Here is a 60,948-nt window from a genome sequence, read left to right as displayed (position 1 = left end):
TGATGTTAAGAACTACTAAGTATTGTTATTGTATCATGGCTGGGATGTTATTGCAGTTAGAGCTAAATCCTGCCCTTGGAAAAAGATGCGTCTTTCTCCATGTCTTGTAAAATCAGCTGCTAGGCTTGCGCAAGTAGCGTTTATATAACGTTGGTACCAAACATCAATATGCACCTTGTACCTTTGACGTTGCCAAATCCCCAGAACAAAGCCTGCTGGGAGTCATGTGATGCACCATCCTGGAGCAAACAGCTTTGGGCAGGAGCCCAACTGCAAACTCTTTTCTCTCTTCCCCCACAAATTGAAATTAGTAAATGTTTCCATCAGGCATTTCAGCGGTGACCTCAGGTTTAGAGCTCAGTGTGCCATACAAAGCCCACGGGCACACCAGCCCAGGCAACACATGCTACATGCTGCCGAGAGGACAGCCCGCGTGGGACAGGGCACCTGGGATAGCTGAGCACACTCCTGTACGCCGCAGAGCCACGACGGCTGCAGTGAGATGGGATGGCTGCAGGAAGAAATGGATACATGCATGAGCACGGACGGAAAAGGTAAGCTCCCCTGGACTAAACTCTAATCTTAGGTGGGTGCTTTCTCTCCCATATGCTCCCCTGAGAGCAAAGCCCGTTTGCCTCCTTGGCATTTGGGCCTAGATAATACAAAATAGCTCACAAATAAAACATTCGACCAACTGCAATGGGCTACAGCTCAGAATCATTAATAGGCTCAAACCACAGTATCCAGCCTATTCAAGGAACACATAGGAGTTATGCATCCAAATTTCAATGACATTTAGTGGAAGTCGGCCAAATGGCTCCCTTTGATTCCTTTGAAATTTGAGCCATAACTGTCATTGTATCTTAGACGTGTGAACTGCTCTGAGAAGTCTCCCATATAGATTAGACTGCGATCAAAGAGTTCCACTAAACTGAATTTTATGAAGACAGAGGGCTGAGGTGAGGCTGATCGGCAGCAACATTATTTGGAAAAAAACCCCAAATCTAGCAAGTTTGAAAGGGTTAAAGAAGAAAGTTGTTTGGGTAGACAGTGCACATTAACTATCATTTTCAGTCAGCATGCAATGACTAGTTAGCAGGGCTTATCATCCCCAGCTATGTGAGGAATTACAATAAATGCCTGAAATGCAAGCAGGTTTCCGGCTTAGGCAGGTAAATAATGGAAGTCACTATTTTTGTCTGAGTTGCAAGAATTCCCAGCACACACAGGCTCCCCACCCCCTCCCTACTGTAACACAGCAAACTCTACTCCCTGCTGCTTGGCAAAATGAAGTCCTTTCATGCATCCTCGGGACTTTTGCTTTGTCTGCAGAAGTAGCCGACTCATGATTTCCTTTTTGGTGGAAAGTGAGAGGTTACATTTTCTGCATTCATGTGTTTTAAGTACTTCCAGAATGTAATGACCTATGGATCAGTGGAAGGAGATAGGAGCTGCTCTGAGACAAGGACTGCATGATTTGTAGGCAGAAAATAATAAAACAAGCAACCAGAACATAACTCTGGTGCTCTCAAAGCCTGGTAGTAATCTTCCCATTGCCTTCAGTGACATGAGGCTTCACTTCTGCAGCACCATTCCATGCAGAAAATACTCTCAAACTATTCAGTGATTCAGCTGCTTTTTGAACAGCCTCTGGAGAGAAACTCTGACTGCCTCTGCAGGATAGAAACAGGGTAAACTTTGGCTAGAATGTAGTAGTAAACAGGGAATAAAGTCATTAAAGTCGGTGGCTTATTCTCATTTAGCCCAAGGCCCTTTTCCCTACCCTGGCATCCCCAGGCACCCGCCTGACCTGTCCTCTTTCCGAGGCCCCTTGGAAGTTTGTGTGATGCAGCTCTCACATGCAAGCTGAAAAAAACACTGGGCTCCCGCCACAGGAGGAGAATCAGGGAGGGACCCTGAGCCTCATGAAGTCCCATGTTGATTTGGCCAGGGTCCAGGTAAGTCCATGAGCACCTCAGACCCTTCTGCTGGTGAATGCACAGATTGTTTGTGAACCACTGCTGGGGGAAACCCAGCAGAGGTGTGGAGATGATGGTGCCAGGGAAGGGTTAACCACTGCCACAGCTCGAAGAGTGTCCTCCCTCGCTGCTTCACACATGCCGGATTTCTTAGCAAAGTGAACATATTAGCACTGGCATGCTCCCACACACCGCCTTGGCTCTGCTCCAGGAAATCATAACCCAGCTATTTGGCACACAAGGCTGCAATTTTATTTACACAATCAACTTCTTGATAAACATAAAACTTACAAAATATACCACACCCTTAAAATAAAAAAAGGAAAAAGTGTGAGGGGAGAGCTGCAGTAACCTGACCTTCCCAGCCAGAAGGGCCAACCTGCTTTGACTTGATAGCCCCATCCCCAAAGAAATCACCTGTGGATACAGGAGTTTGCCCTGGCATTAAGGCAGGGTCCTGCTGGGAGAGACACAGTGTGGCACAGACGAACTCTGTGGGGCTGGGAGCTGTCAGAGGGATTTGGGCTGACTCAGGCAGGTTTCCTCCTGGGCACCAGGGAGTGCAGGCAGGGCTGCCAGCACCCGCTGCACCTATGGCCCTCAGGCCTCCCGTCCTTACCTCCTTGCCTGGTGCCATCCCTACTCCTGGCTAGTGCAGCCATTCCCTCATGAGGGAAAGAGGGCCCTGCTCTGTCAGTAACCCCAAAACAGTGGGAGCCGGCCTCCTTTACTGCCCTTATCCTCTTCTTGTTGTGAATCTTGGCAGAGGAGTCTGTGTCTCTATGATTGTTATAATTTCCAACTCTATGCCCCTTAGTTAATCTATCCAAGTGCAAGTGACAGTTGTAGGTTTTATTTTGGGAGGAAAACATTACTGATTTCATATGGCAACCAGGTTTTCTAGAGGCATACTCTATTTTGCCAGAGCACCAGTCAATTCAGCTGGGAAGCAGGGAAGCCTAAATCTTCAGCAGCCCCCTAGGGCACACGCTGCCTTAGATGAAGTTCTGCCTAAACATCAGATAAAACTGCATCAGCCTTGCAATGAACTGAGAGGCACACATAATATCTGGTGTCACCGGAACTCAGCTCCACCACCTTCTCCTTCACCTTTTGAGCTCATATTTCTCCACTGACCCTTCACAGAAATTGCCTTGCTTGACTACTTGACAAAAGGCTCACAACCCCACTCCATTGACTCTGTAGGCACTGGAGACCGTGGTGGCATCTGGTGCAAGCTCTCTGATAGCTGGGGCTAATGGTTGTTCCGCTAAGCTTCAAACTGGACACAGGAAGAAAAGGCGATGCTTAAACAGTCTAAATCCCACTTGAGAGAAACTGCATGAGAAAAAGTAATGGGCCAAGGGCATTAAACTGATAGATACTGGCTGAGGATCTGGACATATCTGCTTTATTGCTTGCAGATAAAAAGATCTGCCTGAGGCTAACAAGCTTTTGATAGTTTGGGAAACAAAGATTGATTCTTTAATTTTTTTTCTTTTTCCCATAAATAGGAAGAACCACCTTCAAATACCTGAGACACACTGCAATCGTTTAGGCAGATAAACATCTTGATTCCTAGAGATAACAGGAGCGGAATGGTTGGCCTCAAAACCCAAGCATTCATGACAGTTCTTGAAACAAGAACATTATTACTCTCCATTTCCACAACAATTTACATAAAACTGCTAAGAAAACCCTTCTCCCTTTGCAGCTGGAAAATGTACTGTAAACACACTACCTGAACTCTTGCCATAGCTCCTGAACACCTGGAGTTGGGTGGGTGAGTGGGTCCCCTGGGCCTTTCTCCTGGACACAGCTCAGGGTCTGCATCGGAGCCTGAGACACTGGTTCCTTTGAATGAATAGTGAGATGTGAAAGAAAGCCCCCTCCCATGGAAGGACAGGAACACTGGAGATTAGAGCCAAGGCCAAGGGAAAAAAATATGCAGGACTGGGTAGTCTAGTATCATGGCAAAAAGCACCTCCTTGGAAGGAGAGCAGGCAGTTTCTGAAATAATCTAGTTGCCTGCCAGAAATTTTGTTTCTCTTCACAGGCTGGGAGAGGAGAACACGGGTCCACATAAGCAGACTGCAACTGTGATGGATATTTCTCAGGCTATCCATTACAGAACAATTACCATGCATTTAGTCTTCTCTCTTCCTCTCCAAAAATCAGCAGCTGAAATAAAAGCCACCAAGAGCTATCAAAATGGTTCTATCAAAAGCTGGGATAAAGGATAAAATACCCTTTGGGGACTGCACCTTGGCTCTTGTGGGCAGGTCACAGAGCAACTCTGGGGATGCTGCAGGAGGCTACTCCAGCCAAAGAGCCTGCAGGTGCCCTCCTGTTTTGGCAGCATCCTTCCTGTAAAGGTCTTGCACCCACCACTGTAACAAAACATTTGCAAAGTATAATTTAGATCTGCCTGCTACATATCCGGCTGCACATGAACAAAAGGCTCTCCTTGTATTGTGAATAATTTCTTCAAATACCAGGTATTGCCTCATTTCTCCAGAATGACCAAGTCCTACAATTTTATAGTGAGTAGCACTACATATAGTGACTTTCCACTAAAACAAATTTCACATCTCTGATTTAAAGCCAGTTTTTATCCTTGGTGAATGCAAGGACCTGAGTGCCTCTCAAGCAAAAACCAGAAGGCAAATTTTGCCCAGAGAGACATACTAAAATCTCAGGATTTCTAAAGACAATCTCAAGATTATGCTTTTTTGGATGCTAACATTACTACTGCCATATAAAAAAGAAACAGCTCTCAGTATGCAGGCGGTTCATATAAGTGCTATAAACTGACAAACCAACTGAACTGGTTTGCTGAAAGTATGTTCTACAAAGAGCTTCCTCAGTCCATCTGTTCATCTTACATACTATACATTACCTCCAAAAACTAAATGTCTTGTGAGAAATGACAATTAGATACCAAGTATTTCCAGTTGCGTGTAATTACTTAGCACATTGCTGTCACTGCCGTTTTGGCACAGGCATGTAGAAGTGTGCTCCATCCATACAGACAACAGTCAAGGTCTGTGCTGGTGGCTGTGGGCAGACTCCTTTGTAGCTGCAGCATCATTATCAGCTTTTCTACAGGGCACAGGTGGGACGAGGAGAGCCTACAGCTATCAGTCAAACCACCTCAGCTAATGCAACCCATTCCAGAGGGATTATACTACTAGCCAACAGCCTAGGGTGGCTACTGCATCACAGCTCTTTCGGTGGCTAAACACAGGGACACAGCAGTGGCAGGATCAAAAGCAGTGAGTACTCAGAGCTCACTTGAGAATCCCATGTTCTTGCCACCATTTGCAAAGTTAACGGGCTATGCAAAACTGAGCAGCCATCAGGAGAACATACTTTGGACTGGCAACCACTGCTCCTGCAGAGTAATGCTGGGATAAGGATAAAATACAAGTGATCTTGCTACCTGACCTTCACACCTCACAACTCATGTGTCTGCCCTCCCCCTCCTCCTGCACTTCTGCCCTCTAAGAATGAGAAAGAAAGACCAGGGAGAGACAGGGCCCAAATCAGAAGTATCACAGTTCTGCAAGAAGGGACAGGGACCTTCAAGCTGAGGGACATTTCCAGCAGAAGCACTGATGATTTCTCAGAAACGGGCTCCCAATTAGCCTCATCAAGCCTATTTCAGAGCCACAGGAGGGCAAGATGTGGAGGAGGACTTCAAGGGTGCTTTCAAATGAACTGAATCAGAGGTTTACCCAACCCCGCTCTTTCAGAAGTTTCTGAATAACGCACCAGCTTGAACCACTGGAAAGAAACAAATAAATGAGCTGGCAGCTTTCACAGGGAGGAGCCTTGAAGCCCAGTTCCCAAGACCACGCCAACCAGCTCCGTGTGACAGCATACAGGAATGAAAATAGGTAGGTAACATTAACAGAAATACACTGAAACTTAATAACAGCAGCTTGTCAGGACATGCACCAAAGAGAAATGGCTCATAATAGCTACAGCCTGTATTATGAATGTTTCATAGCCATCTGGCTAACAGAGTTGCCTAAACTCAACTGATGTTTTCTGTGTGCTGTGGAAGGAGGCTGTCAAGCTGAAGTCCTAACATCTGTATTAAGAAAAGATACCATTTCTCTTGTCAGATGAAAATGCCTTAGAATAACAATGCAGCAATGAGCAGAGCCTCTAAGGAGCTAAGGCTGTGTCCTCCTTTGATGTAAATGAGCAAGGTTCACTACGGACAAATGGAGTTATCCCAATTTACACCAACTATAAGATCCACCCCCATTGTATTAACCTCTTCTTGGTTCAGTCATAACTTTCATGTGTCTATCAGTAGTTTAAAGCAAAGGCACAGTCTTAAAGGAAAAGTACCCCCCCTGCTTTTCCTCTCCTGATCTGATTCGCATACAAAATGGGCTTATGAACTCAAAAATTATGGGAGGGGTTCAGGGAGGAGGAAAGGGAGACACAAGAGCCCTTTTATTTTGCGTCTTATTCACAATGAAAATTGGCACAGAAGCCAACCACATACATTAACATAGTTTGGGCAAGTTTAAATCTCATGAATACATTTCTGTGGAAAAACTATGTGACTATGGAAAAATCCCCTCTTTTTTGCCATTTGAAAAGATAACAGGCTTCTATGTGGAACATACCCAGAACCTGCCTGATTCAGAGACATGGAAATACAAAGATGAATAAGGCTGAGTTTCCCATGCTAGGGGCCCATGGAAACTGAGAGGGGAGGAAGAAGTAAGGAGGCCCATTGACTCAGGAGAAGGACTTTCATCCTACAGGTGAAGGAAGTATTTGAAGGCACTAGTAACATCGCAGGCCTGTTCCAGAGCCCATTTAAGTCACTGGCAACATCTCATTGACTTCACTGGGATGTGGGTCAGGGCTAAACAGTTTTAAAATATAATCCAAGGTTATTTCTACATCAGTGTGTAATAAGTGGGATTCAAAACAGTTCAAGTGTGCCCAGCCCTGTGACTTACCTGCTTTCTGTCCACATGTCTGGCTGCTAGCTAGCCTGGCTGCTGCTTGGGCTCAAAGTCTCAGTATCGCACTGAGGAAGAGCTGAGCTCAGGACCTTTTTGGAAGGCTCTCTTGGACTGAAGTGCACACTAGACTGCACCCATGTCTAAGTCAGGCAAGCCAGAAGAAGGAAGGCTTTGCCCAAATGCATCGGGGCATCAGCTGCACTTCTCTTTCCTTCCTGTATCTCCATTGCACTTCTCCAGCCTCAGGCTGAAGAGGGCTCTCAGTGTGAGCTGGAAGGTTTGCAAAGAGTAGTGGGCATATCTGCCAGCCAGTGTGGGTGTTCCTTTGTGTGATGGTATAAGTGCACCTGGCACCCAAAATCTGGAATCTAAAGCTAGCCCAGCCACAGCAACTTGCACTGAGGTATTCTGGCCCAACTGCAGTTCAGATACAGCCTTAAGAGTTCTGCAGAATTTGACAGTTACACGAAAATAGTGACCCTGCCTCATATATCCCTAATTGCAACCTATAAGCTATTGCCATTCCCATAAAAACCCCCTTTGCCTTTGCTTACTGCCACTGCACAGTGCTGTATTTATGGCAAAGGATAGTAACCTCAGAATGACTGTTTTCCTTTGAATGAACCAGTTTGCTTTATTATTAGCCTATCTGATACAATAGTTTGCATTACAAGTCCTTCATCAGATCACTTCAAAAGCACGTCATTGCACTAGACCTTTAATATCTTGCTAATTTGTTTCATAAATTACTAATTGAACTCTAAATGACTCATATTGGTATGGTGAGTCTCACCATACAGAAAACTCAATGATCTCAGAAGAAGATACATCATGGAATCATCCTCTCCTGCTAGGTAACACAAAATTAAACAGTGGGGTAGGAGCAGGACAGGGAATTTTCCTCCACAATTAGCAGTTCAGAGCCCTTATCACTGCGATGCATCTAAGTACCACATATTTTGCACCTGTCTAAACATGGAGTTTCCACTGATGTCAGTGTGTGGAAGAAGCAAGGTGTATGGATCCACACATCGAGGGCAAAGGAGCTGTGGAGTAGATCAAAAGGGAACATTCTCCCTTCTGGACAAGTCCGTCCATAGTGCTAGCTCTGTTGCTTCAATGACACATAATGCACATCGCCACTGATGTCATTGCTAAATTTGGCTCCACTGGAGACATGGGGTTTGGCAGGGATCAGCAAACACGATTTTTCACAGATTGTCCAATGCTGACCACTTCCAGGCATACCAAGAGACTGTCTTTGCTTTTTCCAACACAACCACCTCCAAATGCAGCCTAGAAACAGCATCACACCTGGCACTAGCTTGGCAGCTGGTGAAAGGTAATTGAGTATGTCAGGACCAGTTCTCCAAATGCACAATTCTGTTACTTACTGGACTAGGCTGGAGAGAGGTCAGCAGGGCTTCAAGCAGCTTTGTCTGACTGACCCTTCTTCGCTCATTGACCTGCTGTTTTTCCCTAGAAGCCAGCCTGATCACCACTCGCCTTGCAGCAAAAGATGGGTTTCTTCTCACCTGACTCCTAACAATGTTGGTATCTACATCTGCTCAGCCACAGTCACCTCCCACCACAGTTCATGGAGTGACTAGGCATTTCTGGGGAGTAAACCACCCGGCCTACAGCAGATACCTCCCTTAGGATTAGATCAGTATCACTCCCTGACGGCTGTGAAGACCATTTAGCTCTAGATCTGCTGTAGATATTCACATAGAGCCAGAGGAATCCCATCCCAAGTGAGTGGTCAGATGCTGAGCTGCTACGACAAATTAAAAGCACACTTGTTTTACACACACAGTTGGCCTTGTGTGCATCCTTTGCTCCTTGCCCACCTATCTGGCCTTGTTCTAAGCTGCCTTTTATGACTGGCCCTAGGACAGGGAATTTGCTGCTGTTCTTACACATCCAATAAGCAACATGAACATGAAGACCGCCACATGTGCACAGGCGGTGCTGCTCTAGCACAAAGACTTGAAGCAGAACTGGTTAGCCAAGTTCTTACCTGTAGACATAAAGCCCCAACAGGGACCTTTGCAAACATCTCTGCTGGTCTCCTGCATTACCAGGCAGCGTTTCACCCAGCAGATTTCTGAACTTAGAAAGCTACATGGTTCCCTGGTATAATTACAAGTATACTCCCACTGGATTTAGCACCACTGGTTAACCAAACACCATGCATTAGTTCCTAAGAGAAAGACATTATTTATTTTACCCACAAAAGGTTTATCTTGTAGTAGCCATCAACTTCCCATAGAAAGATCACACTCTACTACTATACATCAGTCATTAAAGGCAGCGTCTAAACTTTAATATCTCCAAAGGAACAATAATTGCGACCCTCTCAATATTTTATATCTGCAGACAGGCAAAATGAACTCACTGGAATCAGCAGGTGGTGTATGTTCAGCTGCTCAGAGTAATATTCGGCTTGCCTATTCCCAGCGAGGGCAGCTGACATCAGAGAAGCAATGCCCTGTGAATGTACCATTCAGTGGATAGGAGAGCCCAGAGTTTGTATGGTAGACATCAAAGTGTTTTGTAACATGCAGATGTTTTCCATGCAGAGGCTCAGAAAAGCGATAGCCAAGATTTTGTAAATCCTGCACTATGGTTTTTTCTTCCTTTTCTCCCTCATATACCCCCATTTCCTTGCCTTTTCTTACATGGAAGAGTGATACCATTAAAAATGATGGGTTATATCCTTAGCTGATACAATTTGGTGTGACTCCGCTGACTTCACAGAGCTATGCCTGTTCACACAAGTTGCAAATTTCTCCCATCAATTTAAATCTATACAGATTTACATCATGGGGAATAGTGCAACATTTTTTTCCATAGCTAATAAGCCTCAAAAAAAAAGATGACCTTTGACATCTATTAAACTTGTATTTGGAGAAAAAGATTTCTCCCACCCTATCTCATGTCCTTCATCCTGCTCCTCTGTTTATTAGAGGGTCCTCCCAGTGCCATGTGAGCCAGAGCTGAGCTGAGTTGCTGAGAATAGTGCCCATGGATGAACCCACGGCTGGATCCACTTGCTGACATATAGCTCTGTTCCCTTTCCATCTCCCCAAGTAACACTGTGAATACAACCTGTCCCAAATGTCCCTGAGTCTTGCTGAGGACAGAGCCCTCATCACTACCACCCAAGCTCACACACAGAATGTAGGTAAAAATTCCAGCTCTGTTTGATAGAGGGCAGCAAGTTCAATGCACAGGTCCCTCGGCCCAGGTGAGTTCCTTAACCAGCTAGCTAATAGCTATTTTTAAAAAGTTCTCCCTCCCTTTCATTTTCATTTCATGAAACATTTCAAGAGGGCTTGCTTTCATCTTCCTATGGAATAAAAACACATTTCGAAACCTCACCATTTTCTATTAAATTAAATTATTGTGTTCCCACTTGCCCTAACCAGAAGCACTGTACCACCACATCTGCAAAATATATTGTATTGTGCTATGATCTTGTGCCGTTCTGCAGAGAAACACAATGAGGTTTCCCATGACATTACCAGCTGCCCTCACACACAAACTCCCTCCCATAAATAGGTGCCAGTCTATATACAGCACACATGAGGACAGACACTTCCCATCAGGAGCAGGCCAGAGAGCTTAAACACTTCTAAAAACTCCACAGCAACAACTCTTCTGCTGGACAATATGCTGACTGAGCCTGATTTTGGGATACATTGAATTATCCTGAAGAGGCAGGTGACTTAAGTGCCAAATTCCTTACCACATTTACTGATTTAATTTGACCACTGAAGTTCTCCAGGCTTTTTTGGAAGCCCAGTTACAATTTCAGGAACCAGTATGTCCAAGACAATCCCACAGGTTGAACACTGTCATTAAAAGCATAACCTGTTCCTGCTTGAGGCAAATGATGGGAGTCCCTGCAGAAGTGGTAGTGAATTAAGTATCATCTGCCTCAGCGGTGGCTCTGTATTATGAAGCAAGACCTAAGACCACTGGAGATCTCTGAGGCCATGGTAAAAGTCTTACATTTCTTCCAATAAAAGATGAGCTTGATACTGCCTAGAGACATGCAAAATATGTTTGGGACACATTTTCTGGAAGAATTGAGGAGAGACCAACCAAGATGATCAGGAGCTGGAGCTCATGATGACCAAGGAGATGTTGAAAGAATTAGATTCGTTCAGCCTCTAGAAGAGAAGATGAAGAGGAGACTTTATTCCTGTCTCAGCTACCTTAGAGACAGTACCAAGAAGTACCAAGCCAGGCTCTTCTTGAAGGTGCACAGCTCTTGTGGTCATTGCACTGACAACTCACATCTCCTAGAAAGCATCCCAGTAAGGCTCTCTTGTAACCCACCTTCTCCAGTGTTATGCGTACGGGTACTCTGTATGCTGCTTTCCATATGATCTCCTGCTCTGAGATCAATGTTTCCACCCTGTTCCTCTTTCCCTGAGACTAACTTGCTGGAGGTTAAGCTGCCTCTCAAACAGCCCCCATCCCACTTAGCCTGTATCCCAGGATTTTCTTTCATGAAAAAGGTACTGTAAAGGCTTTGGACCCTTAGCTGTGATTTACACTTTTTCATCTCCTGTAGAAAGCCTGCCGTGTATGTGATGATACCATTCAGCTCCGTTTACCTGAGAACTTAAAAAAATACCATCGGAGGTTGTTTTTTCCATATGGGTAAATAGTAGGGGTGGGAGTATTCCTTATGGGAAACCTGGAACAGTCGCACTCTGTCGGCCTGACATTTCCTGCTGTAATTGAAACTTTTGATGTTAAAAATTCCATTTGCACAGTGTCTCTCTAAGCCAGGCGGGGAGAAAGGCAGAGGTGGGTGCAGCATTAGCACAGTTTCCCCAACTCCCCCACTGCAGCCAGTTAAACTATAGCAGGTGAGATGCATAGATGTAAGGGAAGGAATATGAGGAAGGAAATACCAGCTGAGTTAGGTAATTTGGGTCAGAGGAAGCCAGGCATAGTTACAGAGGCAGGTACAGATTAAATCAACTTGAGGCTCTAGGTATCCGTGTCTGCCCATGCCCCTGTCCAGGAGGGCTGGGAGAGGTGCACCCACGTGGTCCTATGCTCACAGGGGATGTGTATCTTGGACATCTGGGGTCTGCCCTGAGAGGACAGGAAAATAGCTCCTGCCTGGGGACCCATGGGGAGAAATAATTTTTCCCTGTTCAAAGTTAAAGGACATTTAGTTGAGTGTCTTTAAAAATCCCACCCAATGCTATACAAACTAATCCTCAATGAAATCAGCGAAACAGCCAAAATTTCTGACCCAAGTCCCAACTGGCCTCAGATGGAAATCCAGGCAGAGGAGCCCACTGCTGCCAAACATAAGCTTATCCCGGTACCAGTCCCAGACCCCACCACAACCTTACACCTGAGGACCAGCACAAGCCTGCTAGCCACTCAAGCCAGCCCAGCTGCCCCGGGCAGTGGCAATTCAGTTTATCCACAGGGGTCCTTTCCACTGGGGACACAGCTCATGGGTCCATAGGAGTTTCACCCAGCATGACTCGCCCAGCCTCTGCCTCAGCTCTGCAGCAGCCACCAGTTCAAATCTTACCTCTACCTCCAGATCCACCCCACCCCGGGAGCTCCTGTCATTCCCAGCCCTCAAGCAAGCCAGATGCCTATCCTCCTCCTCCACGAAACCTCCAGCAGGCTCTTCAGGGGTGAACAGCAGCAGCAAGAAACATCTGAATGCGGGTATCAACACTGGCCCCAGCTCCCGCTAGCACTAAATACATTAATAAGACAAAGTACAGGACAAAATGGAACCTCTGTGAGTAATGGACATAATTACATTAGCTAGTCAAAGTAACTTTATGTTAAGAAATATTTTTGGCATGCCATGAAAAGTTTAAATCCTGTCACACCCCAACAGTTACAAAAGTCAAAGACAACACAACATGAGCTTTATTTTAACTGTTACATGCATTTGCATAAAAATGCTTCTTCAGAATGATAATGCAACTGTGCTTCCCTGTTTTGTTTTTTGCTGTTTTCCCTTTTGATGCAACTTTCTTGCACCCTCAAAGACATGAAGTAGAACAGGAAACAGTTCTGCCTGCAACTCTTTTCTCAAGCACCTTAAAAAATTAAGGCTCAATGCTTTCAGCTTCTTTCACATATCCAAAAACAAGACAGTGAAAAGACCAAGTACCTAGACACACCAATGATTTCTGAAAATCTGGATTTTCATTGTCAAATATGCATCTGACCCTCCAGCCATGACAGTGACAGCCACAATAACAAGCAAATTACATTAATCATTATTCCTCCTAGCAATCCTTACAAGTAATGGGCAGAACGGGGTGAGAAAAATGAAGCTGGATCTACAGAAACAAACACTTCAGAAAGGAAACAATTGAGTTATTTGAACAGCTGTTCAGATTAATTCTCATTTCTAATCCTGTTACTTAAATGACAACTGACTATAAACCAAATCTGCTCCTTGGAGTTCCACAAAAAGTACATTCAGGAGCAGAAGTAGGGAAAACTTTCAGGTCTCAAAAATACTAAAATGCATTTTGTGGTGCTGACTTTCTAAAACGCTGTCAACAGAGTAGGCAAAACTAAACCCTAAAGTTTACCAGCTGTTACATTTTAATACTAGATCTAATATACATATGCTTATTTTTATTTAACTATTTTATTTGAGACAAAATGATTTTTTTAAATTTATATATATATGTATGTTTTTGTTCTGTTTTGGTTTTAGTTTAGTTTTTCACAGAACTAATATCTTGGGTAAAAATGCATTTAGGAAGACCTAAAAAACCAGAATTGCCAATGATCCCAGTACCTACCAGTTCTTAGATCTCCCACCAAGGTATCTTTCATAAGAAAACTCATAATAGGTGATCCAGTTCTCCAGGCAAAGCTGGGATGATGAATTGCACAAAGATAATTTTTTCTACTACAGTGGCATCAAGAAGCCTCCTAAGATGGTGACTTGTGGGTGCCCCATTATGCAAAAGACTGTCCCTTACTGAGGGGCTCACAACTGAAAGAGAAACAAAGATGGGAAACCAAAAATAAAGTGACTCGTCCAGTGCCGCAGAGCAGGCCGGTGGCAGTGCAAAGTATCTGGTTCACCTCAACTCTTCCTTCAGTAATCTGTCTGATACGAGTGTATGATCAGACTCACTGGATAAAGCTTTATTTTTGGTTTCTCCTGCCTTATTTCTGCTTCACAGGCTGGCAGAGTGTTGCAGAACTTCAGCAAGTACAAATGTAATGGTCTTCAGCAGATATCTGGGGGAACCAAGGCAGATCTTTATCTTGGTCTTATATTGATCTTGATTTTTGTCCACCTGGAAGAAAGGAACTCCCAGCGTGCCACTAGCAGAAGCCACATACCTCAAATTATCAACTGTGAGATAAAAGAAAGAAACTGAGGAGGATAAAGAGATATGAGGTAAATACGAAAAGGCAAGTGCTGTCGGGAACCAATGGCAATATTTAGCGTAAGAGTTGTGGGAGTCTCTGGTCTTCTGCTATGGGTAAACATTTGTCCGAATGACAGCACATGGTAGAAAATTATGTGAGATGGGCCAGAACTAAGTAATGATTGATGAGCCTTGGAAGAGCAGGGCCTGGCTCTCCAATGTTGGTTTTGCAACCTTTGATCTTTATAGCCACGCATTATAAAGCGGTTTCAACTTGTAGCTAAATTCCTAACATACTCAGCTGTAAAATCCAGACATATCCTGAGTAATAAAACAAATACATGAACTGGAACTTAGGCGAGAGTCATCTTTTACTGTCACTTATTGCTGGGAACACCTAGAGCTTGTTACAGTAGATTCAATAGGAAGACACAATTTTAAAAGCAGCATGAAGAGATTCTGGCTGGAAACAAATTAATTGAGCTGTACAGCCTACATCATTAATCCTATCTGGATCACCAATTCACAGTGCCTCTAAAGTGCATCGCAAAACCTTTCAAATTGTTACACGTACAGTAACTATACTGCATGATGTTCATGAAATACAACTTCTATCGCTCTGCGTATCAGAGCCACGGGCCTTCTGCAAAAACGTCATTCTGCAAACTGTGGATATAACCAATAAATCAAGGCAGTTGCACAAGCCACAACTTAGGTGGCATTAATTAGATCAGTGGAAGTTATGATCCAACATAATTATCGTTGTTACCCCACCTACGTTTAATTTCAGTGTTTCTTCCTATCTTTCCCCCAGAGGGTCAATAGGAGAGTTAACTACATGCTTCAACAGTGTCAGTCTCCAGAGGCAGCACGAAAGAGCAATGTTTGGTAATTACATGAGTGCAAGTAAGGGGAAGGGGACTATCATGAGATGTGATCAGATACCATACAGCAGGGGGAGAAAGAAAGAAATTCACCCTTTGCCCCTTACACACCTCATAGCTTTGCAACTGTACAAGAGGTCTGGGTTTTGTGCTGCTTGATCTGAGCCACCAGTCCCTACTCAGCAAGGTATCTACATACAGAAACATATGTAAAGATGCATGTAAGCATATGGAGAGTCTTATCGAAGTAAATCTGATTTCCCAGTGTCTTACATACATATTGGAAATGGCCTGAATGGCACAGCTGAGGGGAGGGGAAGAAGGGTCAATCTACTGAGGTGGGACTTGAGGTACCTCTGACCACATCTGTAATAGCATGTAGTGCAGAACAAAAGGAATGGACACAGAGAGACAAACAATTGGTGCCAGGGACCCGATATCCACACTGTGTATTTCCATTCTGTACATGCTTTACCTCAGCCTAGCTGCAGTCTAGTGGCAGCAGCAGCCAGCTGGAGGACTCATTTCAGAAGCACACTATGTCAAAATGCTAATGCCAGTCCCCACCTCAGAGGCATCTCCCTGCTGGGCATGGACAAGTGTCCACGGATACACATGCACTGCCGACAAGCCAACGCTTCAGAGATTTCTGAGCAAACGCCTCCTGAGATTGCTACAGAGAGAAAGCCACAGCAGCGTAACCAAGTCAGCATGACACTATGCTCGGGCTATTTTGCCCTTCTGAAATAGCCCAGTCTAACACTACCCTGACAAAGGTCTGCACTGGACAACACAGGTTCCCCCAGACAGCACTGCACTGCGTGGCTGCAATGACACGTGGGCAGCCAGCTCCCCTGTGCAGTCTGTGTGTGCTCTTCGTCTCCATCACTCCCTCTGTCAATAGGGACAATTTTACAAGTCTTCTCTCTGAGAACTGTGCTTCAGGAAGTGAGTCTCGTACAAATACAAATACAAATACAAATGGGAAACCAAGTGTTTGCAGGACTGAGCCCTGAATCACAGTCCAGGAAACAGTTGTAATGACAGTACATGGCTGAAGAACTACCACCTTTGAATCAGCTGGAAGGACTTTATACAAAAAGGTATCATATCTTTCAGGTCACAACAGTTTTCTTCTGATTTAAGATTGCACCATCACAGTGGTTGGAAGACATAGAGGTTTTCTGCTAAAAGTCCCTAAAGATTCTCTGTTTTAGCAGGTCAATTGGTTCTCTTCTTCTTTGACCTTTCTTCTATGCATCTGCTCTTCCCTACACTTACAATAAAACATTTTCCTTTGACACTGTGCAGGGCTCTGCTTAAAAAGAGCTTGGTGTAATCAGGTGTGTTCCTAGTGAACTGCAGCCTGCATACAAAGACACCACTGTTTTTCAGAAGGCAGTTCAGTAATGTTCACTCAACAGAAGAGACCAACAGTATGGCAATATCCATCAACCCCCTGCATTTGCTTGTAATTAAAGAAAGGTCAATAGCTGTGCCTTTCTGAGAATCACGCTTACCTTTGCACAGTCAAAAGCCAAACATATACAAATTTCACAACGGAAACTTTCGTTGACATCCAGAAACATGAAACCTGAGACATGAAAAAATACTAAACAGCCAACTGTGCTAATCTAATAATGTTTGTGAAACTGATTTGCCCCCATGGTTGGTTACAGAACTGTTGAGATCATATTTGGTACCTAACAGCAAAAGCTGTTGTATTCCAGTTTTTTCATGCCTCGCTGCTACAGAAAGGCCCTGATTCACACCACTTCATTATCTTTCCTCATTTTTATAGGCAGCCAGAGGGCATGCTGGATCCTCATTTTGTTTGTCTGGATCCACTCATTAGTAAATTATGTGTAGTGAGCAATGATATGCACCTGGACACTTAGTCTGAGCAGATTCTTTGACATTCAAATTGGTTAGGCTACTTCAGCAAAAAAGGCAACAGCTCTTTCTGAAATGTGACATTTTTAAATGATTTTGTATTTCTAGGAGCCATATCATCAGTGAAGCAGAAGTACCAAAAAACAAGAAAGAAAGAGAAGGAAAGGCACAAGACTTCTCCCTATGAAGCGCTGTTAACAATCACTTTGCTATGAACACAAGGATCCTGCAGCCAAGACCACAGGCACATTTTATGGGGGCAATCTGAGTGGCAGCATTTAAGTTTTTGCTGTATAGCTAGACAAGAAATACTAAAGAGGAACACAGATATGCAGCTGAGAGATTTGCAGCAACGTTGAGTGCAAGCCTGACAAGTTGCTCTGGAAATCTGGAAATGGAAATGACCTAGCTAGAAATCTGCTTTTACGGACCAAGCCTTTAACCCCTCCCTGGTTCTCTTGGTGGTATTGCTACATATAATTTGTTCTTGTAATGATGGGAACTGGGCCAGAGAGGGACAGATACAAGGCATGAGGTATTCCAGCAAAACCCTTCTGACATACAAAGCTTGGAGACCATGGACAACTGGTGCAAGAATCACAGATACACAATCCAACACAATCCCCTGTTCTAGTTTTCCCATCATTAGCTGGGTACCACACAGAATGTAGTTTAAAATGTCTTCTAAAATAGCTTTAAGGATTGGAAATCTGATAAGGCAAATACAAGTGGCAAAGCTCCACTGACGTCAGTGAGACTTATATAAGGGAAGATTTTGTAATGGTAAAAGTAATACTGGAACTGAAAAGTCCTGCACACTGAACAAGGAAGTTTTTCAGGTTAACCTCAACACAAGCCACAGATTTGTCCTCAAAACAATATCCCCCCGACCCTGCAGATGAAAACTGAGTTTGGACTATTTCTGCAAAAATTGTCACTTTGTGTGTACAATCACACAAGCATAATTTACGGCAAAGCTACTCATTAATAAGCAACTGAGATATTAATATTGAATTATATTTTAAAAGGTAAATTCTGAAAGTATATACATGAGAATTTTAATGAAAAGATGTGACTGTAAAATGCGGTACGTTTAGCTAGTCCTGGGACAATATGGTGTGGGAGTCATTCTTCCTTCATACAATTCTTCTTTTCAGGACTATCTAGTAAGTTGGTGTGAATTAACACTGTTCTTTTGAAATCAATTAAAAAAAATGGAGCTATGCCAAATTACATCAGTGAAGTATCCAGCCTTTTGACTTCAAGTTATCCTCAGTTAACACTGGCGTAATCAGAAAAAGGCGACATTTACTTCTGTGCCCAATGAAAAATAGCCTGGGTATTGGCTACTTACAGAGAACTGCCTGAAAACATTCCACAAACCATGAATTATTCACAGTATTAAACAAATAATTGTGACTAGTAAATAAATATTTGAAAGTAATGGCTGGTTCATACACGATTCAAACATAGTGTAAGGGGGAGATATTCATCATATGAATTACCCATTAAGAATTATTGGCTCAGCTCTAGTTATAACTGATAAACAGTCATGTGGATAACAAGGCAAGTGTTTGGCATGCCTCCTGCTTTCATTCTCAGCAATATGGCTTCCTTTTCAACAGGCACATAAGCTCAACTATTTATCCCCTTTTTACCAGAGAAACTAACTGCCTTCAGTGCACCTGAAAGGCGAGAGCTGGCGCGCAGTTTCCCCAATCCCTACTTGTCTGGTTAAATTCCAGGTCAGACAACAGCTCTCTGACAGAACCACATTCCTGCTGTAGTTTCAATTACCTAAATTATTCTTCACCTCCTGTCCTAACCATGGGCATATTTTTGATGGCCCAAGCTGGGAAACGTGAATGCAAACTGCTACCAGATGTAGGGAGGAAGAATGATTTCATATTGGAGGCGCTAGCCTCCGAGTCAAAATATCTGAGTCTCGGCTGTGCCACAGGCTTTCTGTAAGCCACTTAGGCCCAAATCCCCAAAGGTATTTAGGCTTTTAACTCCTGTTCATTTCAGTGAGAGTTAAAAGCCTAAATACCTCGATGAATCTGGGTTTTAGCCTCTGTGGTTATGTCTACACAGCACAAGGGTATCCATAGTACCTAGTGGGCACATCAGAGCTAACTTTTAACAACCTGGCTCCAGCAGAAGAGCAATATTCTGGTGTTGGTCTACTGTTGAGCCAAGAGCGGAATATAATCTGATTGTGGATAGCTCTCACACAGCATTCCCAGCTGCAGCATGCTCAGAGCTAGCCTGGGTATCTCCACACAGCACTGCATTCTGCTTGGTGGGTACCACCCGCATGCCTCAAAATTACACCGCAATTTGGGTAACAGCCTGCCTTGTCGGGCTACAGGGAGAATGAGTGCATCCTGCAAGATTCACACAGTGCCCCGGCATTCTGCTGGTGGGCAGCACATAAAGCACAGGGAGCCAGCAAGCTTGGTTCAGCTGAACAATCCTGCAAATTCCATTTTAATTCAGCTTTTCAGAAAGCAGTTTCCACTGGCCACAGAAAGGCAGCAGGGAGCTGTGCAACATGCTCACATTTAAATATCTGACATCTTTCACTTACAACACCAGTACAACATCTGACTGTGTCTCCAAAAAGAATCAGAGCAAATGGTTAATGTGCAGTTATGGTAGTTAAAAAAAGAAATGCTTTGCTGCTATTCTGTTGTCAGTTTTGGCAAGCAGCACTGGGGAAGCGAAACACTGATAACATTGCTTTACTGTTCATGTAGGTCCCAACCTTAACATGCTACATCTGTATCTTCTGTCTCAAGAAGTTGCTTTCTTTTCATCAAACACATTCCAGAAGTCAACAGTAAAAGCACTGACAAGAGACAGCAGATTGATCCATTAACTCTCACTCACTGCTAACAGTTCCTTGGCTGAAACCGGACCCTGCATTCCACTTGGGAAGGTTTGGTAAGTTCAAAATGTAAACATGCTTGCAGGATTTTGTTACTGCTCTCATGCACTGTAGCTCCTGCCTCAGCTTAAGAGGAGGTGCTGGGAATCTCTACAGGTGCTGTGCCTCTTACTTTATACATGTGTAATTAAGTAACAAACAGGACAGGCCAAACGAGTCCTATGTGCCTCGTGTTATTATTATACTACATTCTCAGTTAGTGCTAATCAATGTGGTTGCAATGAAGGATATTACAGCATATAGATCTTTCTAATATGTCTAACAATAATAATAATAGTAATAAATAATAATAACACACTCTCCCTTTGCCAGAAAAGATGTAATTAAATGAGCACATATTTTACTTTTGGAGACAGGCCTTTAAGCATCTTCCTTTTAGCAGCAGATAAAATGAAAAGACTTGCCTGTTGTGGCTTTGAATTTGCTTTGTAAAACTAGCCTTTATTTTAAGTTAGATCTATCTAACGATGCTCTGTTGTTGAACTGTTATTATTCTCTACCTGTATTACCAAAGCATACCGGGTCTTTGCTCACCACCAACACTCCAGTGCATAAGTCACAGCAAAACCACGGAACAAAATGCCATTTCTTACACATTTGCTAAGGAAGCTGTAAAGGCTTGTCTCCTAGTGCGGCTCTCTGTCCCCCTCTGCTGACTCCAGCAGTCGGTCCCGGGTCCAATTCCTACATCCAGGGACTCAGCCTGGGGTGCTGTTACTCTTGGAGAGGTGACAATACACCTTCTGAGAGGCGGCAAGATGCTGGCTTATCCCGGGAAGAAGCTAATTTTCCCTGTACAGCAGCTGGACAAACAGGGTTTTGTCCAGGCAGGCCTCCGAGTTCGTCTTCTGCACTGCTCACAAAACAGAACGGGTTTTTGTGCCGAAAAATTTGCCATGGAGGTAAAACACCACTGTACTATTCCAGCCAATCCCTTAATATTGTGATTCAAGATGGTGTCTTTGTTGTCCCTTCAGAAATGAAATCAGGCTTCCCTTTGACTCTGTGGGTCAGGTTCTTGAGACAAATGACTTTTTCCAGGATGGTCATCTACTTCAGCTGATAACTTACTGCTTTTCAAAGAGTTTAATTTTTTGATGTGACACTGGCAATTCCCAAAGAAAGAGAACACTTTTCAAAAGAAACACACCTAATCAAAAAGCCATATTTCTGGAAAAAACTGCTTTCAGTGCACACATTCATTTAGCTATTACTAGCCTTTGCTTTTCAAGCAGACTACAGTACAATGTACAGTCCCACAGCTCGCGAGCAGAACCAGTAGAGGTTGCTATGGGTAAGTGCCAGGAGCTGCACCACTGACATCACTGGGATTTTTGCCACTGATTTCAGTAGAGTCATGATTTCATGCAGGACTCTGCTGCCATTGGACTCAAGGTTTAATTACACAACTCCTTACTAACTGGCTCTCTAAGCTTCTACAATGCTGATTTCTCTCCAATCTCACTCCAAGGGTTAGTTCTGACTTGTTAGAGGGGCCTGTCTGAAAGCCTCATGTTCCTCATGCTTCTCTTCTTCCTTTGGTACTGTACAATCACAGACACAGTTCACTATTCCAGGAGTATCTGTGTACACAGCATCCATATTTACATCTTAACACTTCCATTTTCTCTCCTTTGTTGTCTTGAGTTTCAAATGGGTTTTGTCCTTTCCCTGCTTTTCTACATGATCAGGTCTTCTGTTTTTAATATCCTTTTGTAATGTAGGTCTATAAACAGATCCTAGCTATCAGTGAATGGTCTAAGGAAAACTGTTTGTTCTTACTGTTATAGGTCTGGATTGGCAATTTGGTCTGAGTTTCCAGATCATTTTGACCTTCTGGCATGACCATTAAGAAATCATTCCACTGCCAGATCCATCTCTGCCTCTATGGAGAGATGTCCTGCACATTCAGACTGCAAGTCCTTCAGGAACTAGTGCTAGTTTTGCTGCCTGTCTGCACAGCCATGAGAGCAATGGGACCTGAGGTTTGTACAGAATTGGGAGCATCTCCATAGTAATTCTGGATGGAGATTACCTATTGCTCAAGTTAATTTACAACACCTTAATTTGCAGCTATGACTTTTGTCCACCTTGCAGTCAAAGGCACGACAGCAACACATTGACCAGCTTCAACCTAGCTACTTTGGATACCATAAGCAGTGGAGACACAGTGTTCAGCTCTTGAATATGCACGCTGCATCCTGGGCAGGCTGGACAAGCCTGCCCTAAACCTTGTGAAGATTAAAGCTAGTTGTTATTTGATTATCTGCACTGCAATCACACCTCCCAGTTGCAACATGGTTGCACAACTGGTGACCAGGGGACCGTTCCTCTCTCTGTGTATGCTGTATTGTCAGAAGTATGCTCTAGCTGCAGGAGAAGCAAGGGGGCTGGAAGGCTGTACCGAGGTGGTCCTCCCTGCCTGCAGCCTGCCTGTTTTGTTCCAAAGCAGCTGTAGTTTTGTTAGCAGCTCACAAATACAGTGGTATTTCAGTCTCCCGCTTTCCTCCACATGCTCTGGAAGAGAAAATAGACTCGGGACTGGGGTAGCTTGAATTCATTTTAGCTGCTTTCTCAACAAGTGATCTGTTAAAGGGAGAGAAATGCACTTTTGTATGAAACGGCTGTTTGCACTATGTATTTTAAATCCTGGAATGAGCATGAAATGAGCTATCATGGAGATTTACAGAAACTGAATTACCACCTTTCTTTTACCAGTTCAGAGTTTACAATTTGTTTTCACTTGCAGAAGAGATATGAACATCTTTAGAGTGACTTTATGTCTTCTAATAGGTTTGCTTTACTGAGTGTTTTACTTGTCTCAGATCCTGCAGATGATGCTAGGGGTCCTGGAACCAGACACTGAAAAATCACTGCACTTCTATCTGACGTGAAGAAAAATGCCACCAGCTGCAGCTGAGTTATGTGTGAGCATAACTAATGTGAAATAATAATAAAGGCTGTAAGTACCTAAGTCTGCAACCATGCTCTAGCACAGCTACAGCATCTGCAAATTCAGATCTACAGATGCAGGTATGTACCTTATCTGTACACAGAAGTGCAATAATAAGTAACAGAAAGGTACGAGCAATTTGGACTTTCCTGTTTTTAGGGACTACACTGGAAGGGTCTCTGAAAGCTAGACCCTTTGAGGAAGTCTCAAGTCCCAGACAGAGTGCTTCAAATTGCAACCCACTTCTCACAGTCTTTGCCTAAATTTGCAAAAGTCAAGACAAGGCTACAGCTGAGAGAAAAAAGCTTCCCTATCATCTGACCTGATTATTCAGACACATTTTCAAAATTAAAATTCTGAAAAAATTAAGTCCAAGCACTTGTGAATTCCTGCTGACCTGCTACATAACTGCTTCGTGTTCACATTCAAAATGGTCCAACAATGTACATGTTAGCAGGGCTGCATAAAAAGCTTCAGTGTCTGAGTTTGGCTAAGCAAGCATAAGTTTGGATACTTATTAAAACGTGTTTGTATCCCTTAGTCCATGAAGCCAGGGTGAAAATTTTGTTGGAATAATCCTTCTCATGAGGTCTCCAATAATACCTGCATCCAGCTGGGCTAGAAAAACACCCGGAGCAACCTTTCAGAGTCTTTCCACATTTTGCCTTCCAGTTCCAGCTGAGACCTGGAAAAGCAGTTTTGTAAGCAGGACCAGCAGTGGGAAAAAGAAAAGTTTGCTAAGCCTTCGTAAACTTATCCATATGAGCCAGTGTCAAGTGCCTGCATCTACACATACCCAAAGTCCAGCATCTGGAAGAATCACAAACAAGTGTAACTGGCTATACGAATCATATATTCTGATAGAAAAATACAACTGTGTATGTGCTTGAGCCTCTGCACTTAAGTAATTGAAGAAAATAAGTCACTTTTAATTTCAAAAAGCTCTCAGCTGTGTCCTTAGTAATTAAGATAGCATGGATGCAATAAATCAGTTCATGTGCCAACCCACAGAGGTCAAATATAACCAGGCAGCACATGACCCCACCCACTCTTTCTGGCACTGAAGTTTGCTGTTGACTGCACTGGTCCTTCTGGCATTTCATGTCCTCATGCAAGTCATACCAAGTAGCCTCCCTGAAATAATGTACTTGAACATGACCAGACTCATTTTAATCATTGTGTGTATTTTAAATTATGACTAACACTCTGAGAGGATGAGAGAAACCAAAATGGTCAGGGAGCTTTTTTTAAAAGAGGAATAAGGAAAATGTAAATTGCTTTCTATTTAAGCAACAAGAAACTTGATGCATCCTGCAGAGGAAGGATGGTCTTGTGGCTGAAGCACAGGGCTAGAGTGTAAGACCCTGCTAACTTTGAGACCCACAGCATTGTCTCCAGGACAGTGCAGAAAACCCACAGCAGAGTCCCTGTGTGATCAGAGTTCCTCAGCTCCCCACCTGTGAAACGGGGATGATTATGCTTCCCTACTCCCATCCTTTATCTGTCTTGCCCATCTATACTAAAAAACACTTCATTGAAATGGACTGTCTTTAATTAGGTCTCTATGTGCGCTTAGCACAATAAGGTGCCAATTTTGGCTGAGGTCTCTGAGCACTCCTACCTGGCAAATGAAACAGGCATTTACTGCAGGGTTAATGACCAACTGAGATTACTTGATATTATTTCATTTGTACTGCTGTCACACCTAAGAGCACCAGCCACAGACCTGAACCTGTTCTGTGTTTGCATTTAATGCATACAGAACATAATGACAGTGCCTCTCCCAAACAGCTTAAAATTAAGTTTTACTCTCCCTTCCCCCCCCCACCAACTTGCACCGAGTTTGTTCCAGGGAATGCTTTGCAAATACATCTGCCAATGGGACGGCTTCAAGTATCTCCTTGTGTCTGTTCAGATTAGATACAGATAACACCTGAGAAGTGCAGATGAGATTCTGATCACAACTAGAAGTGAGAAATATTTTCTACCAAAAGGTTTAATGAAATGAAAACATTTCCTGTGTTTTTAAACGCAGTAATGTCCTACCAATATTTTTTTTTGACTAAAGGAAAACAAAAACCCAAATAAGAAAGACCTAGGAAACAACCTGATGTTTTGTCTTCGGGAAAGAAACACATGTCGATGGAATTTCATTTTCAGAGGACTGCCTTGAGAAAAAGCAGTCTTTATTTCCCTGCAGAAAGCTTTGACCCCAGCATGTCCATCTGCCACTGTTCTCATTTCTGCTAGCAAAACAGAGACTTCTACACACAAGCGCACTGGGTTTGGGGTATGAAATCCACCACCTCACCACTATCTTGACTTCAGTCTAAAGCCCTTGAAAGCTCCTCTTGCATGTTACAGTATCTAGGGAAGCCTAATACAAGATAGTACTTGCTGCATTCAAGGATACTTTGGGTGCTGAAGTACAGTGGAGCATCTGGTAGGGGATGAAAGAGATGGAGATGTGAGATGTGTTATAAGCCATTTCCTTTCTCTGTGGTGGCACTGATCCTTGAGAGAGATTTTCTTTCTTCTAGTAAAAAAACTTTTCAAAGGAGGTTCCCTACCAACTTCAGATGAAAGGACAGCTGGTGTGAATATCTCTTCAGCATCAGTGCCTGTTTTATGCTTTGCACACACCTGGAGAGTCCTGGAATACAAGAGAAACCACCTGTATATCTTTGGTTACCAGAGAAGTTCCCAGAGCAAGTCTGGGACTTCAAAAACTGGCATTTTACCAATAAGTCACAGGCAGCAGGAATTAAGTACTTTCTCCCTCGCCTTCTTCAAAATGGAAGGAGCATTCACAGCTTTGTTTGCTTTATGTAGGCTCCTCATCTTGTGCAGAGGTGCACAACAGAGAGAGCAGGGACTGAAGAGTCGTCTCATCCCAACACTATTCAGCTTTTCAAAACTATCCAATAATGATACTTTCTGAAAAGAAAATCCCTTTTATTGAAACAGCCAGCAACAAAAAGAGAAAATTATGATGTGGCTTTCCATTCTGCCCTGCGTTAGTACCTCCCTACTATAAAGACTGCCTTTCAGGTAGAACACCTTCCTGAATACCAACACGGGTAAAAGATGGGAAAAAGGAAGACCTGTGAGGAAAGCAAAGAATCCATTTTAGGAGGGATATCGCAGTGCCTATTATATCACAGGACATTCTCCTACAAGCATCACCACTTGCTATTCAACAGAAACAGGCTCCAAGACAGAATATTGTAAAACGTCCAATATCTTAACACGGATTGCTCAAAGTTGCTCATCTAAAATATATATTTGTACATATGCAGCAAATTATCTAACAAAGATGCTAAATGTGCCCCATGAGGATTCCCATTCTCCCTCATTGCCTTCACTGGGAGCACAATGTGCCAGTATCTTAGAATCACAGAATCGTTTAGGCGGGAAAAGACCTTTAAGGTCATAAATCCAACCGTTAACCCAGCACTGCCAAGTCCACCACTAAACCATGTCCCTAAGTGCCACATCTACATGTCTTTTAAATACCTCTGACACACGTTTTAAGAATGCATGGCAGGCTTTATTGTCACACTTAACACGAATTATACTCACACTGGACCATATAATCTTCACAAGATTATACAATTCTCTAGATTGTAATCTCTATCTCATGCCATGTGAACCAAGGTAGAATGACAAGGAATTGCTGGCCTCATAACCTGGAAATGTCTAAACCAAGCATCTTCCAACTAACCCTGATGCTTGTCTGTAAAGTTTTCAGGGCAAGTTAGACTCAAGTTTGGGAGTAAAATTTTAGAGACCAGAAGGCAGAAGCCTCTCTGCCATGTTATTTTTAAGACCTTTATGAAGATCGTATGAATGCAGAGATGGGTGTGACAATCTAGGGGATGATGATCGGAACTGTTATTAGAAAAAACAAAATAGTAAAACTCTTTAATTCCCACAGCTGCAGAAAATTAAATCTAGAAACATGAACCCAAATAATCACCAGCCAAATAAAACCCCAGAAGGCATTCTTTACAAAATCTCATCATTTTTAACCAGTGGTATATGATTTGAGAGGCTTGACTCATGACTCCTTAATGCTTTGGGTTAGCAATGCTAGTTGACAGTTCCAGTGACTGAAGTGAGCTTACTTATTATAAGTCAATCATGTGTCTACCTGGCAATTAGCCAGGAATCCTAAAATTAACAGCTCATTAGAAACCTGTCTGTGACATACTATTCACATGAACAAGCCCTTGCTCAGGAGCAAACCCTCTGAACCCAGCGCAGAGAACAAGGGAGAGGACCAGCATCCAGCACATGCTTCCACAGTGGGGTTTGCTGCTTCCAGCAGGGTGGAGAGCAGCATTTCCGTGAGCAAACAGGTCCTACATTTCCTATAGCTCTCTCCTCGAAAGGAGAGCTAGATTCAGAATCTGTGAAATGTTTCTCAGTTGTTCTGAGATGTTTTTCTGGAAATCAACCTCATGTCTGCAGACATTACTGCTAAAAACACTGGCTCCGCTCCATCAATGCTATAATGCACCACTGGCAATTTCAACCCCACATTGAGGAAGGTTTGTTCTCAGCAGGATCATTTGATAGAACAGCAGCAATGTTGGCTACAGTTACATAAACAGAAGCAAGCCCAGAGCTGATTATGTCTTTTCATTGATTGAAGGGGACTTCTGCAGGATCCAATAGTTTTTCCATCCTTGTTGATTAGAACTGGGCAAGATTTTTCTGTTGAAGGATGTTGGCTTCTTCAACTAACACAATTCAACTGTTGACAAAATTTTGGAGTTTTCATTGAAAACTCTATTTCAATAAAAATTCCAAACTAAAGAATTTGATTGTGGATCAGAAAGTATCCTTGATTAAAAACCAAAACATTATTTCATATGTTGAAATTCCACTTTATATTAGTTCTTGCTTTTGTTTCTTGTTGCACCACTCTCACAAAAAAAAAAAAAGTAATTGGAAGAAACTTACATCAAAAATAGCAGAGGAAGGGTTTTCTTGAATTGCATTTTTCCACATGGAAAACACATCTCTAAAGCAGTCCTATTGCTAATACATGTGGAGACAAAAGCAGCATTAGTAACACTGCTAACATTTAGGAGACATGGGTATATGGGTATCAATCATCTTGAGATGTTGGAGAATGTGCTTTTTTCAGATATTAAAAGAACTTCAGATGTGGGACAACAATATATATCCATGAAAATTACAGAAAAGTGAAAGAAGGGAAGAACTGAAAAAGTTAATACTGCATTAAAATCCATTGGACTTGATACGGGGCCCAGTTTGAATATTCTCACCCGCACAGAATGGTATTTTGATTTCAAGCCACTTCACCAGTAAACAGTGGGTGCTATTTAGGAAGAGTACAGGCATTACAGCCTGGCCCACTGTTATTTAGAAATAGAATTGTAATTGTGTATTGAGTTCTTATCTTAGGATGAGGTAATCTACAGTATGCTGATGAACGTTTATCAACTGGGCTGGTAAAGCCCCAGGGAATGACAAAGGGTAGAAAGAATAGGAAGGAGACACATTGGCTATGAAACACTCCTTGCTAGAACAAGAAACAATAGTGTGCTGCAACTGAAAGCGAGACACTTCCGGGACAAGATACCTTGCTGAGGTACGTTACTCCAAAGAGATAAGCGTATTTTCAGTGACAGGTTGGGGCACTGAAAACAGCAATCCCTGCAGGGAGACACAAGGTCTTTCTAAGGTTTATGTTTAAGGTTTCTAAGGTCAAGTGACTCTTGCTTCAGACTAGCAAAGTTTTTGTTCTCAGGTAAAAATGTTTAAAACAACTTGTTATAGAAAGTAAGTACTAAGTAATTCTTGAATCCCGGAGACCTGCAAAGTCTCTTAAAATAGACACCTGAAATAGCACACCACTTCAGATTTCTCCATGTTTTTTACATATAGTTGAATCAGTAATTTTTCAGTCAGAAGTTTACCAAAGCATCACAACTCGACATTTTAGTACTTATTTTCTGGTTATATGGCTATATCTTTCACATCTACAGCTATATCTTTTATGTAGAGACACACACAGACACTAACTAATGATAATCTCAATATTAAAAAGCAAATGTATTTCAAATCTGCTGCTGGTGTCGAGCTCTCCATAGGAAGGGAGTCCAAATTCCCAACTCAGAGAAGGAATGAAGCGTGCCCAAAAGGGGCATAGGATGGAAAGTGCTGCAAAGGCGGAACATGTGAGAACTACAGAGAGATGTTAAAAGCAAGGCAAGAAGAGTTTCACACTCAAAGCATTTATTTTTTAAAAAAAACTTTGGCCAGCACTGGTTGGATTTTTCAGGAAGCATCACAGAGCAGAACAAGAACTGACAGCACCTAGACAGTACATGTGCTGTTTGTACTGCTGCCCACCCTCTTTCAGAAGGAATTTTGCGTGCTATTCCCACCACCAAATTTGAAAATCCTTGCTTTAATCCTTAACGTAATTTCTGTCCCATTTCTGTAACTTCTATACAGCCTTCTAATTGACTTAAATAAGCACCAGAGTCCTGGTATAAAAATCATTTCCAAAGAGGAATATGGATGTCACACGAATTAATAAAGCACACAAAACGAAGATGTGGAAGAGAATGCTTTCCGCACCTTCGCCTACAGAGCAGTGTGCTGTTACATTGGATTAAGGCTCCCCATTGGTCGCATCACATGCGGTGCAAAGCATGTGTAGTCCTGTTATTCTACCCATGACAAGAGGAAACCCCTCGGTCAGTATCTTGCTGCAAATCCTGCCCTTAAGCAGGGGTGAGGCTCACTGAGAACTCACTTGCCGAAGTACCATGGATTTAAATTCTTTGGTGCCTGACACAAGACAGTTTAAAGGGGTCTGAGGCTTTATAATTCAGTTATCCAGCACTGGGCATGCAGACCCAAGACCAACTATTTCATCAGTGATTATCTTTCTCAGAAATATGTTCCCTCATCTCCAGCCCTGTTTTTTTGTCAGACAGCAGGATACAAAACCAACATCAGCCTCTGCCAGCTGCTTGAGTAACCTCACAGAAATGTGTACATGAAATTCTCCTGAATCACATACCTCACAACAAATAATTGATTCCCCTGGTGATGTTTAGGAGTTTTTATCGATCTGACAGCTCTTTCACAGGCCTAACTGGGAGGAAAATAAGGAGTAACTTAGCAGAACTTGTGCTTCTTGTTCATGCAGGTCACCACTGCGACAGTCACCCAGCCACAGACAAACTCTTGCACACGTTAACAGCTCTTTCTCCTGAGCTGGGCTGCCAGCTAGTGACGAAGAACTTGCTGAATACCACCATCTACTGGCGTAACATGTGGGGGCGGGGCGGGGCGGGGCGGGGCGGGGCGGGGCGGGGCGGGGAAGGGAAAGGAAACAAGGAGGGGAAAGTGAAAGTGGCTGAAGAAAAATTAATAGCATGAGGAAGAAAAACCCAAAGCCACTTATCATAAAATAAAAAGGCATTTATATGAGTATCAAAGAAGCAAGAGGCAAGGAAAAAAAAAAAAAAGATGGTGAGAGCTGTTTTCCTGACAAATTGCCACATGTACCATGCAGCTGGCTATGACTGCTAGGCAGACACAGCACCAGAGCCCGGGACCCAACACAACTCTACCGCAATAGATGCAGGCAGGCCAGTCCCTACCAGGCAGGCTTCTCCACAGCCTGCAAACCCTTAGACGATGCAGGCTGATGTCCTGTGTACCACAGGCAATTACATCTCAAAATACTTCTTTATTTTAGCCCCAAATCTTGTGTTTGCTTCAGGTACCTAAAAGGATGTCTGGCCTTAAATGAAAGCCACCAAAAGAAGTCTGGATTTTGTTTGAATGGGTGGTCACCACCTTCTGGCATCTCAACAGAAGGCTGCTGCCCACGGGGTCTAATGGCTCAGGCCTGGCTTCCTGCCTTGGACTGCTCCTGGACCTGGCAGGGCTGTGGCCAGCATCTCCTGACATACCACAGCCTCTGAATGTCTCTGTGTTACAGAGCTTCTCCACAAGCAATAATGCTCACCCTACTATTGATCTGAGTTAGATAGGAATTTGTCTCCAAGATAGGGAAGGCTCCATATGTCATTACCATACTGCTCAAGTCATCCACCCACTTCGATCTGCAAGGCTGTTATCACACTGATTGCTCTATGTACACCTTCCAGGAGTGACTTTACAGTCATCTACTCACCCAGAGTCATAATTAGAATCAGGAATGTACTATTGCAAAAGAGATTTAATATTCATTTGAATCCTTAACATTAATTTGCTTCAGTTGTGTGCCAGCCCCCTTTCCATATTTGCTTTCAACGAATATTTTAACAAATTAATTTTCTGGCAGGAATCTTTGTGGAAATGGTAAGTTTCAAATCAGTACTGGGGAATGCTCTTGGGGAAGAAATTTAGTGTTCATAATTGTGTGTATTCTCAACAGAAACCCAATAGTAAGTGTTCTTCTTATTCAACCCCACATGCTAGGCTGCAGTTCAAGGGTCCTCCACTCAGTCCCTGTCTCTGCCAGGCTCCCTGTCTGATCCTGGGCAACTCGAGCAATCTCTCCCTGGGCCAGCACAGCTATGCACAAGAGGTCAGGGCCTGCAGCCCCCTGAAAGCCTAACCCTCTGATGGTGACTGTACAGAGATGCTTCCTGGAGTCAATAAGAACACGGGTATGGCGGCTGAGCACAGGGAAAGTCTACAAATATGTGCTTTTAATTGGGGCTGGCCAACTCAGGTTAGAAAAAACAGTGAGGGCTCTCAAATTGCTTTGGGTTTATCTGATTTAATCTGAATTATCTAGCTCAGGTTAGCAAATCTGAACTAAGAACATACTTGCAATTTTTTTGCTATGGAAATAGCCATCAACCCTAGTCTTTCCCACCACTGAGATCATAAAGGCTATAGGAAAGTCTTTACCTTTTCTTCCCATCCCTAATTACAGTACAATCTATTCCCTTTTTAGACCAGAATCAGCCTTTAAAGTCTACCCCTTCCCCTACAAAAGACCATAGAATATATTTGCGAAATTAAAAAAGTTATCTCAAGTCCCTATCTTACAGCTCCCTTTGCAAGGAAAGTGCTCAGCCACACCAATCGGTGATTTCATCAGTTCTTTCTGCAAATGCTGGGGTTTTTCTTCTGTATGAGAGAGGTTGAAGAATTAAGGAAATCATATTCCATTTGAACTTTCTGCTGCTGTGACTCTTTTCTCTTCTCTTTTACCTCTTTCCTCATTCAGCCTAGCAGCATACCCTTTCCTTTTTTTTCTACATTCACCTATTCCTTTTTCTACCTCCTTTTTAAGTCTGCGCTGTGGCCTTCTCACAGAAATGCAAGAAGAGATGGTAGCACTTTATCCAATTATTTCTTCACAGTGATACATCAGACCTCACTAGAAGCTGTGACTGGCTGCACTTGGGCTTTCCCTTCTCCCCTAGCAAGTCCCAGGATGGAATGTTTGTGCCATCACAACTTCTGCCTGTACATTGCCACTACTCCTCCACCTCCATGGCACCCAATTTTCTGTCCTCTGCCACTCCGGGCTCATCATTCTCTTTGGTTTTCCCACTTCAGTCAGATTCTTCCTCTCTCCTTCTTATTTCTCTTTCTTCACCCTTGGCTGCGAGCCAGATGTCTCAGGTCTGATGGGTGAGTGGGTGGGTGTGCAGAGAGAGAGAGAGAGAGAGAGAGAAGAAAAAGGAAAATATCCCAAGTCCAAAGGTCTGCATAGGATTAAGCCCCATTTGCCCCAGACGGTTTGAAGGCAAGAAAGAAAGAATTCAGACACAGCAAGGACTAGATAGACTTTCCAAGTAAGCAAGTAATGCCAGAAAATATATTGGACTAATTTCATTCACATGATACCAATGCAAATTGCTGGTGGCAGGGATCAAGGCTGGGATTTTCAAAAGGGCTAAAGCTCATGTTTTTAAAAGCTCTTTACTGACTTAGGAGTCAAAGTCCCATTTTCAAGAGGAAGTTAAGAGCAAAAAAACCCTTCTGAAGCCAGTCCTAATTCTACCAGTCAGACTGGCATTCCCAGATCCTGACTTTGCTGCCACCTCATTTTCATGGGGAAAGTCCCCAAGATCTCTCTCAGTGGGTAGGCACGGGCTGTCTTGGCAGCAGTGAGCAGCTCCGTGGTGCCCACCTCCCACCTAAACCCCAGGATGAATCAGAAATAGGGTGATCGCCCACTGGGTCTGGTTGGTACACAATGAATGCACATAAGCCTCATCATACCCCGTGCTTAGTGTTGCCACTGTCCCTCAAACACCATCATCACCTGAACTTGGAGCAATATTTAAATGTGGAGTCTCCCACTTTTAAGACACAGCATTGTTGCTGGCTGCAAGGCATACTGAAGGGTCTTGCCATACTCTTCCTGCTGAAGTTCCTTTGCTTTGTGTAAAGTACTGAAAGATTTACTGGGGCCAAGAGAAATCCACAATGATTCCATAGCCTAGAGATCAACCTTTCCCCAGAGGTGGGAAGCTGGTTTTCAAAACCCAACCCTGAGACTTGAAGAATATTTAGGGAGGGGAAAACATATCACCTCTCTTCTGGTTTTCTTGTGGTTTGTTTGTTTGGTCTTTATATGAGATAGCCTTAATTCTGAGGGGACTAATGGCAAGGTGAGGGAAGAGTCATATCCAGAGGTAGACACCTACTGTGTTATGGCAATGCAAGGCAGGATAGGAAAGTCCTGTCCTTCCCTCTCACCATGGATGTGTTGGTCTGGGCATGCCCAAGATAACTCAAGAACTCTGGAAGCTGTGTATACTGTTCTATAAGTGCCTACATCTCCCTCACCAAAATTCAGTGGCACTTGCTATCTCCCAAGTCATTTAGAGTACAAATTTCAGAGGTATCTTAGGGTCAGATGTTTACAGATATTTACACCTCCAAACTGCACTTACATAAAATATTCCTCAGTGAATTAGGAATGCAGTCTGCCATTTTTCAATTTAATTTTTGCCTCTGCATTCTAGAGATGCTGTTTGAAAATCCTAGTCTTGCAAATACAGTTAGCAATAAGCACCAAAAGACTGATTTTGAAACAGCTCCCCATCCACACTCGAGGACACATTCTCACATGCGCCCAGCTCCCTGGCTGACACATCAGTGAAATGCCCAGATTCTCAAATATGCCAAGCACACCCAACTATTCTTCATCACCCTGTATTCTTTTTGGGAAGGGCAGAATTCATCACTGCTTTTCTGAAGTGGGCTTGGTGTTGAGTTCTTTTGAAAACCAGGCCCTACTATTTACTACTTCTCTGAACAGCTCCAGTCTTTTAATATTTGCTGGCAGAAACAGTACCTTTGTCTCCAAGGTAGCTTCATCTCCCTTCCCAGATATTGTTTCTGACTTCAGTAGCAGTAAAGGTAGATCAACCAGTCATTTTGAAAATCCCACCCTCTATATTATGTCTCAGCAACTCAACACCAATTAGATTTTGGATCTTGAATCTTTTCAACAAACTGGCAGTTAATGATCTATAGGCAAAGACCGTTTGACAGGCATGGCTGAAATGTAAAGCCATATGTGAAAATCACCATCTTTTCACATACAACTTGTGAAGAGAAAGAGGAAAATATGAATCAAATTAGCTATCATTACAAATAGTGGTCTGGAAATGAAACACAGATGTTTTGATGGAGAATGGGTTTTTTCGTAACACAATTCTTCTGAAAAGCGCCCATTCTGTATGAAAAGGATCTTTTTTTTCCCCTGAAGAACTGATTGTTCAAAATATTAAAGTATTCCAACCATGCACAAAGACATCTCTGCATGCCTTTGCAATGTTCCATGGGAGCTGGATTTTGTTCTTTGGTGTTCATCTAAGCCAAACTCCTTAAATGAATTACATTTCAAATGTAATATATCTATCATCTTTAAGGGAGGAGACCGTAGATGATCAGTCCAAATAGAAGCCAGGTTTAAAGAAACTTAAAGAATGAAGTTTAAAGCCAGGTACTATGGCAGGTTTTCCAGACTGAAATATTCTGGTCTTTTACCTTACATTTTCTTGTTATTAATCTTTTTCTTCCCCCCTTCACTATAGTTACAATTCTTTTCCTTGCTCAGTGTTTATGCTATACATGAGTCACTAACAGTCATGTGATAAGCAGAAAAGTAATTTGAGAAAGGTCCACTAGAACATGTACATTTGGTCCACAGTACTTGGACCCATGTCCATCTCTGTGGCAGAATCCTCTTAGCCCTGCACGATTCAAATAAGAGCTAAGAGTAGGTGAAATTTCCAGCCCATATCCATATGCCCACAAATACAAATCTCCAGCCAGACAAGTGCGTTCCTCCTTCTCCTAAAAGGTCGAGGTTTTTCACTTCCATGCCTCGTTCCTCCCACACCTGCCGCCTTCACAAAGCCACAGCTACTATCCAAGAAGAATCATACTAAACTGAGATTTAGGACCAGTATGTTCTGCACCTACAACTACTAAAAAGTCTGCTAGCTTGTCTCTCATCTAAACCGGCAAGATGTGGTTTGTAAGGGATTTCCCTTATTAGGCTAACCAGTATCATTTGAAAAAGCAGATGAGCTTTCGGGACATCTCAAGGGCCTTTCTTTCAGATCTAAAACATAAGCAGCAGAATTCAAAACTAAAAACAAATTTTAAAAAAATTGCCTGGAGTTTAATTTAACATGTACCAGTGAGGCCATCTATTTAAGAAACAGCAACTGGTGCAGAGTGTATATAGAGTATATTAAGAGTGGCAAGGTGATAATTTTTGCAAGACTGAGGAGAAGAAATCATTTATAGCCAGTGGAATATGAAGGTGCTGTAGGTGGGGTAGGAATTTCAAGTGTACCTTTGACATTGAACATTAACAGATGTTAGTCCCCAGGCATGAAAATGGAAAATATGTTTTTTTCAGTACAAAACCACTTTGATGCTTGAGCTGGGAGAGCTCCACAAGATAAATTATAGGACTGGACCAGTAAATTTGCATGTCTCATTTTTGGGGGACACACAGAAGGACTCTGAACTCCAGGTGCCAGCAAATTTGATAGCGAAGCACAGGCTTGTCCAGATTCCCTAGCTGACCTGTGGGAGAAGATGCCTGCTCTCCTCTGACATGCCATGTGGCTACATGAAAAAATCCTTGTGGTTCCTGATCCCTCCAAATAAGGAACACTATCTTTACAGCCACTCCAAACAGAGAACCAGAACAGTGCATAATGTGGCATGACTCCTTCCTAAGATTTTCTAAATCAAGTAAAACGGAAAAGCGGTCAAGTCCAGAATAGAGCTAGGCTTAATAAGTTTCAATAAGAAACAAAGAAAGCACTGTTTTGCACTGTATTGTTCAGGCTTGCCTTTAGGCACATGTAGAAAAATGTTTACTAAATAACCCAAATACTTAGCAGTGAGATGCATTTTATTTCACACTGAATTTTCTGCAAGTGTACACATGCCAAAAAGGAAGCAAAAGGTCATCAAATTATTCTGGGTACCAAGCTGTCAGTGCTGTTCTGCAGATGCAAACCCCTCCATTGCACCACGAATGAGCCATGTAAAAACACAAACCAAACAGATGCTTTTCCCCAAAACAAAACCAGAAACCAAAAAAGTGTACCATCCTGCATTACAAACAGGAACGGCATGGAGAGGATTCATGCCTTCAACCATGTGTTGTAAGACACATAATGGGATTGCCTCTTTAATACGTGACTAGGACCCATGATCTGAGATCAAACTTCAGTCTGCCAGGTGAGTAAAGACATTTGAAAAGTACCTGACCAGAAGAACCAGATGAAGAATAACTCCCTCTGCCCTGAATTGATTTTTTTTATATTCTTCAAGCAACATGCTTCAGCACACTCAATCCTTAAGCCAGTCCCAAGCCCAACTAAATAAGATGCAAATGCCCTCCCGTCTCCTCCTCAGTCTTTGCCAAATCAATTGTAGTGTTTATAGCTGATTTAACTGAGTTTTCTTTAAAAAAAAAAAAAAAAGATTACATAAAACAATACATTAAAACTGACTCATTACTGCGAAAGATTTTCATTTCAAGTAAGCGTCTCATTCTTTCGGAAAAACACCTCTCAAAAAAATGTCTGATCTGCTTTGCATAGGACACTACATCTTGCCAATCAGACAGAAATACCTGCATCTCTAAGTCACTTCAGAAAATAGAAGTAAGGTGGTTTTTTAAACATTGTTCTTGCATATCAGATCCCCCACCATAATGACATGGTTGGAGTCTGAAACTAATGCCAGGCAGACCTCAGGCAGGGCTGAAAACCTCTGTAAGGTACAACATGTACCTGCCAACTGCACTATTTCCAACCAAAGTCTATGGCCATTTTAAGTTATCTACTGCTTTAGTCATGAGTTACCTTCACTTTCCCATTTTTCTACCAGCCACAGCTAAATCTCAAAGACTTTATTATAAAAAGGTATTACTTACAGCATACTCAATCTTAAACCATACATTGCTGAGCAACTTGCTACTATTTTAGGTAGAACGATCAAACACACTAATTCCTAAGATAAACACAACCATGCTGAAGCGACATATTTCAAAATCTTCTGTTGTTTGGAATAATCACCTTCTGAGAAGAAAGCAGTGATCCAAATCCCTGCTAGTAATAAGCAGGAATGCTGCCTGAGTATTATCAGTGATCCTGCAGTTACCATCCTGAGATGTCTATAATTAACTACTGCCAAAAACAACACCACTTACCCATCCACAGAATATTCCCAACAACTGCAAGTTTGTTCCTGACTTCAATATCCCTTTCGGTCTGAAAAGAAATTACCACACTGATTTATTCAAAAGATGTGCTTCCTGTGGGTAATCAAAGTCTTTATAAGCATCTGCAGTTTCAACTGCTTAATTTCTACTGCTGTTAGCGCTGGAGAACACACATGTGCATAAAGGAGCCAGCTGGATTCTTCTGGTTGTTTGTGCATCCTCATCAAAAATCATTCCCATCAGTTACAGCTAAACTGATCTATACTGTGGTAGGCCCTAGGGGTACCAGGCAAGACCAGAGCACTGCACAAGCATGCAGCAAAAGACAGTCCCTGCCCTGAAGAGCTTACAGTCTACATGCACAAGGAATGGCAGATGCAGCAAGACACAGTGACTCATGAAACTCTGGCAGTAGCAAGCTGAGAATGAAGATTTTCTCGTGAGGGAGTTTTGTAAGCTTCATCAGCTTCAGATAGCCTCTTCCCCAGGATATGTGGGTGGCAGGTTGAAAGCCACTGTTCTAGATCCTAGGAGTTCTCCTTTTGTGGAAATCATTGCAAACCGTGATGACACTTGACGAGTATCGCAGGAGAAAAACCAAAGTAAGATTAGCCACTACTGGCAGAGCAAGGACATCCAGATGACGAGCAGCTCCTGTGGGACTCCCCTTTCTAGTTGGGACTAGGCAACATGATGTTTCAGCCCTTTAGAAGATGCAAAGCAGAAGGACTGCTTTTGCATAGGTGATTTGTAAAGCCAGGACACTATTGCACAATAAAGCTGCCCTCGTTCACGTGGGCTAGATTCAAAGAAAAATGTCAGTGAGAACCACTCTATTTCTTTAGTGGATTTGAATCAGAAGGACAATTTTGAAAGATAGTTTACTTTTCTCCAGTCACAAGACTATACAATGTCTTTTAATGCCACTTCCCTTAATTCTTCTTTAAAGGGTGCTCTGAGTTAACAGGAGCTGCGCACTCAGCTGCCTTTCCGTACATGAAACTTGCTCTAAATCAAACGGGAAGACATTTGCATGGGAGCTCCTGGGAGGCAGTATTTGCCATTCTCATTTTCTGTCTCTTGACATGGAAAAAAAAAAAAAAGGATTTATCTGCATAACTAAAGAAAACAGCATTTTGCATATGTTTCTACAAAACAATTCAAATACTGAGGAAAAGGGAGGTGTTTTTTAACTGTGTAGAGGCAGAACTAATGTCCTTTGGATACAATGGCATCTGAGGGACACTGTCACTCCTCAGTGTTTAATAGGGGACTCTGGTAGCTGCTCATGGCTTTTAATGCTCAGGACTGCAATAAACGACATCATCTGCCTGCCAATCTTGAACAGTAAAAATTCCAGCATTTTTCGTTTAAGTATCTATGGAAGGTTTTTCCCACCTATTGACTTACTGAAATGAGACGGACTTATTACTCAAACATGAGAGAACTTTTCATTTCCAGGAACACATACTTAAACTTCTGATGAAGATGGGAGCTTAGGGCATATCATCACTACCTCTGGCGAGCAGGACCTGAGTTAGTTAAGCCTAGATGTGAGCAACCACCCTACAAAGCAAGTGTATCCTAATGATCCTACATCCCCCAACGGCTGCTGAGCCTTCAGGGAGTGCATCCCATGGCTCTCTATGGCACTGCACAGCTCTCACCCAAGGAGTCACAGGGGGATTGGTCTCTCCATTTAGATTCCGGTTGTGAGCTGTAAAAAGGCACTGAAGTACAAGCTGGCCTGGAATAATTTACCTTCCACCCTAAGTGTGACTACTCTAGTCATGTGAAACCAAAGCCCATATTCTAACTCTTGCTCTCAGGAAGGTCTGTCCCAGCTGACAGAAGTGCTAATCTCACTGCAGGGTTTTGCATGGGACAGAGAGAAGATGAAGTACAACAAACTATTAAAAACCCAACCTGACTGTGCAGTGAAGGCACACGCTGTAGATCAAAGGTGCCATGATAAAAGAGTTTGAACATTTCAGAGCTTGCAAAGTGACACTCGATTTTGTTAGAAAGTTAAATCTGACAAAAGCTTATCAGCTTTCCAACAGCAACATCACTGAGAACACAGCTGCAAATGGATGTCCTACAAGCAAACAATCAACTATGGATCTCCACAAAAAGGAAACTCCAACGAGCTTCTCAGATCTCTCTTCAACTTCTAATCAACTATAAAGAACAACAAAATTACAGAAGCAGGAAACCATGCTTCCTACTCTTTCATGAAAAACCTTTGAAACTCCTCCACTAAAGTGAAGATTTAAATAGTCTCCTAGTTATAAAATAATCTCTGCTTGTTTTCATCAGCCTGCCAGTTTCAGCCTCTTGGAAAACTCTTCCTTCACCTCAAGCAAATACATACCCACTTACAGTTACCAAGATTCATTAGCTAGTTACCCAGATTCATTAGCTTTTGTTTGCTACGGAAAGCCCTTCTAGCGCTGCCCAGATGGGTACAAAAGGAAGGGCACTGCAGGAGACCCAAGTCAATGAGTGAAACAGAACTTAGGAGATGCAAATATGGGTTTTAATTCTGTCTCAGGGTACCTGTGTAATCCTGAGATCAGTCATGGAGAACCTGGCTCTGCCTTAGTGCTCCAGCTAGAAAATGGAGTGGTAATTCTCTGCCTCAGGGGAATCCTATGATGAAGACATGAAGAAAATCCTGAAAACATGAAGGCTCAGCTATTGTGAGGCTGCAGCACTCATAAATATTTAAAGAGAATGAAATCAGGAGGGAGGAAAAGGCAGGGGGCTTTAATCCACTTCAAATTTACTTTTTTCACTGAGTACAAGTACGGAATTGGTAAAACCAAGTAATCTGATCTTACTGCAATGATGCCACAACAGGCAATGCAAATCATAACATAAAGGCAGTTGAGTGTAGAAATGTGTTTCTTTTTGGCACTGTCGGTTCTGTTGGTTGTCACACACCCCCAGGAGTTGAATGAGTCAAGACACAATAAAAAAATCCCATCAACACAACAACACTCAGTTTCCCTGCTACTTTCATGAACTCTTCAACTAAGCCCCAGGTTTTCTAACTCTTCAAGGTATGGACATAACATGTTTGCAGATGCTTCCTCTTTGCTCACACTGGAGTTGGAACTTGACACTTGGTGGCATAAGTAATAGGAGGCCAGAAATATCTGAAATGAAGCTTGATACTCACATGTATCAGTACTGACTACATGACACACCCTGTCCTGTAATGGACCCTGAAAAGGGTCACACCTTCCCTTTCTAGCATTGAAATTAGCCGCAAAGCCTGCCTCTAACATGATCCAGATGTTTTTGGGAAGGCAACTGCAGGTGTGGACAGTTTCTCAACTTATGTCACATCCTCAAGTGATGTGAACTAGTGTTGAACTTCCAGGAGGTTACAGCTCAGGAGCTAACCATGCAGGAGGAGGTGGGAGCACCAATTGTCACAGGCAGTTCAAGCCAAGGCTGGTATTGATCTTACTGACCAGACATCATGCCCAGCTGCCTTGTGGCAGCAGATTTCTCTTTGGTGATGGCAACCAGATGAGGGATAATAAATCTGCAACTACCTCTCACTCAAGAGTGAACTGGAAGGACAGTGGCACTTACGGACATGTACCCAAGAGATCTAAGACTGTTGTTTTTCCACTGACGACCTCAGAGATTACACAGTACCTTGTCAAAGAGCAAGACTAATTTTTTCTCTTGCAAAGAAAGAAAAAAACCACATATAAGAACACACAGGTAACAGTGAAGATTTGCATGCAGTGTGGCCAAGAAATCAAGTGACCAGTGAAAAAGACAACAGAAGGAAAGACTCTTACTTACTCACTGGGACTAAGAATCTTAGTGCCTTGGAAGATGGCAGAGTTTGATAATTTGACACACAAGACTTCCAATGGTTAAATCGAGGTCTAGTAGCGATGCTGCACATGTTTTTAAGGACACTAAAGCATTGCACAACTTAAGGAGCCATCTTCTGATGACTCCAGCTTCTGCATTTACCTAGACTGACTGGTTCTTCCAAGTAAAATCTCTTTAGGAGAGCTCAGACAACTCTAACGAGCAAACTCATTAACCTGTTGCACAGCCATGTAAAGTGCCTGGCTGCACACAACAAACACAGCCTTTGTGGCAGTTCAATATGGCAAGATCTGGGCCACTTCAGTGGCAGGCACTCAATGTCAAACACTCACATAGGTTTGCTTAGTAGTTATTAAGTACACTTAAATAAGTTATTAAGTTGTTTTGCAGAAAGTGCAAAATGAACAAACATAACGGATATTTTTGGGAGAGATGTGCCATGACTACTTTCTCACCCCATGCCATATGTGCAGAGCTGTACTTTTTGGCAGTACAACACCCAGCATTTCAAGCTCATAGAATCGCAATGTTTATTGTCTGCCAGATGGACTGTGAAATGTATAGTGTTCATAATGGGATTATGCAAGTTGTCTATTGTTTGAAAAATAATCTGAGCATTATCCTCTGTACTCTTTCAATGGATTTCCCTTTTATACAAATTAGGAAGTAAATTTTTTTTGTTGTAAATACTTGTAGATATCTGCTTTCATCTTTACAAATGACATCTTATTTAGGCACATACTTCAACAGTATTAAGGGAAAACAAGATTTTTTTGCATGAATGAAAGCCCAAAGAACACATTATTTTATGGAACTATACATATTGACTCTGATCACGAACCTGTATTTCTCAGTGTCCCAGAAATAATGACCAACATATGACAATGCAGTTGCTATAGGTTACAGCTCTTAATCTCAGTGGAAGAAACAACTACCTTTCTGGAAAACACCTAACTTTGGGTATATGCTTGCAGTTCCTGAAGCCAATAGAATTGTGCTTAAATGATTATCTGAACTGCAAATTGTGCATCTCGCCTAATCTTCACATTCTGATTTTTTTTATAGTTACTGACACTCCCAAGGATTTGATGGGCTTTAGATACAGACATCTTCCAAATGAGGTGAATCCTCATTGCTTGATGGTCAACGCTGTATCAGATTCTGCCAGTCATTAAGAAACTCTGACTGCACAAATAAAACTACATAACTTAAAAAGCAAGACTCAGCATGACTACTGCTCTTCCTCAAGTTATATCCACTGATGTCACCCATCTATCAAAGGTCTGCCCATTTCACACTCACCCTTCTCGCTGAATCTTGACAGGAGGAGCCTTTGAAAACCACTCACAATACATTCAGCAGTGAACATGGACCACAAACTGGGATATGTCTCCAGTGCCATGAGTGACAAGCAGACCAGATCTATATCTTAACACCACGCTCCCAGATTTCTTGTGGGGTCAAATGTTTTTTGTGATTAAGCTCTGGGGCTGGTTTTAACTTCAGAAATGTAGTGTTGTTCGGGAATGAGTGCTTTGGAGGACTTCCAAAGCTCACCAAAGAAAAGATTAAAAGTCCTATTGATTGCCATTGGGCAAGATCAAGTCATCAGGAACCATTTCTCTTCTTACACTGCCACTGCTGCAGAAATTATCCAATGTTTTCCTACAGGTTCCCAGATTCAGGCTCTGTCCTCTGCAAGACACCGCTGGGAACACCTGTAACATCCCCTTTCAGTAGGAAAAGGCCCTCAAGCTCTGACCTTCAAGGCATGCCAGAAGTCAAGGGTACTGTTGGCAACTTTCACCTGTACAGTCTGCTATACTACTTTTTTATTATCTATAGCTTGAGTTAAGCTTATTAACACTAATGCAGCATCAACCTGAAATTCAAAGGGTTGGAATGTCAGTTCCACAATATAACTAAAGTGACACCCCTAAATAAGCATGAATGAGCTTTGAAATGGTACCAAAGAGACATTTTTACCACTAACACGGAATCAAACGTGAATTATAAACTCTTCCCTTTCCCCACACCCTGCCATGAAGAATCACAACTCAGATTCACCCACAGATGGCAGTACTTCAGTGGCAAACACAGTTATGCAATAACCACGCTGGGATCCTGCAGAGCAAAATTGGTTGCAAAAGAATATATGCACATATACTGGTGTTAATATGGTTCCTTAGTCAAAATGGCTGTGAAATGAGTGAAAAAAAAGGGAGTGAGTTTCTCTGGATTAAAGATATTGCAAAGGAGAACAAGAATGAATAGTGGCCTGTAGCCACTTCTACCAAGGTAAAATGTGGAATATTACCCGATTTAAAATCACGAAATTGAAGAGAATTAGCTGACAGTCATTTTTCAGTTCCTCTCCAACTAAGAAAATGAAAGGATTTGATAAGCTATGGAAACTCACTTACAAAAAACACAGCATTAATTCTTGTGATAAGCAAGCAGTTCTTTTTCTTGAAAGAGTTCATTGTTCATAAGTAATTTAAGGACAAATTCCAATTCAGGAAAATACATTTCATATCAAAATTCAATACAACATCCAAGAGTGAGAGGAAATTCAGGGCAGCAGGATTATGATTTTATTTTAGGTCCAATTCTTGAGGTCTGTTTTTAATGTTGATTCATAAAAATGTCGTTTTGGTCAAATACTTTTGAAGCCGTGATTTGCTAGTGGCTTGGCTCTTTAGGGGAGGGGGAGAACTTGGAAACATTGTTGGCTTGGCCAGAAGGTATGAACTTATTCTTGCATTTGACCTCCTCTGTACAGCACAGACTCAAATATTGATGCATCATAAGTTCCCTGAAAACACACTTGAGTAAGGCTCTGCTGTGTTGGATGTTGCATAGCAGTGCCAAGTACATTGTGTTGGCAATAACCTGAACAACTCCATCTTTTTTCCTTTCCCATGTTCCCCAAAGAGTCCTCAGGTCTTTTTAAGATGATGCTTTTGTGTCTTTTTATTTCATTCTGAGTGAGCTTTAGAAAGTCTTGTGTTTTCCAGGTTTCCTCTACAATCATTTAAAACTGGAAAGTTAAATTCTCCTGTAACTCCTGGAGTTCATGAGTTAAGAAAGACCACGACAACTTGTAAAACATGAAATAAGAAACGTATGGTAGATGCATCCCTGTTCTATTCTATCGTAATCTGCACACTAAAGAATTGCTTGGGTCCTGGTCAGTTGGAGGCGGCCAACTGAGGGAACCTGCAACACAGCACTTCCAGGAGAATAAAGCTCACCGTGCTCAGGCCAGTGCAGAAAGCACCTCCCTTGTACAGCACGTCAACACCCTAAGAAATGACTGCCACCAGCTCAGGTTCTTCCCATTGCACTGCAATTTGGCAGGGCCCTCTTGGAGCTATATAATCAAGCCCTTATTTTCCTGCTAGCTTCATGATGACTATGTTTCTCCCAGACCACTCCTTCACTTTCTCATTTTGCCTCTCCATTTTCTACCATTCCCTTAGTAAAGGTTAAGCCAATTTGGAGCTTTCAATAGGCAGCATTCAGTCATCCAGGAGCCTGATCATGTCTGCTTGTCCTCAGAATGGGCACAGAAAAGGTAACAGCAATGGAAGCTTTTCCATGTGCTGTCCCACCCAGGATGCCAAGCACCTTGACCTGCAGGTCTTCTCCCATAAGGACATGAGGATACTTCATTATCTTGTAGCATCATTAGGTTGCTCGGTGAGAGCTACAGTGTCAAACAAGGGTGGGTCTGTCAAATGTTGCCAGTTGGTATGAGATCATCTGGCCAATGAGACAGCCCAAGGATCATTTGCTTTTACCTAGACTTCAAAGGCCACATTGCTTCCAGCCAATAACCAAAGTCTCCTTGATTCACGCAAATGACCCACAGATGAGGTACTTCACATTTCATTATTGAACCTCTGACCCACCCATTGTCCAGTCCCTGTTTTTCCCCTCAACTGTCCAACTGGATACCCCAAATAAGTTAAAGCACAGTGCCCGAGAGTCATACAGTGCTGACTTTCCACTGCTCTAAAGGCAAATCCTGCACTCGTATAAACGTTTCTAAACTCCAACTCAATAAACAGGCCCTTCATGAGAGTATAAAAATAACTGAGCCATGCTCCAAGACCTTTTACATTGCTAGAGAGGTGCAAAGGGTGTGTAGTGTAAATAAGAATCAGGTTCACAATTTCTATGCCTGCTCTTGTTTTCAATTACACCTAGATTTGTTTCAGCTTTGAAATGAAGCTTGAACTGATGCCAGACAGTTTTTTTCTTAAATCCCAACACATTCCAGATTAGCTGTGAACAACAGTTACTCTTTTCCATTCTTAGCCTACCACTTCTAAAAGGATTCAGAAGAGGAGCTGGTCTGGTGGAGAGGACATGATCTCTTTCAATGAGCACAGGTGCTTCTGTGTTGAAGTATTAATCAACCAAAGTCCCATATGACCATTTAATTATGTTAGTATGGCAAGCAGTCAGCTGTGGGGTTTCTTCAGAAGCTCATGAGGTCACTCCATCTCTTTAAAGCAAAAATAATGACTCTCCAGCAAATAGTAAGAGTTGGCAGCTGTGATGTTGAGATGATGTAATTGTACACAGTGGTGATGTGAGATTTTTCTTGGTTCCTAGAAGCCAATACTGAAGAGGTAATCATAACAACAACAGTATTTGCTTAAAATTTTTGGACAAGAAAGGAGACCAAGTTTCTTGCAAAATGAACAGTGATCATAGAGAGTGAAAGGTCAGAAATTGGCTGTCAGAATTGGAAGCGGTTAGGGCCAGGCTCTGGCGCTGAAAATGCAAGGTAGCAAGCAGTGCAAAGAGCTGACTGTTTGCCCTGCACTAACACACATATCTTTATATTCTGAGCACCCTGAGCTACCTCCCTCTCCACCCCTCCTCTGTTAATAGCTGATTATCTTCTTAGTTTTGCCATGGGAAAAATGATGGTATGGAATTATTTACTATTAGTAGGCTCCCCCAGAGCAAATATATGGCACTGTATACCTTGGCAAAAGGGGGTGGACACAACACTGAATCAGTGACTCAAAGAACCAGCTTTCTTGGTTTTATTGGTGTTGGTGAATTTACTGAAAAATAACTACTAAAAGAAAGAGCCATGTTTCTTTTTCTACAGCTTAAGAGAATGGACTGGAAGGACTAAGCAGGTTGAACAACTGGATAATGAAAATATCTGGTCACCTTAGCTCTGGGAGGCTTCAAGTGTTTTGCATCTTGTAGTATCCGCATCCTCCTTTACTTCTTAGGTTTGTAACATAAGAAGAATGCCACTTAACTGAAACAGGTAATGCCTGTAAGAAAATGCAGGGCCACACTAGTCTGGCTAAACTACTTTTGCAATGTGGCTCATTCCATTACAGCTCCTAATTACTGCTGCACAGATGCTCTTATTTATAAGTGGGGGTAGCAGGCATACTGCAGCTCTGCTGTAAGTTTCCTAGTCTGCTCTGCTGGTGGAGTTTGATTTTGGAATAGTTAGAGATGGACTCAGTAACCTGGCAAACTGAAAAAAAAAAAAACCCAAAAAACCAAAACCCACAACACACCAACAAAAAACCCCCAGAGGTTACTTTACTAATCCTTAATAAAGTAATGAGGAAATGAGTGGATTATTTGCAATGATGGCTACTTTAAGTGGTAAATAAAACTCCTTACACTGTGTCACTGTCTCTCACTGGGTTTTGTGCTTTAACGGTTTGTGAGGGCAAAACATCATGCAGGTGTATGTAATTTTAGTCACTCTAAATTCCCCCTAGGTTCACAGGGACTGAAAGTTGTGCCTTATGTCATCCAAAGTGGTAAAACCCCTCAATGTGAAACAACAATGGGGTGTGACCTTCCAGTATGATTTAACATCACAGGGAACAAATAAATGCCGCAGAAGTGGGCGAAAAAAAGCTGGCACATTAGGAAGAACTGGATTCATTAGGAAGCATTGATTTTATTTAAAATCTGAGAGATTATTTGCAAACGATGGTAAGAATGCTCTTACTTGTTTCAAATTTACTTTGAGTTGTTTTTAGATCATTGGGTCTTTTTTGCCAATATTGAAGTCAGCTTAATGAGTGCTAAAGTTATCTCTAATTACTGTATAAGTATTGAAATGTAGATAATGTAACTACTAAGAGGAAAAGGAAACTTAAAAATATTTTGGGTTTGGTTTACTTTTATTGATATGGATGGCTAACATTTCTCATAAAGGAGGTCTGTTAAAGATTCAGGTTTTTTTTCCTTTCAGTTACCTTATCAAGAGCTCTTGACATCCATGTGTAAATATATATTTATAAATACATATACACATAGTATATCCCCTGCCTGTGTTTCCATGCTGGAGGATATAAGGATTAAATATTTGTAATGTAAAAAAAAGCAAAAATCACACTTCAAAGTAATCTTTCCAGCTATCTCTAAACATCACTCAGAAGCAAGGATGACAGAACTCAGTTTTTGCAGGTTTTAAAAAAATCAGTTGGCTGTTGAGCTGGCTTTCAGTTCTGATGGGACTACCCTGGCCAAAATTTCAGCCCTTTCTGTTTGAAAACATAGGCTGAAGAGAAGTTCTGCTTTAGTTGCCTGATGTCCCTGTTCTCCCATTTGGACCAGGTTCTGCTCTGTTTCCCAGGATGCGGCAGGACCCTGGTGGCCATAGCTGTGCCCACCTTCTCTCCAAGGGTGTAACGCAGCAGAAGATTCTGGTTCAGGTAGGAGAAGCCATCCAAAGTATTCAGAGGGTAAAGCAATATCTCTGCATAATCTTAATTATTTTAGTCTAATTATTCTAACCAATTTTACCATTGACATAGATATTTATCCTAAAAATAGAGCAAAGCCAATGGATGTGACAGGTGAATCAGCTACTAAAATCCAATAAAATTTAAGAATGAGAGATCAACTTTTCTGGGTTGAGAGCCTATACTTGACTCTAGCAATTGCTATTCCCACTCCAATCTGCCATGTAAATGAGGCATGGCAGCACCTCTCCCTTCAGAAAGGAAAAATCCAAAGTTCACATTAGCTGTGCTCTTAAGATTACTAAACAAAGAGTGCTGGGAAAACCCAGTGTATATAGTAGATATTTCATATTAGAGCTCAGAACACTGACACTACATTGCTACACCACATAAACAGAAGTAAGAGTTACATGGGTTAGTGACCGCTGTATATTTTCCCACTGAATCATAATTATAGATTCTCTTTTACTGTCACTGCTAAGTAATTCTCTGATGAATCTGATTCATTGTGCAAACACAGCATTCACCAGACCTCAAAGTGTCTGGTGTCTTAATAGTGCCAGTCTGGGGCAATTGCTAGCTCATAGTAACCAGGGACATGGGTCTGACACTCACAAACCCCCCTGCAATGTCCACCTCTGGGAATAAGGCTGCATCAGATGTGCCTTCACAGACAAGTGAATCACCTACAGGTGTCTCCAGAAATCTCTCACACACAGGTTCCCATACAGATTGTGTGAATAAAAAGATATTGCCCTGATACCACAGGACTTGCAAAATAGTGAGTACCAAACCACTAAAGCACTGTCTAAAATAAAAGTGCCATTTCACATCCATTTCTTTTATCAAAAGGCCGCTAAAACATCTTATTTCCAGGAGAAGGCTCCTGCCTCTGAATGCCCATGCAGGGAGGAATTTTGTAGAGGGCCAGGGCTTGCATACTTCCCTACTGCCCAGCTCAAAGCACACAGCATGCTGGCACGTGCCTCTCCTGGGGCATGCACAGGGAGCCCACGCTCCTAACCTGAGGCTGCAGACACTTGAGTCCTTTTCCAGACTCAAGTTGCTCAACAGAATTTTCCCATTACTTCACAAACTAAATCAAATGAATGAATACGCCTTAGAGTTGCTTTTCTCCAGTTTCCCTCCTCACCACAGAGACTCTTGGGCTGGCACAGGCCAGTGTCATTCCACTGAGGTCAATGGAATGATGCCCATTTATATCAGCTGATGATTTAAACCTCTAGTCTTTCTCTCCAGTGCACGTTTCTTTTCCAGAAAGCCTGGATATAAAGCAGAGTCTAGAACACATGGAGGTGAAAACAACCGCAGCTGATTTAAACTCACATTTCCAACCTTTGCAGCTGCATCACAACAGTAGGAGTTTTGCAGAAACTACTTGACTGTAGACATGTCTCCAAAAGGAAGGAAAAAACCCAGCACATACATCAATGGTAAATAGACACCAGCAAGCAGCAACAGCACAACTGGCATCAATGTGAGGTTCTGCCTACCCCCCAACTTTTCCAACCTTTTTCACAAGTAAGCACTGGAACAGCTACAAGGAAGATTTGACATGCAGAAGTGGGGAATAGACTGTCTGAGGGGACCTTCCTTGTAGAGAGAAGCTACACTATGGAAAACTCACAAGAACTGTTGGCTAAGGTAACTGTGTAATGCTGTAGCATGTTTGGGGAGGAATTCCAGCTTGACTTCTGCAATGATTGTCTTATGCCCTCAAGCATGAGATTTTATTACCCTTATCTTGGCAACCGTGACATTTACTTATTGGCCACAGCCTTACTGCAGAGAGCGAGGACTGGCTTGCTACTTCTCCCAACTGGGTGGCTGCTAAGCCAGCTGTCCCAAAAGCTGGAGGAAAAAGAGAATGTTGATAAGATCATTCCTTGGCCCATCTACTTCCAGCTGAAGTCACAAAGGAGCCCAATCTAAAAGGAAATAATTATCCAGGGAACTCAAGTGACCAGGCATCTCCTGCATTTGGAAATCAGAGTCATCTGGCTGGTAAACAACTGAGAGGGATATTCCTACCAAAAGGAGCCATTCAAGGCCAAGTCTGAGACCCCACGCCTGGAAGACTGGATTTCTAAAGTCTGTAACAGACTAGAAAGTGCATCCTGGCCTGCTGCTCAATAGATGCAGCTTCAGCCACATTTGAACGTGGAGCAATAGTGACATAAAGTGGCCTGGTGGGTTAATCACAGGTAAAAGGTGGAAGTATTTCCCAGGAGACCAGGCAGTTATAATGTTATTCTAGCATGGCATGCTGTAAGAAAAACAAGCTCCAAGTACTACCCTATTCTTTACAGAAGGGACACCGAAGCCCTTCACATCTGGTAACGGTAAATAGCACAGGATCACCTGGGAGGAGGTATCTAAAACACTGCCTCCTCCTTCTCATATATGAGGTTTGCAAAACAAGAAAGGCAAGTAGAAAAGCACAGGTATAAATACATGTGAAAATGTGAAAGGTTGTGACAATGTTATATTCTACCTAGATGTCTGGTTCTCTGAAAATAAGCATTATGAACAATAATAGCAAAAATTTGATATTTCAGTCTACATGCCCACAACCTGATACCCAACTGCCACCTTAGAGGTTGGCACATGTAAAGTGTATCTTCAGAGCAGTGTAAACAAAAGGAAAGAAGACATAAAAAGATCAACTGTCTGACATTCCTGTCAGGACCATCTGATCCATTTAAATTATCTGCAAATATTGATTGGTATCTCAATATTAGATGACATTATTAAATGTCAGCAGAGACATGCCGATTTTTCACCAGAGTCCTTTGCTGGCTGTTGTATCTCCATGTGCTTATTATTTGTGTGGGGTTTATTCTTGTTCTTACAGGAATAGATTTGTCCCCAGGCACCATATAGTGCAGAAGACAGAATGATCCCTATGTCAATTAGGGTTTCCTCAAGATAATTTGACACACATTTTCTTAGTTAACAACATCGTTAAGTATTAGATCTAATTACAGGGAAAGCTATGTATATTATAAAATATAAATTAAGTTTGTTTTATAGATTAAAAGCAAATCAATATTTAGCAGTAACAGTCTCAAGAATATTTTCTTTAATTACAGTATGACACTGATTAGTAATTCAGGCTGGAATTATGGGTCTTGGATTTATTATCCTGTAAACTGATAGGGAAACGCCTACCCTATTAAACCGCAGTTCTCTGGGTGTTTCCTCTCTGGCCATAAAAGATCACAGCTGGGCCCTTGACAGCTTCAGGACAGTTCAATGCAAATAGTATCACTTGTGTGATACTACAAAGCACCATGAGAGTTCACTGGTGATGCTGTCATGGTCACAGCTATATAATAGCTGTCAATTTCAAAGATTTAGAGAAGATGATTTTAGAAAAACTAAAATATTTTAATATGCTTTGCTTGTTAAAGCTAGACTTGATTGGCTTCCTTACAAATTTGTACTGTATTATATATTGTTTAGGTAGCACACAGTACACTTGTAAGCATACATCCAAGGAAGCATATCTCACTGATACCAAGTAAGCATAAATCATTTTTGGCTAATCACAAGTGCAGGTGCTGTCAGAGATGCACGTTAAAGTGCTCATTGCTTGCCTCTCAATGTCTCTAGATTTAGAAAACAAAGAAAAACATCATAAATAGAAACCAGCAATTAATATTGGTGACTTTTAACTAAAAAGCAGAAATATAATTACAACAACCAGAAGTGGAAAGTAAAGAGATAACCACTGAGAAAAGCTGTTTCACAAAAAGTTTTGTTTGGGTTTTGGTTTTTTTTCTCCAGAAATTTCCAGATTGGTAGGGGTTAAAGCAGTACACAGAAGAACAAAACCAATTTTTAGAAGTTTTTTTTTTTCTTTTTTTTTTTTTTTTTTCTGGAGAAGAAAGACTGTTTCTTTGCTACACAAAGACTCTTTCATTGCTTGGATCCTGAAGTGTTAAGCTACTCAGCTCCGCTATCTATTCACACTGTCAAGAATTCCCTAAAATAAATCCGGTGTAAACAGGGTCCATAGGTCCTGATGGTTGGAAACGGTACATGCGTAGGAGCATGACATGAGAAAGCCAAAGCTTTGAAGTGGATCTACATCCACTTTCTGTTCTAAGAAGCCTTCCAAGTAAAGACTTAAAAAGTCAAATTTGACTTCAGCAGCAACTAATTTTTTTCATAGTGAAAACTCAAGGCAAGTAGAAGATCGCAGGAAAGGACATATAACCTCTAATATGAGAGTTATAACTGCAACTCCCTATCTCTGTCTCTTCTTCCATGGCTTCAACAGCCTTCTGAGCTGCAGCAAATTGCACCCTGGTGACTCTAGGGACTCTCCCCAGTCCCCTCCGGTTCCCTCAGAGCCTGACTGACAGCTCCCTGCACCACAGAGTACCCTCTCTTTTTCCCATCTACTGCTCTACCAATGTCCCTCTCTGAGCATGCATATGATGACACCATGAGCAAATGTAGCACATACCATACATCACAACATACAGACAACTTGGGGCATATTAGTGCCCCCCTGGGACTTGCTGGAGCTGTTCCAAAAATAAAAATCCATGAGAAGGAGCAGGGCACAGGACCCTTGCGGTGTAAAAGCACCAAGACCAAGGCCATGACAAGTCATCTACTTTTTCCTACTATGTCAGATACAGAACACGGACATAAAGATCTAAGTGTGGAAAGATGTCTCACACCCCTGGTCGTGGGCAGACCTCTGCCAGAGGTCTGTCCAACAGAAAAGAACTTAATTTCAGAGACTATTCATCCACTGAAGTTAGGAAAGCAAGCTGATCCCTCAAGTACACAAATACACAAAGAAGCTATTAAACAAGATTGGATAACAATAGAGATCACCACTACGATCCATAGCTTTAAAGGCACAAACTGGTTGTGATTAGAGGCTTGACACAGTTTTGACTGGAGAAATGATACGTCACAGCAAAGGGGGAAAAAACTACAAGGCACAAGATCTTGCTAACCAAAACTCCATCCATTTTTTTCCTATTTCCTCAGCAGAACATCCAAAATACCTTGTTCTACACTGCAACAAGCCTAACTCCAAAGAGTTTGGACAGCAGAAATAATGACACAGGTTTAAGAAGGTAAAAAATCCTTCCTGCTCTTTGATTAACTGGGCTTCTTGATGGAGTTAAGTGCAAACAGCTGCCTGGACTTCAACTGAAAAGCCTAAATCTAAACACTCAGTGTTTACATAACCCAAACTTCTAATCAGGCAGCTGGATAATCCACCCATTTAAAGTATCCCTAAGAGTTTCAGGGAAATGTGATTTTCTTACAGCTACGCCAATCAACAACCACTTTAAAAAACTCCAGCTACCAAGTTACTACTTTGGAACAGCAGTCTCAGCGGGATGGGGTCACGACCCCACAGTGAATCACAAAGCAATTTTGGTGGGATCCTTCCCCCTTTCTTTTTCTTTTTTCTTTCTCTCCCTTTTTTTTTTCTTTGAGTAGTACAAATCTGAATCTCTAATTTCCTCTGTATTCAGATGTTGCAAGGTAATAAATTAGAGAAGGAGAAAAGCGTACAGCAGTGCTTGCACACATGTTGGCATTTGCTCATGGGACCTTAATCGCAAATCTCACAAAATCCTGACCACATCCATCTGGAACTAAGGAACCTGGGACTACAATCACCACCAACAGAATCCATAATTTCTCAGAGGAAAAAAGGAAAAAGAAGCAAGACCAAAGAATGAGAAGATTTTGTGGAAGAAGGCAGTATAGATATTTACAGGATCACTTATAGGATTCAATACTCCTTAAACTGACAGACACATTCATAGTGACTTTAATTGGCCATAGCACCCCGTGTTCAGGGCCCTATCTCACCTCACAGTAGTGTTTTACCACCACAACTCTCTATAAGGTCAGGCTCTTGGTTTTGTTCTTATGTAACTTAGTAAAGTCCCTGTGCTAAATCACATCTGCTCACACCTGTTAGATAATGAGAGTCTGAACAGAAATATTTCCCTGGCCAATACCACAGTTATTAATCTGCTCATCCACACAATCACTAACAATATATTTTATACTTCAGCTAAATGTTAATTTTCACCAAAACAGGTGATGCTTCTTGGACTAAGCAGAGAAACATGGGTTTTACTTCCGAGTCTACTGCTGAGTGATCCTGGACAACTTACTTGATACTTCTTTGCTTCCATATCCCTACCTGTAAACGGTGGCTGGTGATGTTTAGCTTTCAATTTGAGACATGGTAAAGCAAATAACTTAGTTTTAGTAATGAACCATAATGCTCAAGACTGTTAGTGAAGTTTTATTTTAAAACTAGTGCAATAAATTGAAAACAAGAAAAACATTTAACTTTTTCTAAGCAGGAAGTGATCCTTTTAGAACACATGATAATAAATTAAAAATAAAAAAAGGGCATGCTTTTAGACAGATCTGATACAATCTCAACATAGAGAAAATAAACTTCATTCAGTGTTTCTTCATTTTGCCAAGACCCCACCAGAGCAGCAGAGATATACCACTGGAGATCCAACACTGGAGAAACAGCACTATGTAATCTCTTTCAGATTATATGCCAAATATTTCAATTCTTAGACAAAGAATTTCAAATGTTTAGGGCCAAAGTTGAGAAAGAGCTTTTTTATTTTTAACTTTTAAGAATTGTTTATAAATATTGCAATGTTGGACAAAATGTCGCAAATTTTAACCCAGACCTGAATACACAGACAACAATTTCTTGTGCTTTTCAGCGATAGTAGAGGTAGGTCCCTTTCAAATAACTTGAATAAAGTGGTAGAAAAACAAAGAGCAGTAAAAGCTTGGCTTAAATTTTTATTACTTGAGGTTTCCAAGTATTTCTCCTGCTTACAGATAGATGTCCCTTCCACCAAGAAGCCCAGAAGAGAGCTCTTGCATTAATATTCATCAACTCCAGCTGTACTAGATGATCACTATAACAGACACACTGCTCATTAATTCATCTGCCAGCTGCTCTTGTCTTTACCATATTAGCTAACTGCTAGTGGACAGCAGTAAGAACAAAAATATTTGATTTGATAGAAAAATTTCATGTCCTTCATCTTGATACTAAGAAGCCAGCTGTCATATCTGCTCTATTCTTAGCTCTGCCTGGTTCCTATTGGGACTACATGGCAAATTAGCTGCGCCCAGCTCAATTGCACAGTCCACTCCTACCTGGATCCCTAGCAAATTCCTATGCCTTTTTTAGGAGTCTATAGCTCCTCTCATCTTTCCAGCTTCTTTTCCACTCCTGTGGTTGATCAGCACAGAGAGCAGAAACTCTGGCAAAAAGGGTAGCAGAGTCCAAGCACTAACCCCACAAGAGATGAAGTGGCAAGCGATAGAAAACTGGAAGGTTATCTATAAAACACCAAAATAACTTCAGTTCCCTCCAGACTGAATCCTCTTTTTCATCTTTAGGATGAGACCACCTCTATCTGGGTTTTTGGAGATATGTTTGAAATTAAGTTTCCCATTTAATTATTTTTAAAAACTGAGGGGAAGGTTGGAGACCTCTGAGCTACAGAAACAAAAGCAGTCTGTATGCTCCCCTCTGTGTAATGATTTCACACTATATACACTACAAGGCAAGCAAGAGGCATGTAACTAAGTCTGGCTGTTGTGTTGAGAAAGCATGGCAGAAGGTGACATCCAGCTCACAGACCAGTCAGTGAAACACAGCATCAGATACCACTTGCGGCCTTCACTGGGAACGTGCCCTGCACTGAAAGCCCACGACACAAGGCAAGTGCACACAGCACAACACGACGGAGGATACCTGAAAGTCATAGTCCCGACTCGGTTCCTCAGCCTCTAGTCCATCACCACTGTGTGCTACCCTTCAGCCACAGGCAGTGTGGTCAGGAAGCTCTGTATTTATTACCATCACAGACCGCAGCACTTTCTTCCTTTGCTTGAACAGCACAAAATATTTTCATGCAGAACACCTACAGCATTCCTTCTTGAACATCTTTTAAGACAAAATGTCTCAACTAGGCAACAATTTATTTTCATTAAGAGTTCAGTTTGGCTTGCTTCCCAGCAACTTTCTGGACAGCCAAAATAACAGAAGTATTCTAATTCAAATAACTGTGTCCTAAAAAATGGATACATCTGCAGTATTTGCTGTTGAACAAGCAGCCAAGCCCAAATATTACCTTGTAATTTTGAGAAATAAAATAAAATACAAGTTTCAAGTGAAATACCCCTTTTACAGTCACGTTTCCAGTCTCCATTTTCCATATCTTGAAAATGAAAATGAAGTTTTATAACAAGACATAAATGTAACTTTTCCAGCAACAAATATATGACATCAGACTCGTGTAGCCATATACTTAGATTGCAACACACTCTCTGAAGAGTCATTTTTCATTGTCCTAGCAGGGTGGGACTCATGCACAACCTGAACCTACCAGTCAGTTAGAACTTGTATGTGAGAATCTGAGCAAAAAAGCCCATTCAAAATGAGCCCGCTTAAAACTTTTCTAAACCTTATTTAAACCTGTAAAAGACAACATAGAACAGTAATGTTAGTCGGCATGTGAGAACACCAGCCATAATACTATTACAACTGTTTATATGTATTCACCAATATCCACTGAATGGTCTCACAGCAGGCAGTGTAGTTTGGGTTTTTCCCTGTGTCCTGCTATTTCTTAGCTGCTTTAAGCCTGGACAACACATTTCACTTTTCAACTGAACATTTCACTTTTCCCTTGTTTAGTGAGCAATAACTCGTTACGAAAAAAAGAAAAAAAAGCTATCTTGCTTATGCTTCTTTACAATATCTAACCCACAAACAGCACTAGTTAAGACTCCAAATTTAGACGCCAGTGTGAGAAGGAATAGCAGTGGCTCTGTCTGCAGAAAGTGAGGTGCAGAATATCTGGGTGTTTCAAAACAGCAACTTTCCAGCTCTTCAGACTGGAAGGCTCAGCCCTGCAAGCTAACATACGGCCCCGCTGTGTGCTTACAGCTGCTTCAGCCCCAGTTAAATCAAATTGTTCATACACAGCTTCAAACCCTACTTAACTTCGCTGGATATCTCTGTGTTCACACCAGCATGCAAAGAGCCCCCAGCCAGGGGTATGGTGCAGAAGCAGATCCTTTCTGCCCACTGACTCTGTGCGACACCATCCACAGCTGCAATGCAAACGCGGCTTTCATTCTGCAGAGGTTCCAAAGAACATTTACTTGAAGTCTGAAAGTGATAAAGGGTAGCCATTCTGTATAGTTAACAATTTTGTATAGTAAACAATTACATAGTCAGCATCTGCTTATCTTGTTCAAAAGGAAAAAGAGTTTTTTAAAAATAAACAGTAAGAACCATATTTAAAGATTCGAAACTCAGGGTTTTTCTAGCAAGGTCTGCTTATAGAAGCTGGAAGGCCACCTTTTTATGAAAGGATAATATCATTTTACAGAATTGCAAGCATTTCAACCAAATGTTTGCCTGTGTTTCTGTGTAACTAAAAAGAAAACGGTGACAAAAGAAGATCCTCACAAACACAGAATCACACCGCCAAGATTAGGTACAGCTTGCTCATAGTTTCAGTGGGTGCCCCGTAGTATTTCTGGGAGCCACAAAATGTAGTCCAACCCAGGCAAGTTATGCCAAGCCACCGCTGCTGAAACAAAACCAAAAAAACTAAGGCAGAATTTTTAGAACAATCAAAAATACTATCAAACTATTTCACACACGCAACATGTCCATGATGGAGTGTTCCAAGCAACTAGTAACAATAGGAAAATGAAAACAAAGACATAAACTATTTCACGTATACAAAATGGGTCTTCACAAAAGAGGAAAAAGTAGGTTTCTTACAGGGATTCAAAGTTAAGCTATCTACTGTCCAAAAGGAGAACTAGCTACTGTCTGTCATCGGTGCACTACTAACAGTTTATTAGTCTGCTGACATCTCCATCTAGAAAAAACTGGTAAATTGTCTCAGGATGAGAGGTAACAGTGAGTGAAGAGGACTTGCTGTGATGTGGTGGTGGCAAGCAGGATTTTTTAGACATCTACACTTACTATGTGATAAAATGCTTCTAAGATGGTGTCACTTCCCTCCCAGACAGCCCAGCTTTTCTTAGCGCCTGATACTGAATCAGTGACCTTCTGTGAATCGGAGCTAATCTCAGGATATGTCACATCTGTAGCAGGAGCAACAGCTGAGCAACACTTGTCCAGGCATAATTGAGCCTCAAGATTGCAGAGCAGTGTGTGATTAATTGGCTGAAGGATTCCTGATAAAGGGAAGAGATAATGACCCGTCTGGGTCAATGGGTGGTGCTCTGCTTATCTAGAAGCATAACAGGCATTAGAAGAAATGCTCCTGATCAAGGTCACAGGGAACAGGGACAGATTCTGCATGAGTGTGAATTTGAGGCATTTCAAAATCACATTCCATAGATGTGCACAGGGGTAACTGTACTTAGGAAGAGTATTTTAATGCCTTTTATGGTTCTGGTTCCACAAACATTATTCACAAAAGTACTGCCAGCAGCCTAATCTTGAAGAGATCTACCAATCAGCTTTGCAAGTACTTCCACAAAGACTCGGAAAAGGTAAGCCTAAACCAAAGCAATTCTCACTTGATTTTCATGTGGATACTCTAGCTGTGGATAGCTTGTTCCAAGGTCCTCTCAGAAGCAAACAGGCAATGTTCCCACAGTGGAAAAGGGGAAAAAGCCACCTGGAACAACTGCTGCAGGCAACAGCTGTGGTGACACACACATGTGACTTGGTTTAGGAACTGCTTTGGCTCTCTAGGACTGCTCAGCTAAGCTGAAAAGAGCAGGTATCATTCCTACTCCACAAATCTGGCTTCACAGCAACTACAACCACCTCTTTGGTGCACCCTCAGGGAAGGGAAGCCTTGAACATTCCTAAGGATGGACTTTAGAGCAAGTGCTGATTGTAGGTCCACTGCATCTTGTGCTTGAGTCCACCAGGGTGCCTTGTGCAGATCAAATACATCTTGTGCAGTAAGTTTGTAGCAGCGAAGCTACAGAAGTTCAGGTAAATTTAACAAAAATATGCTAAGCATTCATTTAAAATAATAAAGAGAGCAACAAATGAAAGATACCTTTTTATAACGTAGCAGCAGCCTATTCTGCCATCCAGAGGACTCCCTGTGTCTTATGGACAGTGCGTCTTCTGGTACCTCTCCCTCAACAACCTAAACAAATTTGACTGTCCAGATGGAAATACCCCAGGGGGTTCACAGCTGGCTAATCCAGCCAGATCTCTTCACAGGGAAGGGTAACTCTTCCCTTCCTTACTCTTTGGATGAACACAACTTGTTTACTCAAACAGCTCGCTCTCTTTCCTGGGTTGACAAGAATTTCACTGCCATCAAATAGCTAAACTTTTTTTTCTCTTAAACTCTAAACATTCATAAAAGAGATTCTATGGGAGCTGAGCTCTTTACGCTTCATGAATGCACTCCAGCTGCCTCTAGTCTAATGATGTTTCTTTCATCTGCCACACAGATTTTCATACACTGAGGTTACTGCTCAATTGTACTGTTGCTTGTGGAAAATTGAGAGGATAGCAGTTTATTGGAAATAAGTGTGAGGTAGAGTCCTACAGGGAGAAAAGTCACTCTTTGAAGCTTCAGTCGGCATCAGTTTATATAGGCCACACAAGAGAAGGTGTGGTGGGTCACCAGCTGACATATGCTCAGAAGAAATCAAAAGTCACACTGTTTTTGGCACAAATACAAATGGGCAAAGCGTCAACTAGAACAGGATTTTTAGTCCTTAACAGAAAGTTTTCCACTTCGAATAACCACAACAAGTAGGAAAAATGAGCTTAAAAGTCGTTCAGGACTGAAACAGTCAGAGCATGAAAAGTAACAACTAAGAGTTTGCAACCTGGAGCATTTTCACACTTCTATTCCCTCTCTGTGCAGATGTGCACATTCCAAGAAGTGAACTGTACACTGCTAACTGTATAAGCCAGGCAAATGGGAGTTAATGGTTTCACACAGTTGTCCCATCCCCTGACAGGCCCATCTGGCAGCACATATCTTCTGAGCAAACTGGAAATGGGCAAGTTTTCATGAGCAATCCATAGTGTCCCCTGAGAAAAAAAAATAAATTCAAACTGGGCTGCCCTTGAACAATGGCATGAGTATTGCCCACCTCCAGAGAGAAAAGATTTGCTTACTTCCTGTTTCGCTCAAAGAAGATTTATAGCTGATCATCATACAATTAATTGCTGGCTAAGGGTTATTAATCCTTCCAAACCCACTTCACATTAGTGACTAATTCAATCTTATTTGATGCATAAATCACAGGGTACTGTAGCATTATGTTTTCCCTCCACTTTGGCTGTAATTCTGAATCCTTGAGGGCGTTCTTTTACAAACCCCTAATCTGTTTATGTGGTTCCAAATGTGCTGAGCTGAATTCTAATTTATAATCTCACTTCTTGCTCATGCAGCATTTCCTCTCTTCCCAGCACCTAGCTTTCAAGAGTCCCACTTTGTAGTGCACTGCCCTCCAATGAGTTCTCAATA

General features: G+C 42.1%; 2 long non-coding RNA genes across 8 annotated transcripts; both read left to right on the top strand.

Annotated features, from left to right (window-relative positions):
* Positions 1–221: 221 nt before the first annotated feature.
* On the top strand, positions 222–30,380 carry LOC119155912. Of its 6 annotated transcripts, none has more exons than XR_005106915.1 (5): positions 222–554; positions 14,182–14,402; positions 19,910–20,096; positions 22,926–23,027; positions 30,249–30,380. It is a non-coding gene; the product is annotated as an uncharacterized LOC119155912 (long non-coding RNA). The 6 variants fall into 6 exon arrangements; XR_005106914.1 differs by having other exon boundaries at positions 22,926–23,062; XR_005106912.1 differs by having other exon boundaries at positions 22,926–23,133.
* A 76-nt stretch (positions 30,381–30,456) lies between these two features.
* LOC119155913 lies at positions 30,457–47,318 on the top strand. 2 transcript variants are annotated; one of them, XR_005106917.1, is made up of 2 exons: positions 30,457–31,722; positions 42,708–47,318. It is a non-coding gene; the product is annotated as an uncharacterized LOC119155913 (long non-coding RNA). The 2 variants fall into 2 exon arrangements; XR_005106916.1 differs by having other exon boundaries at positions 30,457–36,793.
* The last annotated feature ends 13,630 nt before the right edge of the window (positions 47,319–60,948 follow it).

Source organism: Falco rusticolus, chromosome 12, assembly GCF_015220075.1.
Source record: "Falco rusticolus isolate bFalRus1 chromosome 12, bFalRus1.pri, whole genome shotgun sequence".
Lineage (NCBI taxonomy): Eukaryota > Metazoa > Chordata > Aves > Falconiformes > Falconidae > Falco > Falco rusticolus.
The sequence above is the reverse complement of the archived record's forward strand: the minus strand, read 5'-3'. Positions and strand labels throughout refer to the sequence as shown.